We start from the raw sequence: 72,089 nt of genomic DNA, 5'->3' as shown, positions 1-72,089 counted from the left end.
GTTTTCTTGGCAAACATTTTGGAGAGATTGACGATTTTCTTCTCCAGTTCATTTTACAGATGAGGAAACTGAAGCAAGCAGAGTTTAATGACTTGCCCATGGTCACCTGGTTAGTAAGTATCTGAGACTGAATTTGAATGCAGGTCTCCTTGAGTCTGGGTCCAGCTCTCTATCTACCTTCTATTGTGAAGTTGAAATGGCAATAGAGAAAACCAAGAGGGCAAGCCCAGCTGGAATAGTCCAAATATACACTGAGAAGGGTCACTTTGAAAGTGACATAATTTCAAGTGTACCACTGTGTTAAGTCTTAAGTGAATGGAAGGATGAGGGGATATAAACAACTTGGAAAAAACCAGGGCCATTATTATTATTGAATGAAAAGTGATAAATTAAATTTCAATAATTATTGCTCCTCTATATGTACTTTCTAACTTTCTATAAAATGTTTATGAGAATAATCTACAGTAAGAGAATGAATCCTTGATGAGGGTGTGAGACAAGAATATGAAAGAACAAGATGTCCTCTTTTTATTTCTTTTCCTTTCTTGTTTTTGATTAAAGGGTGTGGTTTCCTGTTTTGGTAGGATCAGATCAGAAAGAATCTCCATCTTCTTTAGGAAGCAAGAATATCGCAGAGCATATCATAAAAAGTTTGGTGAATTTTCCATACTGAGTTAACTTTCCTTGTGAACTGGAGATACAGTGGAATATAGTGCCTAGTTTTTTAATTGTGGTATGTGGAGTATGTGAACATGCTCAGAAACTGCTTACATTGTAAAGAAGGATGTCCTGGGTACCATATTCAGAAACAGAGAGACTCCAGAGCTGAGTGTGCCCAACAATGGAAAAACCAATGACTGTATTAGGAAAAAAGCCACTCTCTTCTTTGAAGATGATGACAATGAAAACTTGCTAACTATTATTGTTGGCCAGGGAGAAAGGTTATTGGTTTCATGAAAATGTTTCTGTTACGATTGCTGAGGACTTAATTTTCTCAGTTGTCTTCCCAGATACAAAGAGAGGGATGTGATTTTATTTTGTTAGTTTTGACTGCAATGAACATCTGGGCTGATAGAAAATAAACAAACACAGATTCTTTAATCTAGATTTCAAAAATAATTCCTGAGAGAGTCAATCAACAAGCATTTACTGTTTACTGTGCTAGCCACTAAGGATTCAAAAAGATAAAAACAGGCCTTAGCTTCAAGAAGCTCATACTATAATGGGGCAGACATGTAAATGACTAGACATACAAGACATAAACAGAGTAGTTGGAAGAGAATTTGAGAGGGAAGGGCATTAGCAGCTGGGACCAAAAAACTGGTAGACTACTTTCATATTATTGTTTCCAAAATCCAAAAACAGTTTTCCCCCAAAAGGTTTGGGGTTCTGTTGCTTATGTCATAAAATAATCCCAAACCTTCTTTGGAGAATTATTTTAAAATTCTAGATTAAAGGACATGTGTTTATTTTTCAAGAATCCAGATGTTTACTTCAGGAGGACAATCCCTCTGGATGCTTCTTGAACTTTCACTGGTGTTTTCCACGTGAATACTGTCTCATGTCATTATGCAACAACACAGCTGCTGGTTTTATTTAAGGACTATGGAAAATCTTTTATATAATCCTTTCCCTCTCTGAGGATTGGTAGGGAATAGAGGGTGGATGTAGCTATTACTTTAGCTAGAGCTCTTATTTTTTCCTCAGGTAGAAGTGGCTACTGACAAAGATACAATTAAATGGAAGGATAATTTAGAGTTTCTCTTTGTGGAAGCGAAATATGGAGTTATTGGAATTAATTTCATTGGGGGTCCAAAGTCAAGAAGAAATATCATCTCATGGGATACCATACAACTTCTCCACCCCCTCAGAAAATATAATTCAAATTTGAGGCCGAGTGCACGTAGATAACTCAGAAGTTTTGCATCTAGATATATTTCATGACTATTTTCCTCTGGAAAGATAGCTCAAAGGCATTAGTTATATCAAGATGCAAATCCTGAAAAATGAAACTGACTATAGAAAATAGCTGGTAACTTATGGTGGAGTATGGTTATCACAGCAGAATTGGTGGAGAATGATGGAATAGCACAATTGGAAAGGGATCCCAGATCCCTTTAGTCTAATGTATCCTTAAACTGAAATCTCTTCTATATCATATTCAGGCTTTTCTTGAAGACCTATATGATAGGAACCTATAGGGTAGAACTTTGGATTGAGTCTAGTAAGATGAACCCTAACCTTACCAACTAACCCTAAAGAAATAAGCACAAATTCTTATTATAAACTTCTAGGAAACAGTTTATCTGGGGGAAAATGGGAATTTCATGGAATATAAGCTTGATATAAGTTGATGATTCAGCAAGCAAAAAAGCTAATGTCATCTTAGATTACATTGAAAAGGTTAAGGTTAGGATTAGGATTAGAGTTATGAATTATATGAATTAGCCATGACATGGAGTAGTAAAAAAAAAAATCAGGTCATCTGGGGCTTCCTCAGCAGCTGCCAGGGAGGATCATCTCATTACACTTGATCTTCATTAGGCCTCCTCTAGAGTACTGTGCTATTTTGTGGGCACCATGGCCTAAGAAGAACATCAATAAACCCAAGTGTCTGGGGGAGGCGACCACGATCATGAAGAGTTTTGTGCATGTCCTACGAGCATCTTTGAAGGAAATGAAGAAGAGAAGACTCAGTGAAAAATGATGTCTGCCTTCAAGTCTGAGAAGGTTTGTCATATGGAAGATTTTTCCATTTGGTCCTAGCGTGAAGAATGCAAAAAGAGGCCATTTTAGCTTGATACCAGGAAAAACTTCCCAATAATTAAAACTGATCCCAAATGGACAGACCTCAGAGGCTACCTACCTACCTATGTAGTTTTTGAGCAAAGGTTGAATGACTACTTGTTGAATATGTTATATTCTTATATGACTTGAAGCAGATGGCCACTGAGCTTCCTTTCAGCCCTTAAATTCTGTGATCCTGTGAAATGCTAAACTTATTGGATTTTACCTGAAATCTTTGCTCCTTAGAGAAATGCTCCCGGACGTCACCAATGCATTGCAGCCTTCCAATTTGTCATGATTCCCTGGAACTCAATGGAAATTAAACAGTAAAAAGCAAATGACCTGGATGACTTTGAATACAAACAGTGAAGAGAAATGCTAACAAACCACTAATCAACACTTGTCCATAATGGACTATGCTCGTGCATTTGAGTTTCCTCCAAATTTGAAGTTTGCCAAAAGCAGAAAACACCTCTTAATCACATCCTCCCATATCAGAGCTCTCATAAACACTCACTACAGTCTATGAGTTGGAGAAATAAACACTTCTAATTTAATTTCACAGTGTCCATATCAACATAATTTTCTGGAGGACGAGGGAGGTTTGGAGAATTTGTCACCAAAGACATTTATTCCCTCAGCATGAGTATTCAGTAATTTTATCTTTGTTTCCAAGGTTGTATCGTCTAGAGGAGATACAGTTTCTATTTTGTGCCAGGCACTGTGCTAAGCACTTTGCGTATGTTATCTAATTTGATTCCTACAACAACTCTGTGAAGTATGTGCTGTTATTATCTCCATTTTACAGATGAGGAAGTCAAGGCAGACAGAGTTAAGGGACTTGCCAGAGTGACACAGCTAGTAAATTTAGATTTCCACTCGGTTCTTCCTGCACTGCCAGCACCAGAAAGAACAAAACACGGGGAAGAGTACTTTTATATTTCCAAACGGAGGCAAGGAACAATCCATAGACTGATTTTAGTTATGTTATGGAGAGGGGTGGTGGTGGAGGAGAGGGCTTCACGTGGACTCGCCCTAAGTGTATTCCAAGTGGTGAATGGTGAACTGACTCTGGGAAAAAGATGGATATTTAAGACAGGGGCTGGCCAGGATATAGAAGATGACGTTGGTCCCTTCGGTGTCTGACCAAGCTCTATGGAGAACGAAGAGCAGAGTTATGACATATAAAGAAAAGGTCTTTATTTAAGCTGAGAAAAGAGAGTTTAGAAGGTCGGTCCCAAACTTTCGTAATCCTATTTTGACTGAAGAGAGTGATGAGATTTCAAGAGAAGGTATTAAGTATCATGCCTTGTATAGACTGAGGAGAGACACTAAGAATGGCCCTGTGAGTTCACTGGTATCAGGAACCCTGGGATGCAGATGAGCAGTTTCTCTAGAACTTTTTGCTTTCTTGGGCATTGGAAGGATGATGTGTCAGAAACGGGGCTTGAACTCGGGTCTTCCTGGCCCTAGCTCAGCTCTCTATCCAAATCCAGTCACCAAGCATTTATTAAGCACCTGATAAGTTCTGGCCATTGTGCCAAGTGCTGCGGGATCTAAAGAAAGCCTCCCCTGCCCTCAAGGAGCTCACACCCTGTACATGATGAAGACCTTTGTTGAGTTCCTAGCATTTGCTAGGAACAGGACGATGAAGCTGGTGATTTTCCCAAGAAATAGCCATGGATCTGAAATTTTTTTCTTTCTTTCTTTTTTTAAATAACTTTTTATTGCCAGAACCCATGCCAGGGTAATTTTTTACAGCATTATCCCTTGTACTCACTTCTGTTCCGATTTTTCCCCTCCCTCCCTCCACCCCCTCCCCCAGATAGCAAGCAGTCCTTTACATGTTGAATAGGTTACAGTATATCCTGGATATAATATACGTGTGCAGAACCAAACAGAACAGTTTTCTTGTTGCACAGGGAGAATTGAATTCAGAAGGTAGAAATAACCCGGGAAGAAAAACAAAAATGCAAACAGTTTCTATTTATCTCCCAGTGTTCTTTCTTTGGGTGTAGCTGCTTCTGCCCATCTTTGATCAATTGAAACTGAATTAGCTCTCTTTCTCAAAGAGATCCACTTCTATGAAATTGTCTTCTTAGACAACTTTTCCCCCTTTCATGGTTAGAATGGTTGATGTCGTGGTAGAAAGGTCTTTCCCCTATATTCATCCCTTTCCATTCTTCTGGCTTCTGCTGTCAAAATCAAACCATCATAGTTAACAATGATAATTGACATTTACATGGTGCTTTGGCAAAGTCTGATCCTCCCCACACCCTGTGATGTGGACGGGTGGTACACAGTCACACAGCTTGGTAAGATTTGAACTCGGGTCTTCCTGCTCCAGGTCCAGCGCTCTGTCCACTGAGCCACCACCTGGCAGCCCCCGAGCAGGACTGCACACTAGGCAGCTTGGGATTGTGCTGACCAGAAGTATTTTAGACTCTGATACTGATTTTAAGTAGACTGTCCTCTCCAATTCATCCTCACAAAGGAAACAAACCAGGACCTGCCCTCAGGGAGCTTGCAGAAAGGCTGTCCTTGTTTTTCAGAAAGCTCAGCGACTGGCCATAGGGATGGAGGCAGGGAGTCGGGGCAATCAGAGCTGCTTACTTAGATGATCACCTCCTTGGAGGGGGGATTGTGTTTTGCTCTTCTTTTGTCCTCAGTGCTTGCTTAGCAGGGTGCCTGGCACATAGTAGGAGCTTCATTAATGTTTATAGATTGAGCCAAACCATCCTTTTATTTTGACTGGCATCCCACAGGCCCTTCAGCATCCAGGACCCCTTAACTTTGGGCCGAACTGGGTGAAGGAAGGCTGGGGGGGGTCTGAAGAGCCTGGGTCCCTGCCTGGCAGTCACTCAGGGGCTGGCGCGGCTCTGTGGGAGGGTCTGCTTTCCCAGAGGAGCAGCATTACCTGCACTTGTGCTGATAATTACAGAGCTGAACCGTTTGATTCTGCTGCTTAATTGTGGTTTCAGAGTCTGGTGCCGGTATTAAAGCTCTGTGCTCAATAGAGAGCAGCTCAATTAGGTCCTCGATAAGCACCAGTGACTCGACCCTTGTCCTTTTCTGTCCTAAAACAACCATGGTTGAGGATGAGTGAAATGGGCTTTGGGACCTTGTGAAGTGGTTGGTGGCGTTCCCAGTCCCTGAGCCTCCGCTCCAGGGAGGCAGCCACTCCAGCTTCAGCCTGTCCCAGTTTTCTGACCTAAAATACCCTCCCCAGGTCCAACATGGACCACCCAGCCTTCCTGAAGACCCGTGGGGAGGGGAAGAGGCCTGTTCTGTTTTGGGATAGTCTTCCTCCTCAAGACTGAGTCTGGGCCCAAGCAGATCATTCTCACCCCCTTTGCCCCTGAAAGGGTGGGGGTTATGCTTGCATTGCCGACCCCCTGATTTGGGCTGGCTCCCGTGGGGATCGTGAGGTATACGAGGGCTTCGGGGAGAGTCTTGCATCTCGGCGCGGTCCCAAAGGAGTTCCAAGACCACTCTGCATCCTCACAGCCCAGCTGCGGCCCCTGAAGTTCCGACACTGACTTCGCTCTCTTACCTAACCCTTCCCCGGGAGGAGGAGAGCCCCGGGACGGGGCCCAAAGGCCATCTGGCGAGCAGGGACCTCGCGAATGGGACAGAGTTGGATTATGGGATCTCAGAGGGTGAACTGGTAGGAACCTCAGAGACTCCCACCCAACCCTCTCCTTTTACAGATGAGGAAATCGAGGCCCAGGACCACCCCGGGACCACCCCAGGACATTCTGGAGAATCCAGGGCATGAATTCCATTCTGTTCTGCGGACGTTTCTCAAATACTTCCTGTGTGTAAAAGTCACTGGGCCCTGGGGGATACCAAGGTGACAGCATCACTCCGAACCCTCTGGAAGTTCATAGTCTCCTGGAGGGGCAGAATGGAGGCAAAGTGAACAATACAAGGGAGGCAGAAAGGAGGAGGAAGAGCCCACTGGGCATGGGGGGATGAAGGCGATGGGAGATGGAGAGCTGCATGCAGCTTCCAGGCTCGCTTCCCCCTCTGGAATGAAGGGGGGAGGGCTGGATTAGTGTGGAAGGGGCCACTTCTCCCAGGGGGTGCCAATGATGGGGGTGGTGAGGAAGGTGGGCTCCCTCTGAGGGCAGGGCCAGAAGCAGGGCTGTAATCTGGGGACTTTGTTATCCTTCAGGCTCAGGGTCCCGGGCTTCTCCATGGGTCTGGGGGGAGATGAGGGTCAAGGTGGCTGTGATAACTCACTTGGCATTTGTCAGGTACTGCTTACCTGCCTTGTGGTAGCAACTGGTTGGCAGGACTGACTCCAGCATCACCGAAGGTGCTTCCCATGACTGTCCATCAATTGAACAATGGAGAAAGTTGTCTGAAGACCAAGAGACCATTGCCTGTTGTACAGTCCACAAAATTGTGGCTTACCTGGAGGTGTCTAATACACATAATCTCACACACACAAACATACACACTCACACACATACTCACACACACACTCACACACATACTCACATACACATACACTCACACATACAATCACACACACACATTCACACAAACATACTCACACATACATATACACACACTCACATTCACACACACTCACATACACACTCACACACACAATCACACACTCACACACAAACACACACACACTCACATTCACACACATACTCACACACACATACACACACACACACACTCACATAATACTCACACACATATACACACATACTCACACACTCACACAGTCTTCTCTACTACTCTGCTCTCTCCAGGTTCCTTGCATTTGCTTTCTAAACATTTTATATTTAAATGTTCTCTACCCTTTCCTCCCAATAGATTGGTAGAATGCAGGACAGGACAGGAACTAATTTGTCTTTGTCTTTGGGTTGCAGTCCCTGATGCTACTCGACCTAATGTGGGCATTTAATGCATCTGTGTTAAGTTGTATTATTCTGGAAATAATGTAGTCCCTTCCCTTAAAGGCCTGCTGTCCCCTGGATAGCTGGGGAGATGCTCGTCTCTCGCTTGTTTTGCTCAGTGGGAGCCTCAGCTGTGGTTTCCAGAGAGATTTCTCGCCCTCGGGTGTAATGACTGCGTGTTTAAAATCAGCCGGAGTCAGGAATTCAGGTTAAGGGAAGAATCTTCCATCTTTATTGAAGAGGTGAATAAGGATTGCGATAGCAATATGGGCAGCTGCGACAGGAAGCCAGCTAGCAGAGAGAGACCTGAGCTGAAGGGCCGTGCAATAGCAATGCGAGCAGCTGTGACAAGACGCCAACCAGCAGTCTCTCCTTCCCCTTCCTTTTCCACTCCCCTGCCTCCACCCACCAGAATTGTCATTTCCTATACAACACATCAGGACTTGCACAAAGAGTGGGCGGGGGCCATTCTTTCTCCAAGCTTATGTATTAATAGAATATGGTCCAATTACTATGTAGCCTCACGTGCTTGGGACCTCAGTGCATCAACTCAAGCCTCAGCCCATTACACTCGGGTTTGACACGCAAGGCAGGGGACTTGGTTCAATAAAAGCCACATGCTGAAGGAGAGTCATCGCTTTGATATGGAATGAGTCACTGGGAGAATGTCTTTTCAGATACTCTCTGTGACTCGGGAAGACGGTGCCAGCAAAAATTCAATTTATGATGTAACCAAATACTAACTTCATTTGGTTGGACTTGGTGAAGAGATTTCCACCTCAATTCAATTCAATAAATAAGTAAACTGGAGTTCCTACTATGTGCTGAGCACTATGCTAAGTGTTCATTGTTGGAGACACAAAAAAAGTAAAAGACAATCCATGTTCACGAGGAGCTCACAGATTAATGGAGGAGAGAACAAGCAAATACATATATACAAAGTAAGCTACATTCAGGCTAAGTGGGAAAGGTAGAGGATCTTGTTTGTGGAATATCCTGTGTCACTGAACCAAAGAATACATGTTGGGTTTTTTTTTTTTTTTTTTTGAGTTTTAAGAAGACTGGAAAGGGAGGAGGGGCTAACTTATGAAGGGCTGTGACTGTAAAACAGAACATTTTGCATCTGATCCTGGAGGTGATGGGGAGTCACTGAAATTTATTGAGTAGTGGGGTGACATAGTTGGATCTGCATTTTAGTTAGATTGCTTCCACTTTCCTTTTACATCTCTTTTATGCAAGATAATTTCCCCTATATATTATTATATATTATATTACATATAACATTTTATTTCTGTAATTCTTCTCCTTTGCTCTTCTCAGTGCATCCTCTTCCTCATTCCTCCATTTTTTTTTTTTTTTTGAGATAATCACTTGGCTTTATACTATATCTAAGTCAGAAAGACATACTTAGGGGAAGGGGAAAGGAGAAAAAAAGAAAACATGTAAATAGAAAAAAACAAAAATAAAATATGTAAAAACAAGTGTAATTAAAATTAGGGGTAAGATTGAATGTAGCAGATTGGACTTCCTGCAGGAGGAATAACATGAATAGAATTGTGCTGGGGTGGAAAAAAACAAATAGTAGGCAGACTCTTCCTTCAAATTATTTATAATTTAGTTGAAGGAACAGAACTGGTCATTTGGAAATGATGCTTTCCTCTTTGGAATTATCTAAACACTCTTCCCCCCCCCTTCATTAATTCTATTTCTGTGTGAATATACCTTATTCCTGTATTGGTCTTCAAATAAAGCATTCCATATATATATATGTGTGTGTGTGTGTGTGTGTGTGTGTGTGTGTGTGTGTGTGTAATTAAAAAAATATATATACATATATATTTTTTTTCCTACTTCTTTTGTTGTATCATTTTCCCCAAATCACCCTGCATTTGCTTTGAAATTTCTTATATTTAGTTGTCTGGCTTGGGGGACTTCTTGAGAGCAGATACTGTCTCTCTCTCTCTTTTTTTTTCTTTCTATCTCTAGGGCTTAGCCTAGTGCTTGGTACAAACAGTGCCGTGACATGCACTTAGTAAGTGCATTTTCATTCATTCATCCCTTCATCTGATCTAAAATAATGTAAGTGCTTTGGGGCCAAAGACTGCTTCATCTTTCCCTTTTTATCCTTCAGCATCCAGCACAATGCCTGTCACATTGTAAGAATATAATTGCATGCTGAAAGTTGAATGAATTAACCTTATATCACATTTCTCCTGGGAAGTACTATATCCAATATATAAAACATGATATCCAAAATTTTCTAAATTATATTACCCTGTCGTTTTTTGATTTTTTTACAGAAAATTCACCAAACCTTTAAGTGATTATCGATGTAAAGCACTGAGAACACAAAGGTAGATTAGACACAAACCTTTTCCTCAAGTAATTTTGTCTAATGAGAGGAAAGGACACGTTCCTAAATGACAATGATACAAGAAAGAAGGAGATAAGTGTAAAGGAGAAGATTAGGTAAAGTGAATTGAGAAAACTGAGATGGGAGAGATCACTTTCACCTAAGTTTATGCATGTGCTTTTTTTGTGCGGTGAGAGAAATAGGGGGAGCAAAGAAGGCTTCTTGCAGGAAGTGGTACCTGAGCTGAGTCTTGGCAAACAGTTTAACTTTATTGAGTTCTTGATGCTTTCTCTTTTATGTTTGTCTTTTTTATTTTGAGTCTTTAGTGTTTCAGTGCTAAAATTTCTATCCAGTTATATTTTCATCAGAAATGCTTAAAAGTGCTCTATTTCATAAAATATCAATTTTTTCTCCTCAAAGATTATACTCAATTTGGATGGTACGTTATTGTTGTTTGTAATCCTAGCTCCTTTGCCTTTTAGAATGACATTCTAAGCTCTCTGCTCCTTTCATGTGGAAGATGCTAAATCTTACCCTGACTGTGATGCTATAATTTCTTTTGTGGCTGTTTGAAATAATCTCTCTTTGACCTATCAGCTCTGAAAAATTTTTTTATAATATTCCTGAGGATCTTTTTTAGGAGATAACTGGTGAATTATTTTGCTTTCTATTTTATACTCTGATTCTCATATACTGGAGCCATTTTCTTTTATAATTTCTTGAAATATGATGTTTGATATAGTCCAGTAATTCTTATCTCTTCTTAATCTATTTTTTCAAGTCAGTTGTTTTTCTGATGATATATTTTACATTTTATTGCATTTTTTCATTCTTTTCTTTTATTGTTTCTCAATTCTCTGCAGTGTTATAGTTTTCTCTTATATGTTAAGGACCATGCCTGAGTGAAGGGACAGGTCAGTTCTCCGAGAGCCTTCACAGTTGTGGATCATAACATCTCAAGGAGTTGCAAAGCAGCCTTTACTGACACAGGTGTTGCCTATGGATTGGGAATGAGATAAACTGGAGGCAGAGGGAAAAGTGGGGAGGTCAGACAACGAAACAGCCTTTCAATAGGGAAGTTAGACAACAGTAACTACCTCTCAGTCTCCTTATAGCATCATCATCATCTGCTCACATGAAGAGATCCATTGTACAAGTCTGAGTTACACCTCCAGCAGCCACTGGCAGGTTGTTCCTGTATCACAGCACTTAGCTAATTCTAATTTTTAAGGAATTATTTTATTAATTCAACTTTTCTTTTCCTCTTTGATTGTACTTTTAAGGTGTTATTTTCAGAATTTTCTGTGCTTCTTTTACCAAGCTGTCAGCTCTTCTTTTCACAATATTCTTGTATCGTTCTCATTGTTTTCTTTTTTCCCCCTCCATCCCCCCATATTATCTCTTTAACTCTTTCAGGAATTCTTGCTGGGCTTGTGTCCAATTTATATTTTTTTCTTTGAGCCTTTGCTTTTTTCATTGTCTTCTGGGTTTGTATCTTGGTTTTCCCTGACACCATGATAACTTCTTATGATCAGGTTTTATTTTATTTTATTTATTTGTTTATTTTTTGCTTATTTTCCACCCTGTTTCTTCACTTTGAACTTTATGTTAAAGTTGGGGAAAGGAAAGCTATGTGCCAAGCTTCAGGTTTTTTTGTGCTGCTGTTTTCAAAACTAGTTCTGGGATCTGCATGTTTTCAGTGTTTCCAAGATGGTCCGATCCTGGGAGAGATGTGACCACTGTTCTGATCTATGCTCTGGGTTTTAGCCCAGAAGAGTCCCTGCTCCCCTGTAGCTGCTCCTCTGTCCTGGGACCATGACTTGACCATGACTCAGAGCTGCATATGGGAAAGAGAGCTGTCAAACCGTGCCTGGTACTAAGCCCAGTACTAGCTCAGAGTCCCCCTGTAATTTTTCTTCTCACCTGTCGATCCCTTTCACATCTCTGAGCTGAGAGGTCCCAAAGGCGCCAATGTGGCCATCTCTAAGGTCCATTGCTGGTGCTGCCCTGACCCCAGTGTCACACACTTCTCCCAAGACCTCCTACGTTGTCTTGGACTGGGAAAACCTTTCACTCTGACCTTTTGTTGCCTCTGCCATGCCAAAATTCAATTTTCCTCCTTATTTAAAAATTTCTTGGAGGGGGCTATTGGAAAGCTTGGCTGTGTTGCTGCCTTTACTATGTCCCTTGCTTTTGAGTTTAAACAGATATCATGCTAGGAGAATTTAAGCACCTCGGGAGCAAAGGCTGTATTTTGTTGTTTTAGTTTTCCCTGGCCCCCAGATAGTGCCCAGCAATGCAAAAATGAATATGCGGCATCATAGGCTAGTTTTAAGATATTATACGAAACTTTTAGACAGACTTGATGGTAACAGTTTTTCATAACCTTGGCAAGCTTGAAGTGGAAAGTTGAAGAAACATTCTGTAATTTCATTGGCCCTACCATTCCCCCAAACCTCAGAGGGAGCCTAACTTTTTGTCCTAGGCAAGGTTCTGCTCCCAAGTCGTTGTTGCTCCCTCCCAGATTCCAGTTCCAATTTGTCTGCCTTTTGATTAATTGATTTCCCAGAGTTTTCTGAGCTTGTGTAGACCCACCTTGGTGAGAATGACTGACAGATAATGCTGAGGCAAGTCTGGATCTGCCTGCTGGACTGAAGCCTCCACAGCTGTGGGGGAAATTTTATTAATTTCATCATTTGGTTACAGGCAGGCAATATGCTTGCTGTCCTTGGCCACTTTTGTTCATTTGAAACATATCATCTGGATGAGCCTGGTATTTTTTTTGGCCAATAAATTCTCATTCTCTCTCCCTCTCCTCCTCTCTCTTTCCCTCCTTCTCTCTCTTTCCTTCTCTCCCTCTCTCCCTCCCTCCCTTCTTCCCTCCTTCCTTCTTCCCTCTCCCTCCTTCCTTCCCTCCCTCCCTCCCCTCCCCTTCTCTTCTCTTCTCTTCTCTTCTCTTCTCTTCTCTTCTCTTCTCTTCTCTTCTCTTCTCTTCTCTTCTCTTCTCTTCTCTCTCTCTCTCTTTCTGTCTCTTCTCCTTGTGTTCCTCTCTCTCTCTGTTTCTCTCTGTCTCTTTCTGTTTCTTTCTCTCTGTCTCTGTCTCTCTCTACCCCCTCTCTCTACTTTCTTCCCCCCTCTGTCCTCCTATATATATCTATCTGTCCCCTTATGTCTGTCTGTCTGTCTGTCTCTCTCTCCTGTCCTATCTGTTTGCCTTTTCTTTCTTTTCTCTTTCTATTCTTCTCTCTCTATGTCCTTCTTTTCCTTCTCTCTCTTTCCCTTCTTTTCCTCTCTTTCCTCTCATTCTCTCCTCCTCTCTTTATTCCTCAGTTTCTTTCTACTTCCTTCCCTCCTCTTTCTCCCCCTATTCTTCCTCTCTACATCCCTCAGAATCCCCCCAACTCCAGCCCTGGGTTCCATCCTTTAGCAAAAGCTGTCTCTTTCTGTTTCTTTCTCTCTGTCTCTGTCTCTTTCTACTCCCTCTCTCTACTTTCTTCCCCCCTCTGTCCTCCTATATATATCTATCTGTCCCCCTAGGTCTGTCTGTCTTTCTCTCTCTCTCTCTCTCTCTCTCTCTCTCTCTCTCTTTCTCTCTCTCTCTCTCTCTGTTGTATGTGTGATTTTTCTTGAGCAAGATACTTAGAGGGATAAAAGGAACTGATGAGTCATCCACATCTTACCCAGGACTGGTTACCACATCGAGGCTTTAGTGAATATGGACTTCATTAGTGGAATATGGTAGATTTTGAAGATTGAAATTAAAAACATATTTGAAACTTACCCCATTGCAGGCTTCCAAATTCCCTCTTGACTGTGCTTCTGAGTAGTCACTCCCTTTCCTTCCCTTCACTCCTTCTAAAACATCTGTTCTTAACCTGAAATCCTGTTTAATGGTGTCTGAGCCATTTGGATCCTGAAGGGACTTCAGAGACTAACTAGTCCCAGGCCTTTATTTGACTAAAGAGGAAACTGAGGTCCAAGAAAGCTAAGGGATTTCCCCAAGATCATAGAATTGGTGTCAGAGGCAGGATCTGAGTCCAGGTCCTTAAATTGGAATTGGACTCTTGGGGTCAATTTTTAATTTTCTTTTTCTTTCTTTTCTTTTCTTTTCTTTTCTTTTTTTTTTTTTTTTTTGATGGAAGTCGTGACTTCACTGATTTAAGAAACTTTTTGTGTGGAAACTCATTTCATACTGAATCAGATCATCAAACCTTATGTAAGTTAGAAACTTAAAGAGCTACCCAATGATGCTGAGAAATTAAGTGACTTCCTGTGATATTCTGCTTGTCTTTTATAGAACTATATGGTCCTTTATAGATCTAAAGCTTTTATGATTTCTTCTTCCCTCCCTCCTTCCCTCTCTCCCTTCCTCCTTCTCTTCCTTCCTCCCTTCCTTCCTTTCTTCTTTTCTTCCTTCCTTTTATCAGGAAGAACATGAACAGAGGCACAGCAGTGAGAAAGTTTGTGTGTTCAAGGGACAAACAGGAGTCTAATCTGGCTAAGCTTGTCATGAGGACAATGAATGCCAGGCAAATAAATCTGAATTTTACTTATGGGCAATAGGGAGCTATTAAAGAGTTTTGGTCAAAAGAATAATATAACTAGTTCTCTAGTTGACAAATATTAATCTGATAGCAAGCAGCATGAAGGATGAATAGCAATGTACAGAATGATAGGATGAAACTTTGTAAAGTTGATTAAGACCATTCTAGAGACTTGATATCTTGCATTTGGGAAGACTACTATTTTTTCTTTTTTAATTTTTATTATAGCTTTTTATTTACAAGATATATGCATGGGTAATTTTTCAGCATTGATAATTGCAAAACCTTTTGCTCCAATTTTTCCCCTCCTTCCCCCCCACCTCCTCCCGCAGATGGCAGGCTGACCAATACATATAAAATATGTTAAAGTATAAATTAAATACAATATATGTATACATAAGACCTCACATTTTCAAGGTTAATTGTGAACATGGACATTGGTGTCATCAAGTGTTTCTTCTCCCCTATGACTTACCAAGAAAATCAATTTTTTTTTAATTTGAAAAGATTACAAAAAACTATATCGGGGCATCTAGGTGGTGCAGTGGATAGAGTACCAGGCCTGAAGTCAGGAGGACCTGAGTTAAAATCCAGCCTCAGACACTTAACACTTCCTAGCTGTGTGACTCTGGGCAAGTCACTTAACCCCAATTACTTCAGCAAAAAAACAAAACAAAACAAAAAACCCAAAAAACTATATACCATCACCAAATTGCCCTCCATATCTCAAATGGAAGATTCTGCTGGGATGGTGGTACATTCTGACATCTGAAAGTGTTTTCTGTGCACTTTTAGGGGAAATATTTCTTAATTTTTTTATTGATACATTATGTTTACATATATAATTTCACTGACAACTCTGCCTGTTGCCCCTGCAATCTTCAGCATTGGGCTTTCTTGTAAAATCATATTTTTCCCCACTTTTCAGAGAATTTCAGAGTTGGAAGATGTTGCCAAACTTTCTCTGAGTAAAAATTCTCACTAAACATACCCAACAGATGGTCATCCAAGGCTCTGTTTAAAATCTACTTTCTTCCCAGGGCAATATACTCCAGATTGGAAAGGCTTCAATTATTAGTGTTTTTTTCTGACATCAAGCCAAAACTTCCATGTCACTTCAACCTGACAATCTTGGATCTGTCCTCTGGGGTCAAAGAGAAAAAGCTTTGTATAGGACATACTTCTTGTACTTGAAGTATATGCCCTCTGGAGTCTTCTCCAGAATTAGCAACCAGAGTTTCTGAAATCATTCTCATATGGTGGAGGTGGGGTGGTCCTTCACAAGCTGGTCACCTTCTGTTGAATGCTCTCCATCTTACCAATGAACTCCCTACACTGGGCTGCTCAGGACAGTTGGTACACACTGCTCCTGGTGTTCTGTGACCTGGACAGAGGTCCAGGTAACATGGTTGTGTTATGACTGAAATTAAGGTAAGTTAAGGCAGAAAATTCCAAGCATGATCAGTTAATTGACAAAGTGTGCTAGCAAACAGGGTCTTAACCTCTTCAGGAAACTAAGACCCTAAATGAAGAGAACAGTTTTCTTTTATGTACAGAAGGAACAGCCAAAATGAAGGCAACATCATAGAGGAGGAAAATAATATGGTTGGTTTCCATGCTCAGAGCATCATAGACATAAGGAACAATATGATAGACTGAAAATTGGAAATGAGTTGGCTAGCAAAAACCTTTCCTTCCATCTTTACTAAGAAATGTTCATTGTTTAAGTCCACTTCAAGGACAATTAGAGGTAGTGGACCAGAATACCTTGGACAACAGACAATAGACTCCTTGGCATCCACCTGCATCTTTTAAGGTTAACAGATTTCCTTGAAGCAAGAATAAAATAGTTTCTATAAGAGAACATAACTCTAATTTCCACAGAAACAGTGAGTTATATATAAGAAAGCTGAATTTTCAAACTTAATTTGGAGACAAATGAAACAAGATTTTGTAATTACAAAAATGTTGGCAAAAATGAATGAAATCAGTAACAAAATAAAATCAATTTGATTTCCCCAGTTTTCAGTCATACACTTTCCTGGAAATTAGATCTTTACTAATACAATCCCAAAACATGTTTTTAACTTGAACCCCTGATTTCATGGTTGTCACAAAATTGCCAGTACTATACCCAGTCTACCACTGTGGTTTCTAAATCAACTAGCTCATCATTTCCTATACCACAATAGTATTTCAGCCCATTCACATTCTAACCAAGAGATTGGCTATAAAAGTCCCCCCTCCAATTTTCTGCATTCCTTTAATTTTTAGCTACATAGTTTAAAAAAAAAAACCAAAACAAATTTAATTTAAAATGATTGAAATTATCTTAAAAAAAAATTTTTTTTAACACTTCAGTGCTCTCCCTTATAATATACTTTAAGGTCTGATACTTCTGAATTTACTTCCTTTACATCTTTTTTTTTTCTGGTTTCTTTGAAATTCTTGACCTTTTGCTCTTTCAAATGATTATTTCTTCTCAGTAAAATAATTTTTAAAAGTAATTTAATTGGGGTGACATTGAGTAAGTTGATTAATTAGGTAGAATTATTTCTTTGAAACATATTGGTTTGAATGGGTAATAAATATTCCCTCAGTTATTTAGATCTGAATTTATTTGTGTAAAAAGTATTTTATATTAATATAGTTCCTGTGACTGTTTTGGCAGATATATGCTGAGGTATTTTATACTATCTAGATATTTTAAATGGTTTGATACAATATTGAGTAATATAATGTTGAGTAATATTGCTGATACATAGTTTCTCTGCTTTTCACTTTTGATTAAATCTTTTAACTTTAACTTTCTCTGAAATTATGATTGTTATCCCTATGGTTTTACATAATAAATTCTAGTACTGCCATTTATTTTATCTTTGTGTGTATCTTTCATTTTTAATAATGTTTCCTGAAAGCAACATATTGTTGAATTCAAATTTTTAATCGGCTATTTACTTCTGTTTTATGGGTAAATTCATCTATTCACATTCTAAGCTAGAGAACCCTGGAACTGAAAATACTCCTTCAAGTACTCATAGCCAACAGGGTCCCCACTCCTTGCTACTGTAACTCATCAGGCTTCTCCCCTCAGCCACAGCCTGGGTCACATCTGGTAAGCACAGCTGTGCTTTGTGTCCTTCAATCTTCTCCTGCTCAGCAATCAGACCTCAACACTATCTGTAAAATGAAAAGTTTCTAAGGTTGAGGCTGTCTCTCTATTCAGTGGCCCCCAGAGCTGGTTTGTTGATTCTGCAGAGTCAACCTGGAGGTGTTTGCACTTCACTTCATCCCTGAAGGTTGTCTTTCCTCAGATCTTCTTAAATGTCTTAGAAGGACAGCTGCTTTGTCCTGCATTTATTTCTACTACTCTGAGTGATGTTCAGTCTTTTTTTGTGGAGAAAATTTAGAAAGTTGAAAGTTTTCTGCCCTTCTCCATCTTCCCAGAATCCTCTTTCTACCAATGTGATTTCAACATAATTGGTTCTATTACCTATGTAGAGAATAAATGAAAAACGGAAAGATTCAATAAAAACATGTCTTCATCCTAAATCCAGACCAAGATGGTGGGTTATATAAAACCTCATTTTCATTCACACTCCTTTTCTCTCTATCTCTTTCTCCCTCTCTCTGTCTCTCTGTCTCTATTGCTGTGTCTCTGTCTATCTCTGTCTCTTTTTCTGTCTCTATTTCTCTATTTCTGTGTCTCTGTCTCTCTCTCTTTCTCCCTCTCTGTCTCTCTCTCTATGTCTCTGTCTCTCTTTTTCTTTTTCTGTGTCTCTGTCTCTTTCTCTCTGACTATATTTGGTAGCCTACAACTTTATTGAATACATTTTTTCAACTAGCATCTACTGGAAGTAATCATCAAATTATTCTGTGTTCTTAGATTTATTAGCATATAACTATATATAGCAGGTTTTTATTATTCTTTTTATTGCATCTGATTTTGGTATGATTTCACCTTATTCATTTGATTTATGTCATTTTTTTCACTAGATAGGCTAAAGGTTTGTCATTTTGGACATTCTTTAAATTTTGAGTTTTTGGTGTTTCATAAATTTCTTCTTTATTTCATCAAAATTCCTTGATGACTTTTTAAAAAATTTTTTAAATTATGCACTAAAACAAGCATTTCCATTATAGTATATAAAAAGATGATTGTATATGAAACTGCAAATCACTTATACACAATTTATTATTCTGTTCTAATATACAACAAAATTATCATGTAATTTTTTCTTTTTTTTCTTCCTTTCTCCCTCTCTTTCCCTGCCCTAGAGCTGGATACCATTAGACAGAATATACATACATACATACATACATACATACATACAAATTCTCTATATACTTCTATTTATCAATACTTTCTCTGGATGTAGACAGTCTTTCTTCATACCCTTTATAATTTTGGTATTTGTAATAGATAAAATAATTTATTTGACCAAAGTCATTCTTAAAACAATATTACTGTTACTGTAAACAAAGTTTTCTTGGTTCTGTTCTTTTCTTCATTATTTTGTACAAGTCTTTCTGTATTTTAAAAAATTATTGATGCTATTTCTTAGAGCACAGTATTTTTTCTTCTTAATTTTCAAGATTTTTATTCTTCTTGTTTTGCAGTTGATTATTTCTTGTATTGCTGATGTTTTAAAATGTACATTCAGTTCACAGATCTCCTTTTCTATTTTATTAACATGCAGTCTCAAGGACATGACTACTCCCCATAATAGAAAGTCAATAAAACATCCAGCCCTCATCTCTGTCTGGGGTTCCAGTTTTGTATATCAAATTGCTACCTTAACATCTATCCCACAGACATCTCAAATTCATTATGTCCAAAATTTAATTCATTCTCTTTCCTGCATAATCTTCTCTTCTCTTAACTTCCCTGTTACTGGCAAGGATACCACCATTCTCTCAGTTACCTAGTTTTGGCACCGGACTCATTCTCAAATTTTCCCTCTCATTGGTATCCTCACAAAAAAACATGAAATTTAGAAGAAAACTCCTAATATATTGAATGGGTCTGCTAGATAATTTATAGGGGCATATGGACAAGGGGACAAGCATTTATTAAGCACTGACCAGATGTGTTAAGCACCTAATAAATATTACCTTATTTGATCATCATAACAACTCTGTTAGGTAGATGCTTTATCATGCCCACTCTAAAGTTGAGGAAGCTAAGGAAGATAACAGTTGAGTGAATTGCCCAGGACCACATAGATAGGAAATATCTGAAGCAAGATTTGAACTCTGGTCTTTCATGACTCAGTACCCTGTAGCATCACTTGTTAGAATGTTCAGGGCAAAAAGATGAACTTTCATTTTATGGAGTAGATGATGGAGAGTCAAAAAAACATTATATAACATGTTTTATGCAATCTAGCTTATTTTCCATCCAGTTTTATCTCCAATTTGTTGTTGATCTCCAATGTCTTTCTTATCCAATAAGAGTCAGAAGAAGAAAAGAATTATGGAGTTGGTTACGCACCCCTGAGGAGCACTGATGTAATTATTTGTTGACATGAAAATAACAGTAAAGAGATTAGCAATTGTCCTTAGATATTAATTAAAATCATGAAAGAGAACTCACAAACTGAATGACTTCTGCCTACTTTTGGTAATTCATGTTGGTACAACTATTATTATTTAAGAAGATGACTAAGTCTACATATATAGCTGGCAGGACATTGCCACTTAGATAACCCAGAGGCATCTAAAACTCTATATGTTTCCAACAAAATTCATTGTCTTTTCACTTAAACCCATATCTCTTTCTAACCAACCTCTTTCCGTTCAATGACTCAGCTTCTTACAATCATTCCTACTTTCGACTCTCACAAATTACCCCGTTTCTATCACTGGCGATCTCTAAGTTCCACCAAGAGGTGGGCTGGAGTGAGTTCATATTGACTGGAGAGTAAGTTGTTAAATTTTTGGCATGAGAATTTATAATCCAGAGAAAGCTAACTCTACAAATCAGGGCTGGATCTGTTGTTTTGTTGATTGACCAGGCTTAAGAAATGTGGAGAATGTTAATGTAGATTAAACTTTTAAATGTGTGTCATGCACACTTTTTGTTCAGAGGGCTGGTTTTTCAGCACCAGCACAACCCTGGTCCCATCTTTTCACTGCTTCCCTCATCCATCCTTTTCATTAAAAGTCCAAAAAGTCTCATTGTTGCCCTCATCACTTTTTGCCTCAGCTACAATTGCAGAATGCTCAATGGTCTCACTGCATCCCTTCTCTCTCTCTCTTGAAATCATCCTCTATGAAGTGATACACAAAGGGTGACCATTTCATACCTTGGCTTGAAAAGCTCAGGAGCTTCCTTCTCATATCTAGGATAAAGTAGAAACTCCATTGATGGGCATTTGAAGTTGTCCCTGTTTGATTCTAGAACAGCTTGTCATGCTAAGTACACCTTACTGCTCCTCATACACCCTGTGCTTTGGCAGACCTGGTTTCTGGGCTGCTACCTTGCTAGGATTGTCCCAATCCACCCTTGTGGCTTTTGCAGACTATTCTTCCATGGCTGAGAGGCTCATACTCAATATCACTTCCAGGAATCCCTGGCTCCCTTCCAGGCTTAGCTCAATTGCCATCTTCAAGAGGTTTTTCCTACCTTCCCCTGTTGTGAATCTACTGTCAGTAGGCACTCACTGTATATCTACTTATCTGTGAACATTTCTATTTTCCAAGAGATTGTGGGATCCTTGATGACAGGGATTGCTTCACTTGTTGATTGATTTATTGGTTAACAGAATAAATAACCCACAGGTCATCTAATCCAGTCCATAATTGCATAGAAATCTCCTTTACCACATTCCTAACAATCAGATATTCACCTTCCACTTGGGATTAGATAAATAGTTAAGGATAAAGCAACCAACTGCACTTTGAGATCACTACAAGCATTAGGCAATGTTCCTTATCTCAAGGTAAATTCTGACCCTTTTCAATTTCTGCCATTCATTTCTATCTCTGTCCCTGTGTCCAAGGAGAGAACAAATCAAATCAGTTCTGAGATGAAAATTATAAGGATCGTGAGGTCATTGATTTGAGCTGGAAAAGACCTTCAAGGTCTTCTAGACCGAGCTCTTCATTTTCTAGATGAGCCGACTGAGGCTCATACAACTTCAGTGACTAACTGAAGCTCAGATAGTCACAAATGGTGGGAATAGAATTGGAATTCTGGTCCTCTGGATTCCACATCTTATAGCTTTTCTACCATGAATGCTGACTTCATGAATGAAACAATTTCAGGATGGGAAAAGACCGAGAGGCAGCCTGACCCGACCTGAATGAATATCTCCTGTACAACAAATATCACCAGTCATCCAGACTACCAAAGACCACTAGTGAAGGAGAACCCAGTAGCTCCTAAGGGATCTTGCTCCATGCTTTAATTGATCAGACAATTTTCTTTCCAAAAAGCCTAAATATACCTGCTTTCAAATTTTACCCATAGCTTCTAATTCTCCCTTCCTGGGTTAAGAAGAGCAACGTTAATCTGTCTTTCACATAACAGTCTGTCAAATATTTGGAGACAATTGTCATTTCAAGTCACAAGCATTTATAAGCATCCAGCATGTACCAGTCACGGTGCTGAGGACTGGAGGTGCCAAAAAAGAGCAAACCAATCTCTGCTTTCAAGTCAAAAGATGAGAGAACATGCAGATAATTATGTACAAAGAAGCAGTAACTAGGAAGTAGTGGGGACAGCGTCAGAGAGGACTCATTGAGTCACCAAGCACTTATGAAGTGGGCACTGTGCTCAGTCCTGGAGATACAGATTTTGAAAGAGTCCCTGCCCTTAAGTCCCTTTAGTCTAAAATAAGAAGAGAGGAAGACAACATGCAAAGGAAAATTGAAAGGTGGGGTAAAGAGGGGAAGGTACTTGGGGTGCAGGGGGTGGAAGGTGGTATAAAGAGCAAACAAATTTAAAAGGAGTTAAATATGAGGAGAGGTTAGGATTCCCTCTTAAGTCTTCTCTTATCCAGACAATGTCATTAGTTCCTTCCATTATTCCTCGAACAGCAGGACTTTAATCCTTTCATCACCTCAATTGTTCTCTTCTGGACACTTTTTGGCTTGTCAGTGTGTGTTCTGTCTGACAAGGACATAGGATCTAGACATGTAACATGGGTTACACACCTGCTTCTTTTGGATGTTTTATCTCTGAAAGCAGCCTAAGACAGCATTCATTTTGTGGCTGCTTAGACATAACATTGATTTAAATTAATAATACAGTCTTCCAAAATATGCGTGTGTGTGTGTGTGTGTGTGTGTTATCTCTTCAGTTTTGTTGCCATATTTTATGTACAGTTTTGATTTTTTGGAACCCAAGGATAGGATTCATATTTACCTTAATTTCATCCTATTAAATGTACCTACCCTACCTTGTTGCCTACATGGTGGTTGTGAGAAAAGCATTTTGCAAATTTGAGCTATATATTAATGTGAGTTCTTATTCAGACCCTGGGGGACTAGGAGAAGGGTGGTACCCCTGAGAAGTTAGCAAGAGTTTGAATGAGTTGAAAGGGAAACATGATGAGTTCAGTTTTGGACATGGCCATTCTGATGTTCCTATAGGAATCAAGGTAAAGATGTCCCGTAACTAATTTCCTGGATAATCTTGAGTAAGTACTATCTTGGGAGAAGGGGGGTCTTTATTTGTGAATTCTTGCTGGTCCCAGCTCTATTCCCTAGATGAATCTTTATGCAGTATGGTCTGAGAGGCTCCTGGTTTAGTGGTCTGAGGGCTGATCTTGAAGTCTGGAAGAATCGCTTTTGGGGGCAAGGCTCCAAGGCTGCAGGTTACAGAGAAGTTGTTGATCTGCCAGGAGACGGGCTTCCCCACATGGAGTTCTTCAAAGGGATAAAGTCTTAGCTACAAGAAGACCGCTATGTGCTTTCACATCTATTTTTATTTTTCTGGGGATTTTGCTCCTTTTCCACACTCCCAACTTTAAGAGGGTCAGGGGTTTTAGACCTGATGCTGCTTGCTGGGAAAGTGGCCCCACATGCAGAGGTATCTTATGAGTGCCAGTTACCAAGAGTGTGTCATGAGAAGGTTTGGGGTCCCAGTCATTGACCCCTGGATCAGGGTTTGGCTGCAGACGTGGTCTCTTCTGAGAGCTCTTTTGGGGACTCTGTGGTGCCCCCAGGAGAGTTTGGGAGCCCTCCCTTGGCTCCATCCAGAAATCCTAGGCTGCTTGTGACAACCATGAGAATTTCTCCATGTAACTTCCATGGTGCCATTACCAACACAATCCCCCACGTGTGACCAAGGTCCAGTGCCAGAGTCTTCTCTCCCTGCCTGGGATTTTCCAAGGCTCCACTTCCCTTTTAGGGCTCTGTGGCTTAGGAGGGAAAAAGCACAATCTGGGAGTTATTTGGACAAAGGGCAGCAGCTGCAATTACTGTATTTTTGTCTATCGTTGCGTTTTCTCTTTGCTTGTTTTTGCATGGATAAGTTGTCCAATTATATAAGGACTGAGGTTTAGGACACCTTCCTACAAGGCTGGCTATCTCTTCCTTTGACATTACATCCCTCTCTCCCTGCAGAAGAGTTTCTTGCTCATGTTTGGTCCTTATCATTACAGTAGATGCAGCATGGTTTCAGACTCAAAGTCAAGAAGCCTAGAGTTCAAATCCTGCTCCAGATGCTTCCTGGTTGTGTGACTCTGGACAACTCACTTTTTCTCTCTGTCTCTTGGGTTTGTCATTTATAAAACAAAAGGGTTGGACTTAATGGCTTCTAAGCCCTCTTCTAATCTAAATCTATGGACCTGTGATAATATCTTTAGAGATGGAGGGAGACAGTAATCAGAGAGTCAGGAGAATTACAATAGCCAAGAGCTCTCTAAAAAATTTCTTGATCTGCAGTCTCCTATTTTAAGGAGGGTAAGTGTGTTACCCATGGGGTCTCCAAGCACAAATGTGTCAAGAGGTAGGATTTGAACTCAGTTTTTCCTGACTCTGAGGCCAGACCTTCTTATTATGGACGACTGCTTCTCTGCCCAAAGCAGAGAACCTTGAACTCCTCCTGCCTTCCAGATTCCAGCTAGAGATAATGCAGTTGTGACCTTGAACGCAAGTATGGGGAAGGAGATTTAGTTCCTGCAGGTCTTGGTTATGTGAAGAAAATATCTACATCAGATAATTAGAATTCACTGCAGAGATCTTCAGCTGAAAGACTCGGTGTGGTCACAAAATGTGTTTCTGAACAAGTCCAGACCTCTTCTCCTTCAGACAGCCAGTCTCTCCAGATACAGTCCATTTCACCCAGAATGATCTATTACAAAGTAAACACTTTGAAATCTTTGGCTCTTGTGTTCACTGAACTAAAATATATTCAAGTTATCTAAACTGCAAAGTTTTGACTGGTACCCTTCTGATTTTTGTAATCCTACAGGGTTCTGTGAATGCAGAACTCAAAATTTGGTGATCTCAAAAAGTAATTTTTTCTTTTTTGGGAGTCGGTGCTAAGAACAATTGGGTGAACGGGTCAGAAAGAAGCCTTCTCTTTCCATTCTGGTGCCATTAATGGCTGGAACAAGCTCCCAAGAACTGGCATCTGGAGATCATTTTTAGTGAAACTTTCCTGCTTTTAATTTGGTACATTTTGAAAATGAGTTCAAAATGCATGTTTTCTACTCAGACCATTTTTATATGGGAAAAACTCAGCATGATAATATTTCCATTGCTGTTGTTGTTCATTCCTCATTTTTGAACAGCCTATAAGTTGAAAAACTATTGTAGGACTGAACCATATTCATACTATCATTCTGGATGTAGAATCATAGAATGATAGACTTAAAATTGGAAGAAACCATAGCCCAATCTTTTCCTTTAAAAATGAGGAAATAAGGGCAGTGAGGTGGCACAGTGGATAGAGCCCTGAAGTCAGGAGCACCTGAATTCAAATCTGGTCTCAGACACTTAACACTTCCTAGCTATGTGACCCTGGGCAAGTCATTTAACTCCAATTGCCTGAGAGGGGGAGAGAGAGCGCAAATGGAGGACTGACTGACTAATTATAAGGTTATAGAGATAGACTACTATCAAGTCAATTTCAATTTTAATTTCATTAAAAACCTATAGAATATAAAAAATACTTCAGAGTTTACCTGTCCACATACACACAGGAACTATATGAATACAATCATAAAAAAATCTTTGCAACATGAAGACAAACATAAATAATTGGAGAAATTTTTTTTTCATGTTTGTTGTCTACATTCTTTTTTTTGTTTTTTTAATTTTTATTTAATAATTACTTTATATTGACACTCGTTTCTGTTCTGATTTTTTTTCCCTCCCTCCCTCCACCCCCTCCCCTAGATAGCAAGCAGTCCTTTATATGTTGGATATGTTGCAGTATATCCTAGATACAATATATGTTTGCAGAACCGAACAGTTCTCTTGTTGCATAGGGAGAATTGGATTCAGAAGGTATAAATAACCCGGGAAGAAAAACAAAAATGCAGATAGTTCACATTTGTTTCCCAGTGTTCTTTCTTTGGGTGTAGCTGCTTTTGTCCGTCATTTATCAATTGAAACTCAGGTCTCTTTGTCAAAGAAATCCACTTCCATCAAAATATGTCCTCATACAATATCGTTGTCGAAGTGTATAATGATCTCCTGGTTCTGCTCATTTCATTCAGCATCAGTTCATGTAAGTCTCGCCAGTCCTCTTTGTATTCATCCTGCTGGTCATTTCTTACAGAACAATAATATTCCATAACATTCATATACCACAATTTACCCAGCCATTCTCCAATTGATGGGCATCCATTCATTTTCCAGTTTCTAGCCACTACAAACAGGGCTGCTACAAATGTACTTATCCATTTAAATACTAATCAGATTGCTAAAGGATTGCTTTGTTGAGTTAGGAAAAAATAACCGGAGGACAAAAGATCAAGAATCTCAAGGAAACAGTGGGAAAAGTAAGAAGTATTATATCTCAAACTATAGTGTTCTACAAAGCATCAGTCATCAGAATAATTTGGTACTGATTAAGAAATAGGAAGGTCAGTCAGTGGAACATATTAGGTATACACTAGATAAAAGCAAATCAGCAAAAGTAACCTAATGTTTGATTCCCTGCAAGGCCCTCCTTCACTCAGTTCCAGTTATTGGGACAAGATCTCTATATTGGACAAAATCTGGGAAAATTGGAAAGCAGTTTTGCAGATTGTAGATACAGACTAGTATCTCACATTGTAGACAAAGATAAGATCCAATAGCTCCACAACTTAAACATCAACGAGGACACCATAATCAATTTAGAGGAGGAAATCATCTATCTATGAGACTATTAATAGGGAATGAATTTATAACCAAACAAGGAAAAAAGGATCACAGACAGCAAGATGGACAATTTTGTCATTTCGATTCACAAAATTAAAATGTTTTTGCACACATAAAATCAATTTAAAGTTAAACAATTCTGCAAAAACAGCTTTTTTTTTGTATTATAGCTTTTTATTTACAAGTTATATATATGGGTAATTTAACAGCATTGACAGTTGCAAAACCTTTTGTTCCAACTTTTCCCCTCCTTCCCCCCATCCCCTTCCCCAGATGGCAAGGAGACCAGTACATGTTAAATATGTTAAAGTATAAATTAAATACTATACACACACACACACACACACACACACACACACACACACACACACATGTCCACACAGTTATTTTGCTGTACAAAAGAACTGGATTTTGAAATAGTGTACTATTAGCCTGTGAAGGAAATCACAGGCGGACAAAAATAGAGGGATTGGGAATTCTATGTGATGGTTCCTAGTTATCTCCCAGAGTTCTTTTGCTGGGTGTAGCTGGTTCAGTTCATTCCTGCTCTATTGGAACTGATTTGGTTCATCTCATTGCTGAAAAGGGTCATGTCTATCAGAACTGATCATCATATAATATTGTTGTTGAAGTATATAATGATCTCCTGGTCCTGCTCATTTCACTCAACATCAGTTCATGTAAGTCTCTCCAGATCTCTCTGAAATTGTCCTGTTGTCATTTCTTATGGAACAATAATATTCCATACCATTCATATACCACAATTTATTCAGCCATTCTCCAATTGGTGGGCATCCACTCAATTTCCAGCTTCTAGCCACTACAAAGAGACCTGCCACAAACATACATGCACATATAGGTCCCTTTCCCTTCTTTAAAATCTCCGTGGGATATAAGCCCAGTAGAAACACTGCTGGATCAAAGGTTATGCACAGTTTGATAACTTTTTGAGCATAGTTCCAAATTGTTTTCCAGAATGGCTGGATGTGTTCCCAATTCCACCAACAATGTATCAGTGTCCCCTAACTCTAACCCTCCTGCCTCCCGACTCTAACCCTAACCCTAACTCTAATTTCGCTGTTTTCCCACATCCCCTCCAACATTCCGCATTATCTTTCCCTCATTCTAACCAATCTGACAGGTGTGTAGTGGTATCTCAGAGTAAAAACAGATAGCTTAAAAAAATTTAGGAACTATAATACATTTTCAGAGAATTCATGATGAAACAAGTTACTCACCTCCTGAAAGAGACATGATAGGTTCAGGATATTTTTGTTTGGATATGTCCATTACAAGACTTTGTTCTGATTGACTACTAGTGTTTGTTATAAGGGTTTTTTCTTTTTCAATGAGGGAAGAGAGAGGAACAAAAGCAGTATTTTCATTAATTGAAAAAATATACTTAAATCTAAAAAATAAAAAAGGATATAAAGAAATACATGCTGAATTTAACATGATCAAGCCCACTTATGCCTCGATATCTGGTGACTTCAAAGTGAAAATGGGCATAAGGCAGGATATTGAAAGCTACCTTGGCAAAGAAGGCTTGGGGCCAAGAAGTGAAAGAGGGCAAAGGCTTCTGCCACACTACATAGTTGGGGCTGGTTGTAGAGACCAGGGAAGCCATAGGGAAGATGGATGGGGCCAATAGTTTGAGTCCCAAGAACCTGACCTCTGTGATCATTGTCACTTTCTGCATTCCTGTTTTCACAAGTGTAAAATGAAAAAAAAATTGGTTAAGCTGACCCTCAGCTTCCTTTCTGTTCCTAATCTATGTCTGCAATCTAAATCTCCAAAGTGAGGTATGTATTCCCACTTTCACTGGGATGCAGGATAAATATTGGAACTTTTACTTCAATTTATCAAAAAAAACCCTCAAGAAATAAAGCATTGCGGATTCAGGATGACTCCATAGCCTTAGTAGAATTTGAATTTATAAGTCTTCTAGGAGACCCTCCTGAAGCCAAGTGAAACAGTCACTTGTCAGGGTTGATAATTGATGTTTCCTGAAGTAAAAGCAAACAGAAATTACCAAGAGGGAGGGGTGAAGCATTATTTCCTCATTAGTTTGTTCTATTTCAATATGTTGTGACATGTCACGGTTGGTACAAGACTTGTTATGGATGTTATTGTCTAGTTTTCAGAAAATGGATCCTCACAAGAGAGCAAAGTGGCTTAGTGGATAGATTACTGAACTCAGTATCAAAAAGGCCTGGGTTCTAATTCTGCCCCCAACTTATCTTGGTCTCATCATTCTGAGTGGGCAACTTCACTTCTGAAGGCTCTGGGCAACCCTGAAAGTCTAGAAATAGCAGAGATGGTATTGACTTGCATAACAGAAAATTCTGATTTCAATAAAATCCCAGGTCAAGTCTTTAGCTTAATTCTCACCAAATGTACAAATGATTTCCAAAGACTTCTGCAAAGGCATTATGTAAGCATGAGGAGAGAATGTATGGCTCTCTGTGGATGAGTGCTTTTTTGACCATATTTTCAGGTTAAAAACAAGGATGATATAATGAAATGGGACAAGAAACTGGCTCCTTAAATTAAAAAAAAATCAAGATTACTTGAGATATGATTTTATCTGTCTCTAACTGTCACTAACAATAGTGACTATTGTTACTGTCACTAACAATAAACCTACTTTATTTATCTGTCTATTCACACACACACACACACACACACAACTTATTTCTATATATATTATTTGCATGTTGTCTCTCTCTTAGATTATTAACTTCTTGAGATGTGGGACTGGGAAGTTCTGTTTTTTTTTCCTTTCTTTGCATATCCAGAGCTTAGTACAATATTTGGCTCATATTGGGCACTTTATAAATACTTGTTGACTTGATTTGCTGTGCCAGCTCCGGAACTATTCAATTAAATAAGCTCTTGCCTTATTTTTTCATAGTCTTAATTTTTCCAACAAGGTAAATGTCTTTAATATCAGAAAGTTACTTTTTGACTTAGGAATAATCATCTGGAGAATATGTACAAGAGAATTAGATTGTTGGGGCCAACTGTCACAACAGAAATTCAAATTTGTTCTCCCAAAGACCAGATTCCTCCTCATCAGCCAATGTCAAAAAATCCATCCCATCTAAAACTAGCAGAAAAAGCTGCCAAACTGTTTAATTTGACTTCATTTCTTTAAATAACTTACTTTTTTGCTCCTACTGCTATTATTAGGCCCCATTTTTTCATGAGAAATCCAATAGAGAGATTTCCAAACTTGGCCCGCCAGAGCTTCTGTGGGGGAAAAGTAGAATTGGACCTGTCAGACCTGAGAGGGAAGAAGTCCTCCAATAGGCTAAATGGAATCTGCACAGTCTGTCTGCTTGGTCATTCCTTTCATTTGCATCAGAAAAGCTACAGGGCTGATGACTGGAATTCCTTTCAGGAATGATGCTAATGAAGCCATTAAAATAAACAAGGCTGATGGATGATTTGGGTAAATCATGATGAAGCAAACATCTGGAACTGCAGAGCCAACAATGTCTGTTTTTGACAGGAGCCAAATAAATGATGCTTTATTACCTCTGGGTATAGAAGTTTTTAAAAAATGATCTTTATTTTGCAAAAATAATTCAAAGTAGACAAAGCAGCTTCTCATTGGGTTTCCAGAAATGTTTTCTTCTAGTTTTTGAAAATCTGCCTTATTTCTGTTTTGCCCAGGCACCCTGGTCTGTGCAGTGGCTAGAGAGCTGGTCCCATGGAGGGCTGGTAAATCATTGAACTTTGTCCTTTGGGCAACTTTAAGGACAGTAACTTACAGAACAATTTCTCTACACCACTAAAAATCACAGATCTCTCGGCCTAGAAGAATGCAAAAATGTTGCTTTGTTGACTGTAAAGACAACTCTCATTTTAGATTGATTTCAGTCATTTGGTTATTTCAGTCTGAGACTAGGGAAAGTCACAATTTGTATAAAAATAAAACCAGGAAATTTCATAAAAGGAGAGAGAATCAGAGTTGTTCTGTACCTTGGGGGCCAAATAGTTTGACTCCTAATTTTTACAGGTGAGAAATAGGTGTGGCAATAGGGGAATTAAGTGACTTGCTGATAGTCACACAAGTAGCAGGACCAGAATAGAGATCAGAACCCTGTGACTTTCCCTCTTTACTGTGATGCTCATCTCAGAGAAATTAGCTTAGGATGAGGTAAGGAGGTCCGGGGCTGAGAGTGGTCAGAGACAGATATAACTAGCAATTTTGGTTAAAACTAACTCTCAAACAGCACAGAAAATGACCCCAACTCCAGGGATTTCTTCTGTTTGGCAGTGAAAGCTCTTCTTGACCAAACCCCTTCCTGCATCCAGAATCTCCTCTTCTCTGGACGTTGTTGTCCAGCTCCACTGGCTGACTTGCTTGCACATCCCAGCTTGCTCCTTCTCTTATCTCCATCCTTTGCACTGGCTGTTCTGCTTTCCTAGAATGCAGAACTCCATCCTCATCTCCATATTTTGGAATTATTACTTTTTTTCAAGACTTAGCCCCAGGTCACTATCTACAGGAAGGCTTTTCTGAAACTTCCAGCTGCTAGTATATTCTATCCCCAAATGACTCTGATTTGACTTTTTTATTTTTACTATTTTGGCATTTATATTAATAATTATATATTGTGTAGATACCAGAATAAATATATGCTCATGTCTCCAGTGAATGTTTCAATCTGGGGTCTGTATCTGTAGCTCTCAGCCCAGTGCCTGGTACACAGTAAGCCTTTATTTAATAAATGTCTGTCAAATGCCAACAAATTCATTTGAATAAGAGCAGCTAGTTAATATGGTGGCTCATAGATGGACATTATTAACAATGGTAATTTCCTATTTAGTTAATTATTGGCAGCTAAAGCTAAAAAAAAGCTGATATCATCTAGAATAAATTAAGAGAACAGTTTTAAGCAATAAAGAACTGATGGTGCTTTTGGAGGCTTTGGTCACATTGTCCCTTGAGGTCAGTTCCTCTTACCATAATGGAAAATGGTCATGGGTGACCTGCTCTGCATTCAGACTCCTTATGCCCCACCTTCTGCATGTCCTGGTCCCTTGTCCTGATTCCCTTTAGGGTCAGTGCCCATATTCATGGGTTATCCTGGATTTTATCTCTTTATCATTTCTGTTTAAACATCTACATATATGCACAAACCTATGGATTTGTTTCTTTTCATAGGGAATATGGGAGAAATGTATCCTCTCTGAATGTAGAGATGGTCTCGTTCTTCAGTATGAACACACATGAGTCTCTGAGCCCATCTGCCTCCTCCAATCCACAACCAAGGAGGAAGTGCCTTCCTCATCCTTAATGAATGACCATGTGACCTTTGTTTTCGGGCAGTACCTCCTAAGGCAGCTGATTTCATTTCTTGGCAGCTCCAATTGTTAATTTTTTTTTCCTTTTCCTCCACACTAAGACTTAAGCAGATTCCGTCCATTGCTGCTGGCTCAGCGTCTCATTCCTCTAATGCCTGTTGTTGTTTTTCAGTACTCTCAGTTATTCTCAACTCTTTGTGACCCCATTTGAGATATTCTTGACAGAGATATTGGAGGAGTTGGCCATTTCCTTCCCCAGCTCATTTTTACAGATAAGGAAACTGAGGCAAATAGAGTTAAATCATTTGCCCAGGGTTACACAACTAGGAGATATCTGAGGCCAGATTTGAATTAGGGAAGATGTCTTCCTGACTCCAGGCCCATTACTCCATTCACTGTACCACTTTTTGTGGTTGTTTATCCTTCGTTCTTGAAGAAGAGCATGACATCGGGGAAATGATGCCGTAACTTGCAAGTGAGTTGAATTTAAGAGAGGATAGGTAAGGTCAAAAGCCTCACTTTCTCCTCCAGATCCATGTAGGACTGGTAGCATGATGTAGAGACTGGAGATGGCCCCGGATGCAGTGGAAGACCTTGGCCTTTAAGCTAAGGTCTTTTAACAGATTTTACTTTGATTAAGGCAACATCCATTCAGTGATCAAATTTAGGTAAGAAGTGAGGCAAAGAAAGGTCTCTTTTACCTACTCTAAAAATCTAATCTGGGAGGGAAAGACTATTAGATTTTTTGGTCAAAATAGGAACAATTGCTATTTCTATTCACTCTGAGTTAATCAAAGCACAAACAATGACCAATTGGTGCTTGATCTGGGACCTATTGTTGGCCAATCAATGAGAGCCACAGTGATTTGGGTTTAGGACATGGTCCTTAAGAGAGAAATCTAGACATTAAAAACCAAGATATCTTGGGAAGTTTCAGTGATCAAAAAAAAATTACATTCCTTGGCTAGAGCAATGGCAGCTAATGTCATAGATGGACATTATTAACAATGGTAATTTCCTATTTAGTTAATTATTGGCAGCTAAAGCTAAAAAAAAGCTGATATCATCTAGAATAAATTAAGAGAACAGTTTTAAGCAATAAAGAACTGATGGTGCTTTTGGAGGCTTTGGTCACATTGTCCCTTGAGGTCCTGTGAAGGAAGGAAAGAAGGAAGAAAGGAAGGAAGGAAAAGTAGAAGAAAAAGGAAAGAAATAGCTGGGGTTCCCAACTGATCAGTTCAGTTGGCTCTTCCAAGGAGCAGCTCACTACTCACAGATCCATGAAGTCTCCCCATTAGACTATAAGCTTCTTGAAAGCAGGGACTAGTTTTGCTTTTTCTTTGTATTCTTAGCATAGTGACTAACAGATAGTGAGGGTTTAATGAATTCTTGCTGATTGATTCTATCCTGAGTAAAGATGGTTTCTGGGGACAGCAGAGGGATCTACTGTGAGGGTAAGTGGCTTTGGGAATTGTGAGCCTGAGAGAACTATAGCGGGAAGTTACTAGGGAAACTCAGAGCCATATGACATACCAGCACTGCTCATCTTTAGGGGACCTTCCTCAGGAACCAACACAGCAAACCCTGGTTAGTGAGAGATGGTGAGCAGTTTTGGGGACCTCATCCTCTTTGCCCCATTTTCTCCAAAGCAAGAACTCTGGACTCTGGAGAGCAGACTGTCAGGAAGAACTATTGCTTCAGAACAGACATAGCCAAGATGGGGGCGGGAGGGGGTGATTTCTCAGCCATCATGTGTGAACTCCATGCATTCCTCCACATTCGCATTAATGTTGGCAGAAGGCAGGGAAATAAATCCTCCTGAAGTCATTCTATATCACTATGCTGGGAGGCCACAAGGGAGCTGCCAGCTCACTCATCACCAGTCGCTGACAATTTGCTCTCAGAATGAGATGGGCTCTTCTGCTGCAGCTGGGATGATCCCTAGCCAGATAGGAGTTTGCTTTCACAAAGCTACCAGGTGCTGAGCGTTTCCCAGAACTGTTTCCTTCTTCATCCCAGAAATTGTCAGTCATTCCCCAACAATGCTGGGAAGATGTTTGAAGACCCTGCAAAGGATACCAGACATTTTATTTTATTTTTAAAAGCTTTTTATTTTTGAAATATATACAGTTTTCAACACTCACCCTTGAGAAATCTTACATTCCAAATTTTTTTCCCTACCTTCCTCCATCCCCTCCCATAGATGTCACATAATCCACTATGTTAAACATGGGCAATTCTTCTATACATATTTCTACCTTTATCATGCTGCACAAGATAAGTCAGATAAAAAGGAGAAAAATGAAAGAGAAAATAAAAAAATAAGCAAACAATAACAATAAAAAAGAGAAAAATAAATACGTTGCAATCCATACTCAGTCCCCACAATCCTCTCTCTAAGTGCAGATGGCTCTTTCCATCACAAGACCATTGGAATGGGCCTGAATCACCTCACTGTTAAAAAGACACATCCATCAGAATTGATTGTCATATAATCTTGTTATTGCCATGTACAATGTTCACTTCATTTAGCAACAGTCCGTGTAAGTCTCTCCAGGCCTCTCTGAAATCATCCTGCTGATCATTTCTTATAGATTATTCCATAACATTCATAGACCATAACTTATTCAGCCATTTCCCAATGATGGGCACCCACTCAGGTTCCAGGTTCTTGCCACTACAAACAGGGCTGCCACAAACATTTTTGCACCTGCGGGTCCCTTTCCTTCCTTAATGGTCTCCTTAGCATACAAGCCCAATAGGGATATTGCTGGAACAAAGTATATGCAAAGTTTAGTAGTCCTTTGGGCATAGTTCCATATTGCTCTCCAGAATAGTTGAATCAGTACACAAATCCACCAACAATGTATTAGATTCCCAGTTTCCCCACACCCCTTCCAATTTTCATCATTATCTTTTCCTGTCATCTTAGCTAATGTGAAGGTGTGCAGTGGTATCTCAGAGTAGGCTTAATATGCATTTCTCTGATCAATAGTGATTTAGATAATTTTTTCATATGACTAGACATGATTTTAATTTCTTTATCTAAAATTGTCTACTCATATCCTTTGACCATTTGTCAATTAGAGAATAACTTGTAGTCTTATAAATTTGAGTTAGTTCTTTATATATTTTAGAAATGAGACCTTTATCAGAACCCGTAGATGTAAATTTTTTCCCCCAGTTTACTGCTGCCCTTCTAATCTTTCCTGCATTGGTTTTGTTTGAACAAAAACTTTTTAACTTAATATAATCAAAATTATTCATTTTGCATTTCATAATGTGCTCTAGTTCTTCTTTGACCATAAATTCCTGCCTTCTCTACAGATCTGAGGTAAACTATCCTAAGTTCTTCCAATTTGCTTATAGTATCACTTTTTATGTCTAAATCATGACCCCATTTTGACTTTATCTTGGTATAGCATGTTAGGTGTTGGTTAATACCTAGTTTCTGCCATACTATTTCCAATTTTTCTAGTACTTTCTGTCAAGTAGTGAATTCTTGTCCCAGAAGTTGGGACTTTTGAGTTTATCCAACCCTAGATTATTGTAGTCATTGACTATTTTGTCTTGCAAACCTAACCTATTCCACTGATTGACTGCTCTATTTCTTAGCCAGTACCAAATAGTATGGATGACTGTGACTTTATCATATAGTTTTAAGTCTGCCACCAAACATTTTAAACCAACTCCAGTGCACTTATAAGAGCAATTCTGGGGAAGAAAACAATGGAGATGCTGCTCTTTCAATTCTGTCCAGCTTCTGAATGGATTGTGGTTAAATATGCTAGAAGCCACGAATCTTATGCTGTTGCCCCAGCTCCTCAGCCCAGGTACCATGGTGTAAGCAGCATGGCCACATACTGCTTTCCTGGTTCTCCCCTCTAATCAGCATCCACTTTCCTAGGCCCACTGGCAGGAGGTCTTACCCCTGCTGAGTCCATTCTCTGTGGCTTTCGGAAGAGAGAGAGAGAGAGCTGGGAACAGAGGAGTTGGAGCACAGATGGGGGTGGAATTATCTGTGCTGCTTCGCAGGAGGAAGGGCAGGTGAAGTGCAAGGTGGGGACATAGAGAAAAGTCCCCTTCTCCCCAGAAGAAATGTCTCCAGGAGAGGATTCTGGGGGAAAGGGATGTGTATGTGTTCATGTGTGGCTCCCATCCTTTGTCAAACTCTGGAAAGCTTTTTCTTTCTTTTTTTCTTTTCTTTGTAGCCCAGATCTTAACCCAATTCCTGCTGCGCAGTAGATGTTCAGTAATGCTTGCTAACTTGATGTGACTTGAGGGTTGTCCATAGGAAATGCCCATGATTGGCCACCAGGTGATAAATTGTCCGGTCACAATAGCCAACTGAAGCATAGAGCATAAGTGATCTGGTACAGGAAGTGTGAACCCAGGTGAGGACACGTTTGCTAGAAATACCCTTGACTCATTCAGAGCATGTGGTAAGCTTGAAGACCATTCCCACTGAGCATTTCTTTTTTATTAAGCACTGACTCTTCTCACTAGGCATTCATTCTTCCTACTGAGGGTGATAAGAATTGGTGATGGAGCCTTAGAACCAAATGGTGGGGCAATTGTTCCTGGAGCCATACCCCTGTCTTGGCTGTAATGTAAGAATTCCAAGGATGGGAATGGTAGCCACTGGGAAATGACATCCATGTAAATAGCAGAAGACAGATGGGATATAGGTTTACTATATGCATAAGCTCTTGCATATGTTTATGCATATATATGTACTTTATATTGTCTATATTTATATCTCTATCAATATCATCTACATCTAAGTAGATTATATATTATACATACACATGCACACATTTCTCTAAGTAACTTGAATTTCTCTATAGTTAGAATTTAAATCCTCATTCATTCCCAGATCAATCTATGGATATAATTACATAATAAATGATAGAAATTAAAGGACTATTTTTGTGGCTTAAAATGCCCTGAATTCTTGTTTTTTAAAAATACATATAACTTGCTTTCAGATATACTGAAATGTTTGTAATTTAATGAAGCCTGCTAACTCCACTCTCCTCTCCCACCATGAAATTCTCCATAGCCCTTTGGGTGATCTTTTTTTAAAATTGATTTTATTTTATTTTTGTATTATAGCTTTTTATTTACAAAACATATGCATGGATAGTTTTTCAATATTGACCTGTGCAAAACCTTCTGTTACAACTTTTCCCTCATTTCTCCCACCCCCTTCCCTAAGTGGCACATAGTCTAATACATGTTAAATATGTTAAATACAATATATGTATACATATTTATACAGTTATTTTGCTGCTCAAGAAAGATTGGATCTAGGAAGAAGGTTAAAAAACCTGAGGAGGAAAACAAAAATGCAAGCAAACAATAACAGAAAGAGTGGAAATGCTATGTTGGGGTCCATACTCATTTCCGATAGTTCTCTCTCTGGGTGTAGCTGATTTTCTTCATTATTAAACAATTGGAACTGGTTTGGATCATCTCATTGTTGAAGAGAGATACTCTTATAGTATTGATGTTGTAGTGTATAATGATCTCCTGGTTCTGTTCATTTCACTCAGCATCAGTTCCTGTAAGTCTCTCCAGGCCTTTCTGAAATCCTCCTGCTGGTCATTTCTTACAGAACAATAATATTCCATCACATTCATATACCACAATTTATTCAGCCATTCTCCAACTGATGGGTATCCATTCAATTTCTAGTTTCTGGCCACTACAAAAAGGGCTGCCACAAACATTTTTGCACATATGAGTCCCTTTACCTTTAAGATCTCTTTGAGATATAAGCCCAGTAGTAATACTGCTGGATCAAAGGGTATGCACAGTTTGACAACTTTTTGAACATATTCCAAATTGTTCTCCAGAATGGTTGTATCCATTCACAATTCCTCCAACAAAGTATTAGTGTCCCAGTTTTCTTACATCCCCTCCAGCTTTTGTCATTATCGTTTCCTGTCATCTTAGCCAGTCTGACAGGTGTGTAGTGGCATCCCAGAGTTGTCTTAGTTTGTATTTCTCTGATCAATAATGATTTGAAGCACTTTGTCATATGAGTAAAAATAGTTTCAATTTCTTCAATTGAAAATTTTCTGTTCATATCCTTTGACCATTTATCATTTGGAGAAGGGCTTGATTTCTTATAAATTTGAGTCAATTCTTTGTATAATTTGGAAATGAAGCCTTTATCAGAATCTGACTGTAAAAATGTTTGTCCAGCTTATTGCTTCTCTTCTAATCTTGTCTGCATTAGTTTTGTCTGTACAAAACCTTTTAACCTGATATATTCAAAATTATCTAGTTTGTGACCAATAATGATCTCTAGTTCTTCTTTGGTCACAAATTCCTTCTTCCTCCATAGGTCTGAGAGGTAAATTATCCTATGTTCTTCTAATTTATTTATAATTTCATTCTTTATACTTAGATCATGAATCCATTTTGGTAACTTTATCTTGGCATGTGGTGTTGAGTGTAGGTCAATGCCTAGTTTCTGCCATACTAGTTTCCAATTTTCCCAGCAGTTTTTAATCAAATAGTGAATTCTTATCTCAAGAACTAGGGTCTTTGGGTTTGTCAAACATTTGATTGCTATAGTTATCGACTATTTTGTCCTGTGAACCTAAGTTATTCCACTGATCAGCTAGTCTATTTCTTAGCCAATACCAAATGGTTTTGGTGACTGCTGCTTTATAATATAGTTTTAGATCTGGTACAGTTAGGACACCTTGATTTGATTTTTTTATTAGTTCCCTTGAAATTCTTGACCTTTTATTTTTCCAGATGAATGTTGTTATTTTTTCTAGGTCAGTAAAATAGTATCTTGGGAGTTTGATTGGTATAGTATTAAATAAATAGATTAGTTCAGCTAGTATTATCATTTTTATTATATTCACTCAGCCTATCCAAGAGCACTTGATATTTTTCCAGTTGTTTAGATCTGACTTTATTTATGTGGAAAGTGTTTTGTAGTTTTATTCATATAGTTCTGTATTGCTCTCTAAAACAAATGTTTCTAATATTTTCTCTTTGAGCCAAAAAAAAAAAATCTGATGAGAATAAAATTCACACAGTATTCATCTTACTGACTGAACTTTAGGGGCTTCCTATGAGCTCTCTTTTTTCCCACAAATATAATAGGTTTCTATTGCCTCTTCATGAGATGTAGTTTCCCTCTTTTTACCTCCATTTTTCCCTCTTTCTGGTACAATTTCCTTTCTACCTCTAGTTCCTTTTTTATATTAAAGCAGTAAAATCACATTGTACCTGTGCTTTTTATGTATACCCAAAATAGAAATACAATTCTCAAGAATTCTTTTTACCTCTTGATGCTTCTGTTGAGTCCTATATTTGGAGATCATACTTTTTCTTTAGCTCTGTTTCTTTTTTCATCAGAAATAAATGGAATTCACCTGTTTCATTGAATGTCCATCTTCTTTCCTGGAAGAAAATGCTCACTTTAGCTGGGTAATTTATTCTTGGCTGCATTCCAAGTTCCTTTGCTTTTAGAAATATCAGATTCCAGGTCCTTTGATCCTTTAATGTGGATGCTGCTAGATCCTGAGTAATCCTTATTGTGGCTCCTCAGTATTCAAGTTTTTTTTTCTTTTTTCTGGCTGCTTGTAGTATTTTTTCCTTGGTCCAATAGTTTTGGAATTTATCCACAATATTCCTTGAAGTTTTAATTTTGGGGTCTCTTTCAGCAGGTGTTCGATGAATTCTTTCAATGACTATTTAACCTTCTGATTCTATGACATCTGGGCAGTTTTCTTTGATGATTTCCTGAAAAATAGTGTCTAGGCTCTTTTTTTCATCATGATTTTCAGGGAGTCCAGTAATCCTTAGTTTATCTCTTCTAGATCTATTTTCCAGGTATGTTGTTTTTCCAAGTAGATATTTAACACTTTTTTCTATTTTTTTTTCATTTTTTTGGTTTTGCTTGATTAATTCTTGTCTTCTCGAGTCATTCATTTCCATTTGTTCAGTTCTGATTTTTAATTAATTTTTACTTCTTTTAATTATTATTATTATTATTATTTTTTGGTGTTTGTCCAATTGAGTTTTTAAATGAGTTGTTTTGTTCTATGGATTTTTTTTTTCTGTTTCACCAATTTTTTTAAGGAGTTATTTTCTTTTTCCACTTCACAAATTCTCTTTTGCTGAGAGTTGTTTTCTTTTTTCCACTCTATCTTTTAATGAGTTATATGCCTTATTCAGACCCTCTTGCAAGATTTTCTTTTCCTTTCCCCATTCTTCTTCTTTGCTCTCTTTTAAGATCCTTTTTAATTTCTTCTAGGAGAGCCTTGTGTGGTGGGGACCAGATCATATCCCACTTTGTGGTTTCATTTGGAAACAATCTGCTTTTAGTCTCCTCAGGGTTTGAAATCTGCTCTCTTTCACTATAGAAGCTTTCTATAGTTAGAGCCTGCTTTGACTTTTTACTCATTAAAAAAAATGCTGGGGGCTGCTTTGGGGGCAATGAGGGCTTTCGAAACTTCCTCGCCAGGCAACAGGAAATGGCAGCAAAGCAGCAGCGGAAGGGCAGCATGCTGAGTCACTCCAGGTATTGGGAGGGTGTAGCCAGGTCCCATGAGACTCCAATGCTTTGGGGTACACTTTACTCTCTGTGTTTGTTGGAAATTTTATGATTTCTCTGCTGATCTACTGGGTTGTAACCAGAGCAGAGTGGCCAACACTGTGGTAGAGTGTTCCCCACAGATTTTCTGCCCATAGGGACCACACCCATCCCGGGTCTGCTCAGTGTGTCCATCCTCCTTACTCTGCCTACCTGCCTTCCTGTGCCTGGCCTGGGCTTTTCCTGTGCCCACATGCACATCCTTGCGATCTTCGAGATTATTTTTTGTTGGCAATGTATTGTAGTCCCAAAATTCATGGGTTCTGACAGTCCAGCACTAATTCAGAAGCTGAGTTTTGTAAATAGTTTGAGGGCAGGAGGGCAGCTCAAAAAGACACATGTGTCTTCTCTGCCATCTCTCCTTTGAATGATTCTTAACTTCATTTCTTAGAAAGTTGTGGTCTTACTTCATATATAACATCACTAGAAAAGAATGCTGTAAAAAATGGGCTTTTGTTTCAGGAAGAAGCTTGATATCATGAAAAGGTCTCGACTATTCCCCAAAAGCCAATACAGTCCTGTCTCCTTCTCCTGGCCAATTCAGGGTTTAATTCAGTCCAAGGTATACACACATATATGTGCCTGTGCATGTGGATGAGTTCTTTACACTTTCTATCTAGCTGACCCACCTACTGAGTCAGGAGTTGGTGAGGAGGATAGGAAAAGCAGAAAAAAAATTAACAAGCAGTAATTAAGAAAAAGAATATAAATAATAAGCATTCTTTCTGCAAAGCATTTTACCCAAATTACTTCATTTGTCGATGAGGATGAGGTTGACCAAAGCCCAGTGATGTGCCCAGATCACCCAACAGTGTCTGAGGCAGAATTCAAACTTGGATCTCTCAGTCTCCAGGGCCAGAGCCCTGTGGATCAAGCCTCCCAGCTGTGTACAAAACTCTTTGTATGTATTTATCCAGCACCTAGTATATAGTGCTTGACACATAGTAGACACAAACTAATAAAAACTTGTTGATTGACTAATTGAATGTAATATTAATGTGGCTATAGTATAGAATAGCACTGGGTCTAGAGTCAGGTAGACCTGAATTTGACTCCTTCCTGCATATCTTTACTAGGTGTATATACCTGGACAAATCCCTTGACTATTGCCTGCCTCAGTTTCTTCATCTGTAAAATGGGATAACGGTACTCTCATTCTGCAGTTGAGAAAACTGAGGTACATGGAGATTAAATGATTTTCCCAGTGTCATACAGCTAGTAAGTGTCTGAGGTTAGATTTGAACTTGGGCTTTCCTGATTCCGGGATTGCAACTCTTTCCAATGTGCCAGTTGGCCACGATTTATTTTTTCTCCCTCTCCTGTTTACCTGCCAAGGGGCTTCCCTTATGCTCCTCCTCCACAATCCAGATTTCCTTGCCTGATGCTAGACTCCTCATCCAGCTTTTAGAGCTGTGCTGCCACCTTCTCTGAGCAGCCTGGGACACAACAGAGTGGGGGGCATCTTCAGTGAAACCCAATTTTGATGCTCTGGGAACTTTGTCATGCAAGAGATTGAGTCTGTACAATGCTGAGTTTTATGGAGAGAGAGCTACTGTCTAAGAGAGACCCTAAGTATTTGTAGTTCAAGAAATTTCTTGATATATTTGCTCTTCTCACTGATCCACACTTCAGAATTTCCATAATTCTTCTTAACTTCCTGACAGATTCACTTATTAAGGGGGAAGAAAGGAAGGATTTTTGTTATTAAAAGATTCTTCCCATTCATCCTTTGCTCCAGATGGGAAAACTAAAATCCTATTGATAGCATCTTCTGTCAGAGCTAGTCTCCGAACTTGCACTTAAATTTGTGGGAGGGTGCTCAGATGGTGACTCCTACCTCAGGCTCCAGGAGTAACCTTGTGCAACTGTATTCATACCTTGGATCATGATCCCCCACCAATGTGCTTCCTATTGATAATCAATCAATAGATTCAAACACCTCTTAGGAAAAATCATGTACTCAGATGGCACAGCACAAATAGTTACAGAACATCTCCCCCCCTAAATTTTGGATGCCTTCTCTCCCAAATACAGTGTCCATAGGAGGAGAGGGAGTTAGAGCACATTAGTGGGCACACATGTGGCAAAGGTAACTTGTAATGACTTCTGGTTTTGTGGAGTCTTCATAGAGCTGCCTTTGAATGAATCATTTCTGCTGTGAGGTTTGCTTATCAGCCTTCTTACTTCCTGATCCCTCTCACTCTCTGATGCTTAGGATGGCTCTCCTTGTTGCTATTTCTGTTCTAGATACTTGTCTTTTTGGAGTGTGTTTTTCTCTTTTCCCTAATTGCAGAGTTCCCTTCTGGTCCTTCAAAGCTATATGACTGATCGTGAGGAGAGAGGAATGCCCTCTTTTCCCCCTCTAGAGATCTCCTCTCTTCTTCTGGTTTGAAATTATTCTAGGGTTTCAGCTATTTAAAACCCCAAGGAACATGGTTAATTTGATTTCTCATTCTTGAGTCAATCATTCTCGATTCAATTAGAGTAGTGTTCACACTTCATAAAGGAATCAGAGGGTTACTTAGTCCTGCTAAAATAGATCTCTCCAAATTTACCAGTGACTTCTGCATCCTCCTTGACTCCTAACTGTAGGATTTGACATTATTAACCACATTCTCTTTCTTCTCAATGCTCTCTTCTCTCTGGGTTTTTTGTAACTTGCTCTCTCTTGTTTCTGCCCATTACCTGTCTGAGAGTTCTTTCTCAGTCTCTTTGGCTGGACCTCATTTATTTGCTGGACCACTAAGTGTGGGTGTCCATCAAATCTCTGCGTTGGACCATTTTCTTTTTCTTATTTGTGTCTCTCACATGGTAATTTGTCAGCTCCCATAGATTCTATTTGCCTGCAAATGACAATAAAAGGCAAATCCTACCTCTTTTTCTTCAAACAGACTGACCTTTTTATTTATAATCAAATTAAGTATTTGATTTATAGCCACATATTATTTAGATATGTATTCTTGTTACACCAATTTTTTGTGTGTGGGGGGAGAATAGGAAAGAAATTTTAAGCTGTATAATTTAGACAGCTGATGTTCATATTTTTGACAGGATCTACAATCAGTTCAACTCCTTAATTTATGCCAATGATTCTCAGATCTACTGACCCAGCCCTAGTCACTCTTCTAAGCTCTAGTTCTTCACTAACTTCCTGTTGGTCTTTTTGAAGTGAATGTCCAGTAGGCATCTCCAACTCCACATGGACAGAACAGAACTTATTATTCCTTCCTGCCCAGCCTTCTCCCCTTATGAATCTCTCTGTTATTCTTTAGGGTACCACCATTTTTTATCCAGACTTCAACTTTGGTTTCATCCTTGACTCCCAACTCTTGCTTATCTCAGATGTCCCATTAATTGCTAAATAATGGCATTTCTTGAATATGAGCCTTCTCCCCATCAATGCAGCCCCCACCCTGGGACAGACCTTCATTATCTCAATTGCTTTCCAATGGGGTCAAGCTTCTTCCTCTCTCTACTCCCTCCTCCTCACACAGTTGCCAAAGTGATTTTCCTAAAGTTCAGGTCTGGCCATGTCCATTTCTACTGACTGAACTTTAGGGGCTTCCTATGAGCTCTGGAATCAGATATAAAATCCTCTGGTTCCTCCACCCACAATATAGAACAATCATGCTTTTTCATGCTCTCTTCGCAATGACTCTGAACTGTCCTCAAGCCTCATAGCTGGTTACTTTCAAGACTCAGCCCAAGTATCACTTTCTGCAGGAGGCCCTCTAGTTGGGATGGCTTCATCAAGCTGGGCAATTTGGTACCATTCTTTTCTTGTCCTTTTTTGGACATGATTGCTAATCTGGTTGTGAGCTTTTTCTATTGTTCTTGGCTTCCTTTCCCCTGAGGGTACCCTTACCTCAGGAGTTCTTAACAAGGAGATTTATGGACTCCTTTCCCCACATATACCAAGGCATCTGTGGAAAGATTTTAGGGGCCTGTCAATTTGGATAAGAAAAAAAAAAACTACATCTTTATTTTCTTCTCTAACTGAAATAAAGTATTTCCTTCAATACTTTGAAAACATAATTCTTAAGAAGTGGGCCCTAGTTCTTTCCAGACTGCCAAACAGGTACCTGACACAAAAATGGTGAAGACCCTCTGATTTAACATAAGACTTTCTTTGTGTGAATTAATATATACCTAGTGCTCTCTACAATCCATTTTATATGACTTTTAAGTTACCAGCCTGCTGCAGTGGACTGCGATAGACTTCCTTAAAATAGCAGCAAACAAAGAAAAAACCTGTTCCTGTTTATCTTTCTTTAGAATGTGAGTTTTTTTTTTTTTTCCTTCTAGACTCATTTGTTTTGCAAACTTTCCTTGGAAATCTGTCAATTGGAAGCTTTCCTGTGATTTTCCAGATAGGACTTGAAGATGCAAACTCTAATTTTGAGACTTACGTGGGCCTTTTTCAAGCTAGAACCAATTCATATCAAATACCAAATGGATTTATGCTTTCATGTTAATATGCTTTGAGACTATTGGTAAACAGAAAGAGTCTACTTACACAAAGAACCTAAAGGTTATCTTTTGAAGAAGGGAAAGCAGAGCAGCAACTGGGGAACAGCTTCTTGGAATCTAGCTGCATTTTCATTGGGTTTTGCTGGACATTTATTTATTTTTTTGCCAGACACACTTGCCAAGCTGCTTCAATTGTCCTGGGAGTAAGTTTACACAATTTTCATAAATATTCTGGTAATAACTATGTCAGCAAAACCACGATGACCTCTCATCCATGTTGCCTCTGATGGCTGGGGAATATAAATCTTGATTTTCAGTATGAATGGAAAGGAAGTAGCAAAGATTCAGATAATCCAAAACTACTTTCTATTTGCCATTGGAATCTGATTTGTGCTTATGTTTAAATATGAGTGTGTCTGATGTTCTAGTACATAACCCACAGCCCTCTAAAACTAATAGCAGAGCTGGATCTCATGTTGACCAAGGAATAGTTTTGCACATTCTCCCTCCATACAGTTATAATCATCCTTTACCCTTTTCTCGTGTTAGAACAGGGAGCTGAGATTGGGCTCCCACCCATACTCCATGGGTGTTCTCAAAATTTTGTTTCTCATCTTGTTTGGAGCAAGCAGCCCAGTGCTCTGATTGCAAAGTCCTCCTGCTGGATTTCTGCTTAGGGAGAGAAGGCAAAGTCCTCTGATTATTCCAGCTCTATCACCCTGGAGGCCCCTTACCCACCATGTTTTCCCTGTGATGCTTTCAAAGGTGGTTCATCCCTAACCTTGGATAAAATAGCTCTGGTAGCCCTCCCTGGAGGGGCAGTTTGAACCAAGCCATTTTCTATGTAAAATGTATCATCAATGCTCCTGTCCTCAGTGTGTACCCTGAGTACTGAGGGCTTTGTTTCTGCAGAGGCATAAGGAGCTTTTGAGTAAGTGAAGCTTTTCTGTCCAGTCTTGTAGGATGGCAATTTTTTCTGCTACACCAGCCTGCTCGCAGCTCAGCAACCTTCTCCTTCCCACAGACCACAAAGCGCTTGTTCTTTCCAACAACATGGAGCTTTGGTGACAGTGCATCTCTTCAGTTGGCGGATGCTGAGTCCTCAGGCATGCAGGGCAAGCCCTCTGGGCATCCTGCTCTATTTCAATGACATCTGAGGGCCGTCCTGAGCAAGGACCACTTCCTTCATCTGACTCACGCACTCTGGAGCGAGAAGACCAATATCAGTGCAAGATGTTGATTTCAGTGCTCTCCCTTTTGTCCCCGATCCTCCCACGAGAGGGACGGGGTGGCCCATTGGGTAGAGAGCTGGTCTTGGAGTAAAGAAGTCTGGGTTCAAATCCTGCTGCTGGAAAGCACTGATTCCTTGACTGGGTCAATAATTTAATTTCTAAGTTCTCCAGGTAGTTCTCTAAGACTGTTAGAGAAGGAAGCTCACTACACCAATGGCATCCCAAGGCCAATCCTTCCCTATTCTGTGAGTAGCCATCCCTCCCAGCTCACACCTGTTGTTTTAAGATATATGTCTTCATGTCACTGATCAAAATGCTAAAAATAAATAAATAAATAGAAAGCATTTTGATCTGGAGCTTAGGGAACTGAAGAGGATTAAAAGAACATTTGGGGACTTGATTGGGATGGTTTCTGACCATCAGGATGAGACTGAACTTTGTTCTTTAGGTGATGGGGAGTGATGGCAGTTTTTCAAGAAGGAGAATGACACAATTAGAGCTATCCATTAGGGAGATAATTCTGGTAATGTATGGATAGAGGATTCTGAGCTGGAAAAGATTAGAGTTACGGAGACTAGCCCTAAATGTGGGCAAAACTGCTGTTTGTATTAATTGTCATTTTTTTGGACAGTCTTCTTCCTGTTTTCATCAGTCCCTTTTCAGGAGACTTTCAAGTCCATCTGTAAGCTTCTTTAGATTAAAATTTCATTATCTATAATTATCATAATCTAGAATATATTAACAACAGTTGATATTTGTGAAGTGCATGGAGACAGTGGATAAAGTGGCTCTTCTTGGAATCTGACTTAGACACTTGCCCGCTGTGTCATTCTAGAAACATCTTCATTTTGCTTGTCTCAGATTCCTCATCTTTAAAATGAGGGAATTAGAACTTCCAAGTTCACTTTCAGATCTAAATCTATGGTCTCATAACAAGCATCCCATGTTCATGATTCATCCTCACAAGAACCTCACAAAACGGGTACTATACTTTTGATGCTCCTGAGTCTTAGATAAAATAGCTTCCCAAGGTCACCCACCATTAGTGATCCCCCCAGAGGAGTGTGAGTGTTTTTCTCATGGGATCAAAGGGTCATAGACCTAGAGTGGGGCAGCTATTCCAACCTTCACTGTCAGGTCTGGAAACAGAAGACCTAGGGAGGTTAGTGACTCCTTTAAATCACTTAGCGTTAGTGTGTGTCAGAGATGGGATTCGAACTACAAACCTCTGATTCTGGAGAGTTGTACATGGGTTTTTGCATTCAGGAAGAGTGGACTGAAATGTTGTGCATCTACTCAGCTTGTAGATTTTCTATTCGGACGCTGCTTTCACTGGTGTGGCTGGAGAAACCCAGCCCCGATACTGATGGAATCCGGGACCCCAGGGGCTGCAGCCACTTGCTTGTGCTCCTCCCATTATGTCATGTGTCAGAAGCAGGGCTTGAACCTACTCTTCCCGACTTTGTGACTTGCCCTCTGTGCACTCTGGCAGACCAAGTTTCAGCATTTTTTTCTGAGCTTTATTTCATCTGATTGCTTACATATGTTAGGCAAGGGCTGTGCTCAGACCTTTTCCTTGGGGAGAGACAAGTTTTCTTTTCAAAGTAATGTTTCTTGTATTACTAATGATGGGATAATTTCTTCACAGTCAAATAAAAGGATTTGTTTCTTTCTCCCCCTCCCCCCCCCAAGATGCCTTGGCCCTCTAACGATTATACTATTGCTGTTGTCATAATAAATGGAATCATCTACTCCAATCCAATCCAATGAGCATTTATTGAGCTTTACTTTGTGTAGGCTCTGGTGTACGGGGATTTAAAAACATTCAGTTCCTTTCCTAAGGAACTGTGACATCTTGGCGTGGGGGGGCGGGGTTTGTAACATGGAAGCAGACAAGGAAATATAAGATAACTCGAGGATGGAGAGGGCAAACATCTAAGGGCATCAGGAACGATCCCGCCTTGAGGGAAACGTGAGAAGGCCTCATGTTCCTGCATGTGCACAGAAATAGGAGGTGAGACACTGAGTCTGGGCTGCAGCAGCTCTGGGTTCTAGCCTGTCGTGGCTGCATGGGGGCAGAGGGCAGGAGAAGTAAGTCACCCATAAACACATGTAGGAATCCCTCTGATTGTGTGCTCAGTAGAGTGAGAATCTCCTTTGTTCATTCATGCTACAAGGTACATATAAACATCTCTGCAGATGGACTGGGCATCTTCTTGTGGTCCTGTGCCCAATATCAGTGACTCGGCTGAAGAAGGGAAGAGCTATTTTCAAGAGGGCGCTCTCTCTAGTGACTTCGTTGCCTGCCAAAGCATTGTTTCCAAGGTTGTGAATGTAGAATGAAGGAATAAGTTTTTTTATTATAGCTTTTTATTGACAAAACATATGCATGGATAATTTTTCAGCACTGACCCTTGCAAAACTTTCTGTTCTAATTTTCCCCCTCCTTCCCTCCACCCCTTCCCCCAGATGGCAGGTAGTCCCATACATGCTAAATATGTTAAAGTATATGTTAAATACATATGTATACATATTTATACAGTTTTCTTGTTGCACACAAAGATCGGATCTAGAAAGAAAGTAAAAGTAACCTGGGAAGAAAAACAAAAATGCAAGCAAACAACAACAGAAAAAGTGCAAATGCTATGTTGTGTCCACACTCGTTCTTTCGCTGGGTGTAGCTGGTTCTGTTCATTTCTCATCAATTGGAACTGATGTGGATCCTCTCATTGTTGAAGAGATTCACATCCATCAGAGTTGATCCTCAAATAGTGTTACGGGCCAGAACTCTGAACTTGAAACAAGGATGCTTACAAGGTACTAAGTGGAATGGAGGAGACAATGGTCATCTAGTTTAGCTTGGTTCTCTTTGATTGATTTAATCTTACAACAAAAAATGGTTTCCTAGAGATATGATGATTGGTTTATACTCAGTGTAGAGCATATAAACTGGGAGCTTCAGGCAGGGAGATTCAGAGCTAGAGAAGAAAAGCGAATTGGAGGCTCTCAGAGTGAAGGGAGACACAGGCTCTCCAGAAAGCTGCCCAGCCCCAGGAAAGCGATAATAAAGGATTTGGACTTTATATCTGAATGCTCTTGTGGTGATTAGGGAATTGAAAAGAAGGCTGTCCAGAGACCCAAGAAAACTGAAATAAGAACATTACAAAGTAGTATTGTTGTTGAAGTGTATAATGATCTCCTGGTTCTGCTCATTTCACTTAGCTTCAGTTCCTCTCCAAACCTCTCTATATTCATCCTGCTGATCATTTCTTACAGAACAATAATAAGGAATAAGCATTTCTTTTTTTTTTTTAATAACTTTTTATTGATAGAACCCATGCCAGGGTAATTTTTTTTTTTACAGCATTATCCCTTGCATTCACTTCTGTTCTGATTTTTCCCCTCCCTCCCTCCACCCCCTCCCCTAGATGGCATTTACATGTTGAATAGGTTACAGTATATCCTAGATACAATATATGTGTGCAGAATCGAACAGTTTTCTTGTTGCACCGGGAGAATTGGATTCAGAAGGTAAAAATAACCCGGGAAGAAAAACAAAAATGCAAACAGTTTATGGAATAAGCATTTCTTTTTATTTTTTTTTATTTTTTTAATAATTTTTTATTGATAGAACGCATGCCAGGGTAATTTTTTACAGCATTATCCCTTGCATTCATTTCTGTTCCGATTTTTCCTCTCCCTCCCTCCACCCCTTCCCCCAGATGGCAAGAGTCCTTTACATGTTGAATGGGTTGCAGTATATCCTAGATACAATATATGTGTGCAGAACTGAACAGTTTTCTTGTTGCACAGGGAGAATTGGATTCAGAAGGTAGAAATAACCCGGGAAGAAAAACATAAATGCAAGCAGTTTATATTCATTTCCAGTGTTCTTTCTCTGGGTGTAGCTGCTTCTGTCCATCTTTGATCAATTAAGGCTCTCTTTATCAAAGAGGTCCACTTCCATCAGAATACATCCTCAAACAGTATCGTTGTTGAGGTATATAATGATCTCCTGGTTCTGCTCATTTCACTCAGCATCAGTTCATGTAAGTCTCGCCAGTCCTCTCTGTATTCATCCTGCTGGTCGTTCCTTACAGAACAATAATGGAATAAGCATTTCTTAACTATGATTTCATATCCCTGTAACTTCTAGTCATCAGTCCTAGTATTGACCTCTGAATTTTTTTTTTTTTTGACGGAGGCAATTGAGGTAAAGTGACTTGCCCAGGGTCACACAGCTAGGAAGTGTTAAGTGTCTGAGGTCAGATTTGCACTCAGGTCCTCCTGACGTCAGGGCTGGTGCCCTACCCACTGTGCTGCCTAGCTGCCCCATATCAAGTGTAACATTAATAAAAATACCTTTGAAACAGCATTTGAAAGTTCCATGCATTGTCTCATTTGATCCTCCCAGGGGCCATTGGTATCTCCATTTCACAGACTGGGTCACAGTATCTGAGGTTGAGTTTAGCCTCAGGAATTCTGGGCTCCAGAGAAGCACTCCATCTGCTGCCCATTAGCTGCCCCTCATATCTCTTTCACATTGTCAGGCTCCGGATCTCAGAGGTGTCATGAAACTTTCCCACCTCCTTACCAGCAGCCTCACTCACCCACCCTCATTTCTTCCCCCTCCTTTTATATATTTCTTCCTCCATTAAAATGTAAGCTTCTTGAGAGGAGGGAGGGACTGTCTTCTTTTTGTGAATATATTTACTCCCTGACCTTAGCACAGTGCCTGGCATACAGTTAGTGCTTAATAAATGCTTTATCTATCCAACTGAACTTTTTGGAAATCAGCTACTTTTCTCCCCCCTTCCCGTTGTGTGAAGAGAACTTCATCTCTTTCAAATGGAATTAATCCAGCATTCAACATTTATTAGGCACCAATGAATGCTAATCATAGTGCAGAACATTCTAAGAAGGAAACAGTCCTTACTCTCTAATGTCTTATTTTCTTGAGGGAAACAAGTCTACAGAAAAGTTTGTACATGCAGACATCATACATGCATAAATACACACACATATATGCACTGTATACAAACATCCGTGCATAAATATATAAACGTTATATATACACATAAATACATGTAAACATACCTAATATAAACACAACTCTGTGTGTCAATACAGCCATCCACACACGCACACATTCACATCTATGTAAAACATGAGGTAATTACCCAGAGAAAGCACTAGCAGCTGGGGGAAGATCTTCCATAAGAAGTACTACTCCAGCTGAGTTTTATTTTAAAGTGAGGGGCTTGAGGAAGCAGAGATTAGGACAAAGCACATTCTGGCCTGGGGAATGGCCAAAACAAAGATGTGGAAATGGGAGGTCGAAGAGTGTGAGTGAGGAAGGGTTTGACGCTCCATTGGGCTGGACTATTATAGTGCATTATAACCCTAACCCTAACCCTAAATGCCCACGAGAAAGGGAATAACATGGCAACCCTGGAAGGCATGTAAGCAGCAGGTTGGAAAGAATGAAAACATTCCTAAGAAGGAAGATTTTCTGAACTGAAGTTCCTATTAGCAAACCAAACACCCAAAGAGTGAATGGCTTCAGGAGACCTCGCCCAAGGGCTTTTTAAGAGATTTCTGTTGCTTATGTCGGGGCTGGGTGAAAAATTAACATCAGGTTTTTCATATTCATGACTTGTAAATTTCTGACATTATTTTCACATCAGGGATCCTGAGCCTGACAAATCCACAGCAACTAATGAGCATTTATCATAATAACAAAAATTCCAAATGACTTGAAATGTAACTAAAGTTCTTTGAAAATGAGTTTGGATTCCAGTGCTTGAAAGTGTCAGACAGATATCAATAAACAAAAACAACTTAAAGTATGAAACACAAAATATCCCTTTCATTGCCTTATTTTTATAGGTGAGAACACATTTGATGCTTCAATACAGGTAGTAAAACATGAATGGGCCATTAAGCTGAAGATTGTTATATAGCCTTTTCCTAGGAGCTTTTAATTGTGTCAGGTAATTGAGGAAGATTTTAATACAAGTGAATCAATGGATATGATGAAAGATCCTGAAGATGATGTTTTAATCTCAGGACACATAAAAGAATATATCCAAATTAAGTTGAGGTGGGTGAATCATTCCAAGGTCATAATAGAGAAAACGCGTCCTTCCCTAGAAAATCTTTGTGGATGGAGAAGCAATCCTCAATGGTGAAAAAGCACATTTGTCCAAACTTAAATATGGGGCTTGAATTTGCAAAACCTTTGGGAATGTTCTTAGCGATTAGCAACTTCCCTCAATTGATTAATTAACTAATCAACATGTATTTATTTATTTACTATGGGTCAGGCCCTGACCTAGGTGCTGGGCCTATAAATACCAAGAATGAAATAATTTCTCCTCTCGAGAGTATATTCTAATATACTATTCTAATTCTAATTAGGAAGAAAATAAGTAAAAGTAAAATATATATATACCAAGTAGTTAAATATAAGGTTGTTTTGTTTGTTTTTCCCTTTCGAAGAGGTGCAATGACAGGGTAATGTCTTAGACTTGCTGTGAACTGGATTTAAGTGGGGCAGAGTTGCACAAAGTATCAGGCTCGCTTCCTTTTTTTTTTTTTTTTCAATAAAGCTTTTCATTTTCAAAACACATGCATAGTTTTCAACATTCACCTTTGTAAATTCTTGTGTTTCAGTTTTTTTCCTCCCTCCATTCCCTCTACTCTCTCCTTTAGATGGCAGATAATCCAATAAAAGTTAAATATGTGCAATTCTTATATATATTTCCACAATCATCATCTGCATAAGAAAAATCAGATCAAAAAGGAAAATGAGAAAGAAAACAAAATGCAAGCAAACAACAAAAATGAACTTGGGATTTGTATTGGGATCCACACTCATTCCCACAGCCCTTTTTCTGGTTGTACATGATTCTCTTCATCACAAAGTCATTGGAACTGACCCGACTCACCTCCCTGTTGAAGAGAGCCACTTCTATCAGAATTGATCATTGTATAGTCTTGTTGTTGCCATGTACAATGATCTGGCCCTGCTCATTTCACTCAGCATCAGTTCCTGTAAGTCTCTCCAGGCCTTTCTGAAATCCTCCTGCTGGTCATTTTTTACAGAACAATAATATTCCAAAACATTCATATACCACAACTTATTCAGCCATTCTCCATGTGATGGGCCCCCCACAGCCTCTATTTCTCTTCTATTCAGTGAAGTTCAGGGGCAAAACAAAAGTCAATGTGACTGGTGATGGCCCAGGGAGCAGTGGATAACCTTGGGGACTTCAAAGCCTGATCAAGCTCTAAGCCTTCCACAGCTCCCACTTTAGCCACCTTCATGGCTCCTGGAACAAATTGTTCCACCAATTTGTGTATGGAGTGTTCGAAGAGGACCAGGACCTCTGATGTGAGGGCTTGTTGAGCCCTTTTCATCTCTGCTCATCATCCCTGGTATTTATTTTCACCCGACTCTCACCTGTGGCTCCAAAAAGCAGTAACATGCACAGTCCCCACTCCCAGTAAAACCTCCTCAGTCGATGAACTAAAGGTTGAGGATAAACAAGTTCCAACTTGTCAGTATGTTGGGGGTTGTTCTCCCCAAGTATGTGAAGACTTTCTTTAGTGGAAGTGGAGAATGAGAATGGATACCTGTTAGTGTGAAGCAATGATACTAGAATTTGGGAGAAAGGCTTCAGGCAACATATGGTGCTTGAGCTGTACATTGTTAAAGAATGAAAGTCATTCTTTGAAAAGAAGTAAGAAGGAAAAACATCCCAGGCATGTGGGAAGGCCAGTGCAAGGCACAGGTGGAGTACTGTGTTTGAAGAATAGGGAAAAAAATATCTCGTTTGGCTAGACAGCAGAATGAGAGAGGGAGAGTCATGGCCAATGAGACTGAAAAGATAGGATGGAGTCAGCTTGTATACGATTTAAAAGCTCAGCGGTGTTGTTACCATTTGAAGAGAGATGATAGAAAATCTCTGGATTGATTGTGATAGATCTGCATTTAAGGAAAATTACTTTGGTAGCAGGGGGAAGGATAGACCCAAGTAGGGAGAAATTTGAGGCAGGGAGAGAGGGTATAAAAACTGGTGGTGCTTGTAAAAAATCCAGGCAACAAAGATAAGGGGCTGAATTAAGGTGGTAGCTGTGTGAGAGGACAGAAGGGATCAGATGCAAGAGAAGGTAATTGGTTGGCTATATGGGGCAAGGAGAGAGAGATGTACTGGAGAATACTCAAGTTATAAACCTGGGCACCGAGAAGGATTGTCCTACTTGTGACAGAAATAGGAAGAATTTGAGGCAGGGATTATTCAGGTTGAGTTGGAGGTGATTCTAGGACCTCCAGTTTGAAATATCAAATTCATATCCAAAGATACAAACCTCAACTCAAAGGACAGACTGGAGATGGATGTATAGACATAGGAGTATCTGATAGAGATGATGGTTAAATTCATGGGAATCAATGAGGTTACCAAGGGGATAAGTATAGAAGGAAAAGGGAAAAATACCTGGTATAGAATCTTGGGGAAGACCCAATGTTAGTGACTGATGTGGATGATACGCCAGCCATGAAAACCTGGAAAAGAGAGAACATCCAAGAGGAGGTGTCTTTCACAACTGTACCAGAGCCATGTCAAGCAACTTTGGCATCAGAAACCAGCATGAAAGGATCCCTCCAGGAAGCCCACCGAGGCAGAGTTAATTAAAGAAGAAGAGCAGCCTCAGGGAGACGCCTCAGAGCCAAGGCAAGCTAAGCATCACAGCCAAGAAGACCATGGGCTGCTGCCAAGTTTAAGGGTCGTGTGGGCCGACAAGACGCTAAGCTGACTCAAAGGCTCAGAGCAGCTCCTTAAGGCTATGAGATGGAGAGGAAGTGATGACCTGCATTTGTAAAAGGGAGTTTGCTGTGCTGATCGCATCACAGCTTCAGTCCTTATCTCTGACCAAGTATTGTGGGGGACAAGAGCTGTCAGTGTCTTCTGACACCCTAGGTAAAAGTCCTGACTGTCTTACCCTAGTTGTTGCTGTATGCAGGACTTCCTGAGATGAGATAATTACTCCTACTTTGCCCCTAAATCATCCTTGTACTTAAACCACATGTCTTGACTCTACCGACAACCTGTTTTGTGATAATTTTTTCCACATCTGAAAAGAGAGAGATCAAAAGAAAACGAGCTGTGACATTCTGTGACTCAGAAGGAGATATGGTGAGAGCTTTCAGGAGGTGGGTGGGAGCTCAAGGCTGTGATCTGGGGTGTGCCATAACCTCCCTGGGACTCAGTTTCCTCATCTGTAAAATGAAAGGTTGAATTTGATGAGCCCTGAGGTTCCTGTAACTCTAAATCTGTAATCTTGTGGTGTGTGAGGCGGGGAAAGTTTTTTAATGCAGCTGATAGTGGCAAGTGGGAATCAGGAAGATAGAGATTCATCATAGGTCTTGTTATTTCTGATACTATTCTGTAAAGGTGGGGCTCAGTGATGGGGTGAAGGAGATGGAGAGTGGATCGATCTGCCTTGGACAAGCTGGAGAATGAACCTACTGGAAGCATACGAAGAGTGAGCACAGGAGACACTGCGCCCGTCTCCTCTAGGAGTCTCAGTTTAGGGAAGGACCAGCAGAGAAGCTGTTGTATGATATCACTCACCATGTGGCACTGATTAGGAGACATCAAATATGCCCTTTGAACTGGATTATTACAGAGGAAGAGGAAAAAGGAGGAGAGAAATGATAATAACAACAGTGATCATTTCTATAGTCCTTTTGGTTTGCAATGCGTTGTACGTTTATTGTCCCAACTGATCCTCACAACCATCCTGTGAAATAGGTGCCATTAAAATTCCCATTTTATGGATGGGACAACTGAATCTGAGAAAAATTAAGTGATTCACCCTGGATCAGGAACTTAATTAGTGTCTCAGGTGGGATTTGAAATCAGGTCTTCGCGAGTCCAATTCCAATGTTCCTGGGGAACATGGCCATAGAATCAGAGAGTCTCATAGTTGGAAGGGAGCTCAAAGGTCTCTTAGGTCAATCCCTCCCAGTGAGAATTGATCTACAACATTCCTGAGAAGTGGTTATTGATCTCCCATTTACCTTTCTGAAAACTTGAACAAAGCAGCAAGCTGTAGACGGATCTCTACTCTCTAAGCCTCAGCTTCCTTCCTTCTCTGTTAAATGGGGCAGATACTTATAATCCCTTCCTTCAAGGTGGTTGAGAGTCACTATCTATGCCAGTTATTATTCATTTCATTTAAACCTCAATGCAAGGAGAAGCTAAAGAATAAGCTGGTTCAACAGAGCATCTCTATGGGACATCACAACAGGAGGTCTTCACACACTCAGAGTTCTGAAAATGCGCAATCATCAGCCGGTACCTGATTCCCACCCAGTAAATAGCTGAGTTGTCTGATCCTGCAGCCATCATTGATGGCCCTCCAGTGCCCCAGATCTCTAAGATGGAAACAGTGTGGGGAGCTCTGCTCCACAAACTCCTGAAGAAATATCTAGAAAATGTAATAGACCAAGTCCTTATTGGAAATCCAGGAAAAAATCACAGTAAATTGTTTGTCCAGTTCAGCTCAAGTAATGATACAAGCAGGGAGGTCTGAGGTCACTGCCTATCTCCTAATCCCCCCAGTCCCAACCCTTAGAGGGTGTGCCCAGAGCAAGAGGAGATTCCTCATGTATAGGAAGCATCCCGGGGCACTAAAACAAGGACAATTTCTAGGTCACAGATCTCAGGGGGATTGAGAAAGGTACCTGTACAGGGGAGTGACATTCTATGGTAGGGGACCCCAGGTGACATACCAAGCAAAAAGAAATATCAGAAACTCTGTATGGCTAGGCAAATAGCAAGGTCTCGCTTCCAGCTTGTAGCCTAGCCTCCAGAGGAATAACTAGGGCAGAAATCCAGACCAAGGGGAAGCCTCCGATTCTGCCCTTTTGAGCTGGTTGTTGGTATGGAATCCAGCAGCATCCACTGATGCTCAGATCTAAACTCAGGTTAGTAACTCGCAGACCTCACACCAGGAGGACAGCGATAAAGACTCTGGTAGCCACTTCCCAGATGGCCGTTCTATTCCTGAGCAGCTTGAATATTTTTAGAGGACTTTCTATTCACATATCAGGATGTGGGATCTCGTGGGTTGAATTGTTCTGTACAAGGGTTCCGATCCTGCCATATCCAAGCTTATTCAGTGCATCTTTATCTTAGCCCTCCCTTGAGGTCACTACTGGCCATCCTCCCTTTTTCTAGACATTTCTAAAGATGGACTGAGGCTGCCCATCTGTTAGCCCTCACCCTTGCCATGTGACCAGCCCCTCATTCTTTCCCCAGGATTTTAATTTTGATATTTATTTTACTCTGAACTTGACAAAGATCCCTTCCTGAGCATGAACATTTGCATAAACAGGCATCAGTGATGCCTTGGAATCAGAAAGCCCTGAGCTCAAATCCAGTCTCCAACACTTACTGTGTGACCCCTGAAAAATCATTTGACTTTTGGCTGCCTCATTTTCTTCATGTGCAAAATGGGGATCCTACTAGCACCTACCTTCCAGGGTTGTTGTGAGGAATAAATGAGATAATAATTGTAAAATGCTTAGCAAAGCACCTAGCATTACATAAATATAAAATATTATTATCATATCTATCTATATATAAATAGAAAAGGAAGATGATCTATGAAACCATGTATCTCTACTAAGCACAGCTTGTTTTAAAAAAATTAAATGACAAATTCGATGCATTAATTCCAAAGCTATCCTGTTTGTCTTCTTCTCTTTTTGTCTCCTGTTTTATTCTGTGCACTTAAAAAATGTTTAATTGACATGTTTTTCTTTCCTTTTATTTTTAATTTATGGCTACAATAAAAAAGATGAACGTACATGAAACTGCAGATCTAGTACGTGCAACTTTCTAGGATTAGGGTTAGAGTTAGATAAACTTATCATGTACATTTTTTCTTACCTCCCCCTGCTACCCTTCCATAGAGATGACTACCATTAGAAACACATGTTATATATATGTACACACATACTTCTTTCTTCTTATGTCTTTTGTAGTTAATATGGGTATCTATAATAGACAAAATAACCACTCAAAATCAGTCTTAAGACAATATAGCTTTACTGTTTTCCTTTCCTAAACATCAGTATCACTAGTCCTCTTCCCCTTTCCTAGTGCTCTCTCCCAAAGCCTTCTCTTATGACAAATAAATAAAGTTAAGGAAAACTATTCCATGATTTGGTCATACCTAAAAAATGTCTCATTCACGTGTCTGTCAAGAAGTGAGAGATGTGCTGCATCATTGATCTTCCAGAGCCATGGCTGCCCTTCTTCTTCTTCCTTCTTCTTCCTTCTTCCTTCTTCTTCCTTCTTCTTCTTCCTTCTTCTTCTTCTTCTTTCTTCTTCTTCTTCCTTTTTTTTTTTGTGACATAAATTCTTCATCTGGTTCTGCTCATTTTATTTTGCATCATTTCAAACCACTCTTCAGAATTACTCAGAATCTGTCCTTTTTGTCAATTCTTATGACTCATCAATATTTTGTCCTATTCTTACACCCTGATTTGCTTAGTTATTGCCTAATGAATGCATTTCCCCATCTTCCTTGTTTTCTTATCCCCGAATCCCTGATATATCCTTTGGATCAAGTGACATTGGCCTTCTGTGCCATGCAAGAAATGTTTTGTCTCTGGGTTCTACGTATTCTCTCTCATGGTGCTTTCCCCACACCTAGAATGTTCTTATTCCTGTATTCCAATGGCTGTTCTCTCTTGCATCCTTTGTTATTGGTCAGACGTTTCACTCATGTCCATGACCCTATTTATTTATTTTTTTGTTTTGTTTTTTGGTTTTTTTGGACAATGGTATGGGAGAGGTTGGCCATTTCATTCTTTAGCTCATTTTATAGATGAAGAACCTGAGGCAAACAGGGTGAAGTGACTTTCTAGGGCAACATGGCTAGGAAGTGTCTGAGGCTGGTTTTGAATTTGGCAAGATGAATCTTCCTGATTCCAAGCTGGGAACTCTTCTTTCCCATGCCCCCTCACTGCCGTTGGTTTCCTTTAAATTGCAACTAAAATTCTACCTCCTACAGGAAGCCTTCTTCAACTCCTCTCAATCCCAATTTATTCCCTCTGTTTATTATTTCTTATCTAACTTGTAGAGAGCTTCTTTGTACATATTTATTTGGTGCCTCCATTAATCTTTAGCTCCTCAAGGGCAGACTGGTTTTTGCCTCTTTGTTTATATCCTTAGCACTTAGCACAATGATGGGCACATAGTAGATATTTAAATGTTTATTGACTGACTGAATATCATTTGTTGAAACCTGCCTTTTCCTCTATTCCTCTATTAATATTGTCAGGATCTTTACTCTCTCTCTCTCTCTCTCTCTCTCTCTCTCTCTCTCTCTCTCTCTCTCTCTCTGTGTATGTGTGTGTGTGAATATTTCTCCATTTTTTCATGCATGTGAAGGTAGATTAGTTGGTGAGTTTGTTTTCTGGGTCATCTTTTTGTTATGAAAAAAGACAGAGATTTTTCCTTGGTCTTGATATCTTCACCTCCTCCATCTGTTTTGTGAATTTTGAGTTGGCAAAATGGATAGACTGCTGAGCCTAGAATAGCTCAGAACTGATTGGGTGATTTTGGACAAGTTACTTAACTTCTGTCTGTCTCAGTTTTCTCAATTGCAAAATGGGGCTTATGTAGGTTTAATGGGGGCAGTCAACATCTCAAAGTTATTATGAGGATTAATTAAGATAATATTTGTAAAGTGCCTGGGACATAGTAGGCTTTATGTAGATGCTAGCCATTATTAGCATTGTTTATTCCCTCAGTACCTCCCCAATTGTGTTCCTTCAAGATGTTAGTATGTTTTAATTCAACTGCTTCTTAAAGACTTTCCTACCTCATTTTTAAGCACATTCAGGACTATGTTGTTAATCTCCAAGGTTGTCCATATGGGGAAAATAATTTATTAGAAAAAGCATCACAGATCTTTTTCATTTTTTCACCTTTTTGCTGTTATGCCTCTATTTTTTTATCCTTAAAACCCTTCAAAAATGATTGCATTTGCTCATTCTTTCATCAAGCATTATTCAAAGTGATTTTACCTTTTTTTGGCTTTTTTCTGCTTTATGAAGCAATAGCGCATCATCCTTCTTTCTAAGACTTTTAAAATGGCTTTATACCCCAGAGCAGTATTGCCTTAGTTCCCATTTCTCTTTGCTTGTTAATTAAGCCAAGTATTTTTAGAGTAAGGCCATGGTGCCTCTTTATTGTGATCATTGATCAGTAGATTGGTCAGCTAGAAAATAAATAGACTTGATATCACTTCTTTTTATAAATTGCCTAATTTTCATCATCAGTAATATCATCCTATCATCATTGACAAGCTGCTTCAATTGCATGTTGTGTTTTTTTTCCTCATGTTTTTGTCCTCTTCTGACTTTTGTCCAAACCTTCCAGGATTTTTAATCTCTTAAGGAATCAGTGGATAGATTTCAGGGAGTCCATTAATTTTGATGGGAAGAAATGAAATTCTTTCCTTTCACTAGCTTTTGTGATATTTTGTACTTTAAGCATTAAAAACACTTTTTTGGACAGGGGTTCGTAGGTTTCACCTAAACCTACAACTAAAGGGATCCAGGACTCACAAAAAAGGTTCAAAGCCCCTGTATTCACCAGCTGGTTTGGGGTCTGTACACAGTTAACTGCATGATCCACATCAGTAGTGAAATATTTCCTCTCTGTTAAAATGTAATTGCTTTGTTTAGGGGTATTTTTCACATCTGGTATCAGTGGATTCTCTTAGTGTGAAGACATGAAAGTTGTGTGTAGTCTGTGTCTCTGGCCATTCTCATTGCTTACTCCTCAATTATATTTTCCAGTTATATTTCTCCATTCCCCTTCCCCCTCCCCATCCCTTTACTTTGAAGTTGCTAAGTTTCAAGTGTATGTTAATGTAATTTGGAGCACCTCATCAAATGCTTCTTGGAATTTCTCTACCTCTTTAGATTCTGTACAGATGTTGATGCACCCATAGCCACTGTCTTCATGGCGGTCTTTTAGCAACTATTAACTGTGAGCTCACTTCCTGAAATGCTCATTGTATTTAGGCATCGAGCAAAATTGACTCTGCCAACTGCTCCATTTGCCTCTCTAATGAGCACCCATGAATCATGCTCCCATTTAGTGGCAGCTTTCTTCTTTCTTCTGGACTTGTTTATACTGAGAATGTCAAGACTGATATGATGCAGCTCCTTCAGTAGTCCGTTCATTTACTGATCAGGAAAGATCTCACATTTAGAGAACCAAGTTCAAGTTTCAGAGCTTTGTGATTTGCACCATCCTACCCACCAGTATTTTCTGCTTTTCTGCCATCAATACTGCAGAAGTGAAAGGGAGACAGAGGATTGAGGGTCATTTTGTATTTTTGTTTTATTGGTTGTCATGCCCAAAGAATCCAATATTAAGAAATTGATTTGCTTACTGGAATTGAGCCTTTCCATACTGAGTCAGGAAGGTCCTTAAGAAGTCTCAGTTTGTTGCCAGGACCAGAGTTTCTAGAAAGTAACCCTTTCTAGCATGGTAAGAACTTTCAGAGTTTTTGATCCACTGGCATTGCTTTTGAGAATTTGGAATCACCTCCACATTGCATCCATGACTCATCAGAGTGGGACAATTTAAGGACTTTCCCCCTCATTTTGAGTCTGAATTTACTTCCCCACCCTGAAACTTCCAGCCGTTGTTACCAGTTCTGTGTTTTGGGGCTGAGCAGAAATTCTAACCCTCATCCATGTAGATACCTTCTAAATATTTCAAAGAAACTTATCCTGACTCTATACTATTTTTTTCATTTCTTTCCATTGTCCTTGAATTACTTGTAATTTTGAATTTCCAAGGCCATTTTGTTCTGTGATTCGTAGCCTTAGGATATCAGAAGAATATTAGGAAGAAGGAAGGAAACAAGCACTTATTACATGCCTACTATGTGCCAAACATTTTACAAATTTTATCACATTTGACTCTCAAAACAATCCTGGGAATTCAGTACTGTCTTTAGTCTCATTTTACACATGAGGAAACTGAAGAAAACAGAGGCAAAATGACTTGTCTAGGGTTGGTTATATTTGAACTCAGGTCTTCCTGATGCCAGACTCAATGTTCTATGCATTGTGGTAAGCCCAACTATCTCTAGCATGCCTTGGAATGAAAAAGATGGTCAACTGTTTTATTATATATCAAAGAGGGATAATGGGAAGCCCACTTTCTCAGTTGTAATCCTCTTCTTATGGTCTGGAATCAGGAAAACCTGAGTTTAAATTCAGCCTCAGACACTCTGTTTAACCATAATTTACTCAATGGTTAAAAAGGGGACAATAGTAGCACCTCCTTTCCAGAGTTGTTGTGAGAATACAGTGAGGTAATAAATGTAAACTAATTGACACAGTTCTTGTCTCCTAAGAAGTACCATGTAACTGTTGCTGTCATTATTTTATTATTTTGTTATTAATATTAATTTTTATTGTATAAGATCCAAGCTCAACATCTTGCTATAGAGTATGTCCAAGGAACACCCCCAGGATCACATAGCTAGTAAGTATCAGAGGGCAAATTTGAACCCAGGATTTACTGACTCCAGTTCAGTAATAATGAACTTCTGTTCATTATTACAGTTTATATTTCTTCTTCCAGAGATCTGGTTTCATTGACAGATTTTTCTCTGGATGGACCATTATCATCAATATCTTAATCAAGAATGAATATTCAATGACATTTTAAAAGATCTTTGCAATGGGGATGGGAAATATTATAAGTGCCTTCTCACAATCAGCTTTAGTTATAAAAGTGGACTTCAAGAATCATCTGAAAAAGAAAAGTAGCAAATTTCTATTATAAAAAAGGCCAGGATCCTTTTGACTTGTTCCTTGGGAAAGGAACCTTCCCTGATAGGAGGATACATCCACAGATATTCACATCTGACAGAGCTTAAAATATCTTTTTAAAAAATTTTCATTTATTCATTTTGTTTATTTATTTACAAAGCATATGCTTGGGTAATTTTTCCAACATTGACCCTTGCAAAACCTTTTGTTCCAAATTTTCCTCTTCTTCTCCCTCACCTCCTCCCTTAGCTGGCAGGTAGTCCGATACATGTTAAATATGTTGAAATACATGTTAAATCCAATATATGTATACATATTCACACAGTTATCTTGCTGCACAAGAAAAAAATGGATCTAGAAAGAAGGAAAAGAAAAACTGAGAAAACAAACTACAAGCAAATAACAGAGAGTGAGAATGCTATGTTGTGTTCCACATTCTGTTCCCTTGGTTCTCTCTCTGGGTGTAGATGCCTCTCTTCTTCACTCAACAAGTGGAACTGGTTTGAATCCTCTCATTGTTGAAGAGAAGCACATCCTTCTAAATTGATCGTTGTATAGTCTTGTTCTTGCTGTGTACAATGATCTCCTCATTTCACTCAGCATCAATTCCTGTAAGTCTCTCCTGTAAGGCCTCTCTGAAATCATCCTGCTGGTCGTTTCTTACAGAACAAGCATTCCATACTATTCATATACCACAATTTATTCAGCCATTCTCCAATAGATGGGCATCCACTCAATCTCCAGTTTCTTGCCCCTATGAAAAGGGCTGACAAACATTTTTTCCAGATGTGGGTCCCTTTCTCTCCTTTAAGATCTCTTTGGGATATAATCCCTGTAGAAACACTGCTGGGTCAAAGAATATGCAAAGTTTGATAACTTTTTGCGCATAGTCCCAAACTGCTCTCCAGAATGGTTGGAACCATTCACAGTTCCACCAACAATGTATCAGTGTCCCAGTTTTCCTACATCTCCTCCCATGTTCATTGTTCTGTCATCTTAGCCAGTTTGAAAGGTATATAGTGCTATCTCAGAGTTGTCTTAATTTGCATTTCTCTGATCAATAGTGATTTGGAAAACCTTTTCATGTGATTACATATAGTTTTAATTTCTTCAGCTGAAAATTGTCTATTCATATGCTTTGACCATTTATCAATTGGAGAATGGCTTGAACTATTATAAATTTGAGTCAATTCTCTATATATTTTAGAAATGAGGCTTTTATCAGATTCTTTGGATATAAAAGTGTTTTCCCAGTTTATTGCTTTTCTTCTAATTTTTTCTGCATTAGTTTTGTTTGTACAAAAAACTTTTTAACTTAATATAATCAAAATTATCTATTTTGTGATCAATAATGATCTCTAGTTCTGCTTTGGTTACAAATTCCTTCCTCCTCCACAAATCTAAGAGGCAAACTATCCTATGTTCTTCTAATTTGTTTATAATATCATTCTTTATATCTAGACCACGAACCCATTTCAACCTTATCTTGGTATACGGTGTTAGGTGTGGGTTTCTGCCATACTAGTTTCCAATTTTCCCAGCAGAAATAAAGTCAGAAATAGTAAATGCATTTTTTTTCAGATCATGATACAATAAAAATTACATTCAATAAAAGGCCAGGGGAAAATAGATCAAAAAGTAATTGAAAACTAAATAATCTCATCCTAAAGAATGAATGGGTGAAACAGCAAATCATAGACACAATTAATAATTTCATCCAAGAGAATGACAATAATGAGACAACATACCAAAATTTGTGGGATGCTGCCAAAGCAGTAACAAAGGGAAATTTTATATTTCTAGAGGCTTACTTGCATAAAATGGAGAATGAAAAGATCAGTGAATTGGTCTTGCAACTAAAAAAAGCTAGAAAAAGAACAAATTAAAAAACCCCAATCAAATACCAAACTTGCAATTCTAAAAATCAAAAGAGATCAATAAAATAGAAACTAAAAAATCTGTTGAATAAATAAATAAAACTGACTTGGTCTTATGAAAAAAATCAACAAAAATAGATAAACCTTTAGTTAATTTGATTAGAGAAAGGAAAGAGGAAAATCAAATTGTTAGTCTCACAAATGAAAAGGGAGAACTATCCACCAATGAAGAGGAACTTAGAACAATTATTAGGAGTTACTTTGCTCAACTTTATGCCAATAAATTTGATGACCTAAGTGAAATGGAGAAATACCTACAAAAATATAGATTGCCCAGATTAATAGAAGAGAAAATAAATTACTTAAATAATCCCATTTCAGAAAAAGAAATAGAACAAGCTATTAATCAACTCCCTAAAAAAAAAAAATCCCCAGGACCAGATGGATTTACATGTGAATTCTACCAAATATTTAAAGAACAATTAACTCCAATACTATCTAAACTATTTGAAAAAAATAGGGGAAAAAAGGACTTCTACCAAATTCCTTTTATGACACAGACATGGTAACGATACCGAAACCAGGTAGGATGAAAACAGAGAAAGAAAATTATAGGCCAATCTCCCTAATCTCCCTAATGAATATTAATGCAAAAATCATAAATAAAATAATAGCAAAGAGATTATAGAAAATCATGCCCAGGATAATATACCATGACCAAGTAGTATTTATACTAGGAATGCAGGGCTGGTTCAATATTAGGAAAATTATTAGCATAATTGACTATATCAATGACCAAATTAACAAAAACCATATGATTATCTCAATAGATGCAAAAAAAGCATTTGATAAAATTCAACACCTATTCCTAATAAAAACACTAGAGAATATAGGAATAAATGGACTTTTCCTTAAAACAATCAGCATCTATTTAAAACCATCAGCAAGCATCATATGTAATGGAGATAAACTGGAAGCATTTCCAATAAGATCAGGGGTGAAGCAAGGTTGCTCACTGTCACCATTACTATTCAATATTGTATTAGAAATGCTAGCTTTGGCAATAAGAGAAGACAAAGAAATGAAAGGAATTAGAATAGGTCATGAAACCAAATTATTACTTTTTGCAAATGATATGATGGTATACTTCAAGAACCCTAGAGAATTAACTGAAAAACTATTAGAAATAATCCACAATTTTAGCAAAGTTGCAGGATCCAAAACAAATCCACATAAATCATTGCATTTTTATATATCACTAACAAAATCCAACAGCAAAAGGTTCAAAAGAGAAATTCCATTTAAAATAATTGTTGATAGTATAAAATATTTGGTGTTGGAATCTTTACAAATTCAGGACTCTGATGTCATCAACCAACAGAAAAGCAATCAGGATTACAGTTGGGAAGAATACAGGCCTTTTAAGACAAGACAATATCCAATGCAAACAACTCCAATGTAATTACCAGATGATGAGGAGAAATCCCAAAAGTGGTAAAGAGAAGAGAATTAGATAGGTTAACTGCTTGGGAAAGAGGATCTGCTTATATTTCCACAGATGGAGAAAGAATCAGATGGCTGACAATGAGACTGTTAAAAGGACTTTTAAAATCTTCAGGAATCATTGGATTTCCTAAGACAAGATGAGACTGCTTCAGTTCTTGAAAACCAGCAAGAATCATTGGATTCCTTAAGATGAAAAATTATTGATGAGACTTTTTGCAGTACTTTAGAGCTTACAGGAATTATTAGATTCCTGGTACATGAACTAATGGACAATGGATTCCTTATGGATTATTTCTAGGACTTATGGACATGTGTAAATTTTCATTTTGATTCATGTTATTTGTTACATTACTATTAGCCTGTGTTACATTGATTATGTGCTTATGTAAATTATGTGTAATGCCTCCCATATTGATGGATTTATGTATACCATGTATATCTATTACAAAGTTCTGGCCCATATTGATGGATTTATGTGTACCCCTTCAGAAACCCGCTAATCTGATTTGATTTCCTATTTCCTTTGGTGTTTTCATCTAACAAAAGAAAGGGGGAGATGTTGGAATCTTTACAAACTGCTAACTAATTAGAGTTGATCTAATCTTACAAGAAGATTTTGGGCAGAACCTGAAACAAGGTACTAAGTAGAACTAATTAGTACAATGCTTGTGTTTGCACCTTTACTCATTGGAGTTCACAAGTATGCCAGCTTCACAAAGTAAACTTAGTAACTTTGTGAGTTCACACCTCCCTTAAAGCTCTTAGGGCCAGAGAGCACTATGGGAGAAAACCCATAATCCCATTCTCTCAGAAGAGATATAAGGCCAGTGAAGAGAGAGCTATTCCAGAATATATTGCACTTGGCTGGCTGGTCGCAGAAGAGAGTTCAGCTGCATTGGAGAGGAGCACTCTGGTGCAGACACAGAGCACTTTGGGAGATTTCAGTGGAATTACTGCAGAAGCCCTCTCTCTGAGCCAAGGGAGAATATTTTCCACTTGGCTGGCTGGTGGCAGAAGAGTTTTCAGAGGATAAAGCTAAAGTCGAGAGTTCAGCGGACAACCAGATTCATCTTCATCTCACACCACTGTGGTTGGTGGCTGGGCTCCTGCACTTCCCCCACTGAGACCAAGCTGGTCTGAAAGACTCACCAGAAAGTTAGCTGAGCCCCAAGTGAAGGAGACAAGAGATTCATTCCATCTCTGTGCTGGTTGGAGGCTGAAGAAAGCAGAGGCAGAGGCTAAAGGACAGAACCTTTGGATTTGGAGATAATAAAAGATCTGAACTTTTATCACCTGGCTGCATTTTGAGAAGAACAAGAACTCCAACATTAGAACTCTTACAATTTGGGAATCCATCTATCAAGCAAAAGTCAGGAACTATATGAGCAAAACTATAAAACACTTTCCACACAAATTAAGTCAGATCTAAACAATTGGAAAAATATTAAGTGCTCTTGGATCACTCAAGCAAATATAATAAAGATGACAAATTTAGTGTTATACCAATCAGATTCTCAAGAAACTTTTACTGACCTAGAAAAAAATAACAAGAAAATTCATCTGGAAGAACAAAAGGTCAAGAATTTCAAAGGAATTAATGAAGAGAAAAGCAAATGGAAAGACCTAGCTGTGCCAGATCTAAAATTACAGTATAAAGCAGTGCTCATCAAAACCATTTAATAGAAATAGAAAAGTTGATCAATGGAATAAGTTATATTCACGAACAAAATAGTCAATGACTATAGCAATCTAGTGTTTGACAAACGTAAAGGCCCCAACTTTTGGGATAGGAATTCTTTATTTGACAGAGCTTAACAATGTGTGCATGTGTGTGTGTGAATGCATGAGAATGTTGCACATATGGGAGTATTTATGTATGAAACTACATATATGAGTGTATGTAAATATGTATATGTGTCCAAAGAGCATGCCTATATTCTAGCCCATGTTCTGGCTTGACAAGAACAATGGGTGGGGATTCCAATGATTTCCTGGTTTTTCTCTTGATCTTGACTCTTTCCTTCTTGTTAGTCAGCAGAACACAAAAGCCTTCTGGCTCAGCTCTCAGTCTCTTTGGAAAATTCAATCTTGGCTCTGCTTTTCCTTTTTCCTTCTCTTTTCTGAAGAACCGAGAGACACCAAACATTTTAGGTTTTCCTTATTTTTGTCTCTTTGTGTCTACGTCTGTCTCTGTCGCTCTCTGTTTTGGTCTTTGTCTCTTTGTCTTTCCCCTCTCCTGTCTCTTTCTTTCTGTCACTATCTCTCTCTCTCTCAGCTTCTCTCTCTCTCTGTCTTTCTCTCTCTTCTGTTCCTATGTGTGAGGCCAGATAGGTATTGGATTCCACAGACAGTATCATTCCAATATCTAGCCTCATATCTAGACAAGAGAAATTTCCTGGATAGCCAAAGCTTTGGGAGTTGCCACATTTTGAGTTCCTAATTTCAAGAGTCTAGAGATCAGATTTTTTAGAGAAAGAACTGATTTTCCTGATGTACCATCTTTCCTTTCCCCAATAAAAAGACAAGGGTTGTTCCATAGAATGTAGAAACTGTCCTATTTGGTAAATTAAGTTGGTACAAATCTAGTAAGAAAAGAAATGCTTTTTCAGACATCCTCAAAGAAATTTCCTCTTCTGAGGAGAATCAGAGATTGGATATTATTGGACATTATTTTCTGGAGTGTGTGTGTGCATGCGCGCGCGCGTGTGTGTGTGTGTGTGTGTGTGTGTGTGTGAAAGAGAGAGAGAGAGAGAGAGAGAGAGAGAGAGAGAGAGAGAGAGAGAGAGAGACTAGGAGACAGAGAGAGAGACAGAGAGACAGACAGAGAGAGAGAGAGAGAGACAAAGACAGAGAAACAGAGAGAGACAAAGAGAGATAGAGAGCCAGAGAGAGACAGAGAGACAGAGACAGAGAGAGACAGAGACAGAGACAGACAGAGAGACAGAGACAGAGAGAGACAGACAGAGAGAGAGAAAGAGAGAGAGACAGAGACAGAGACAGAGACAGACAGACACATGGAGGACTCTATGACAGTGAGATATCCAAATAATAATGAAGGGATTGCTTTGAGGGTGCCACTAAATCTAACAACCTTAGAGGAAGGGATGATAGGTTATTCAAGTGCGTATCTATTTTTTTGTAACTGTTTGGGGGATCCTTTGCATCTTCTGTGTTTTTTTCCATTTTCTATTAGGGGGAATAAGGCTACCTCATAACTCCCTCAAGGAAACCACTATCAAGAAAATAATATATTTGGTTGGCTAAAGAACCTAAGAATATGAATCTAAGCATATCTGAATTACAGCAGACTCATAACATTTCCTTAGTGGAAACAATTCCTGAATCATGGTGACTGACACAATTCAGCACTTGTTTGGTCAGCTTTCTTGGAATAAGCCTCTATTACTAATCCCATATTTGCATAGTCTTTGGAAATCCTCCTTTCAATAATGTAAGATCATCTCAATGCTCCACTGTAGAACCTTGGTGGAGATGGAGGTATTGACATGGTCTTGTCATTCTTGCCAGGGTAGAGTAGGAGTGAATATCCAGAATGGGGAAGAGGAGTCTTTATTTTGTTTTTATATTGCAAATTTTTGCCACTTATGAAGTTTCCAAATGTTAGAGAAGGGAAAAGAAGAGGAGAAGGACTCTTATCCTTCTCCATGTTCCATTGATTACCTAATACTCTTATTTGGCATTGTTTTTTCCCAAAATAATGATGGCGAGATTGACCTGTTATGATTGTTGCATGTACTCTGAGTTGTTTTTCATTTGCGATCATAGGTTTTTCTGTATTTGTGGGCTGCAAGCCTGGAATTAGGGATACCTGCTATGGCTATGTAATGGAATAGGTTAATAATAGAATTGAATGAACCCTTGGCCTTGCCTTACTTCTTTTGTCAACTAGCTGAATTTTCTGGCCATTCATAATATGCATTAGTAATGATCATGTAGACCATAAGTGAAAGTTAATACTTTAAAATTTTTTCAAAGGTTATTCTGGATCAAATGGTTTCAATCCACCTACAAATCATGTCTTGACATTTGATTTCTTCATTCTAAATTTCAAGTATATGACATCAGAGTAACTAAAACACTCATAAAATTATGGCAAAGAATTAAGAAAAATGTTCTAATGAAGACATCTTTGGAAAGAGGATTACTTGACATTTTCATCCCCAACAGAAATAGAGTCTTGAAATTTAGTGTCATTTGACTTTGGACATTTGCTGCACCCACAATCTTGATTGAGGCTAACATAACTGCAAGAAGCAGGTTAGCTTCTTGGTATTATTGCCAGTATTTATGGAAACCAGGGAGTGTCTTTTGGGAACAAACAATCTTTCCAAAGACGAATGAAAGTTAATCACTTGTTAATATATGCTTGCCAATATTTTCTTGCATTTCTTTGACATTGCTGATGATTATGTCTGGTGCTGTCAAAGCTTTCTCAGTTGGCAGTGGTAAGATTTCATAACATTGCTAAACATTTCACATGCTTCCAAAGTGAAGTAAGAAAGAAAAAGGAAAATTAGTGTCAAAAGACTATAAAAATGAGAATCAGTGAGAAGTAAACCAAGGAAAACTGTTGCATGTGATAAGATACTGTTTTCTACTCAGTGGAAACTTTTAAGAAGACAAATGTTTTGTTGAGCAATATGCTATTTAATTTGTAAGGAGGTAACCAGATCACAATGCTTCCGTAAAATTTTGTTTCCTCATCTGTAAAATGAAAGGGTTGGATTAGATAGTTTTTGTGGACCCCTTGAAACTCCAAATTTATGGTCTTGTGATCCAATCTCTCTTTAGAAATGCAGCCCAATACCCAAAGATCGATGTTTGTTGTCCCCAACAGAGAGGACAATCCACTCATAACTCGGGAGATTATTTTCAGGGAGCTGCCTAAAGTTCAGAGAAGTTAAGGTCCTTGCCCATAGCTATACAACTCAGAAAAGGCAGGATTTGAACTCAGGTCTTCCTGATGAGTTTAATTACTCAATCTAATCTACTATGCTGTTTTTCAGAGATCTTTATATTTTAATGCTGAGACAACTTATTCTTGATTGGCAATAGGAAAAGATTCGCTTTTAGTAGAATGCTTTTCATTGCCAAAGTGACTTTGATTGCTGCAGAATCATTCGATTCAGTTATTTACAGGGTTAGAATGAGGTACTGGCTGATTGTTGCGAATATGCAGAACTTTGAGTGTGTGAAGACCTCCTCTTGTGATGTCCCATAAAGATGCTGTGT

Source organism: Antechinus flavipes, chromosome 4 (assembly GCF_016432865.1).
Source record: "Antechinus flavipes isolate AdamAnt ecotype Samford, QLD, Australia chromosome 4, AdamAnt_v2, whole genome shotgun sequence".
Classification (NCBI taxonomy): domain Eukaryota; kingdom Metazoa; phylum Chordata; class Mammalia; order Dasyuromorphia; family Dasyuridae; genus Antechinus; species Antechinus flavipes.
This window is presented reverse-complemented; position numbering follows the sequence as displayed.